This window comes from Arachis stenosperma, chromosome 9 (genome assembly GCF_014773155.1).
Source record: "Arachis stenosperma cultivar V10309 chromosome 9, arast.V10309.gnm1.PFL2, whole genome shotgun sequence".
Taxonomy (NCBI): domain Eukaryota; kingdom Viridiplantae; phylum Streptophyta; class Magnoliopsida; order Fabales; family Fabaceae; genus Arachis; species Arachis stenosperma.
This window is the reverse complement of record NC_080385.1, coordinates 64,016,407-64,088,495: the sequence shown is the minus strand read 5'-3', so window position 1 is coordinate 64,088,495 and position 72,089 is coordinate 64,016,407. Positions and strand designations below refer to the sequence as shown.

Genomic DNA, 72,089 nt, shown 5'->3' with positions numbered 1-72,089 from the left:
CTTGGGTTGGAGAATTAAAGGAATTCTGTTTCAATCTCATCCTTAGATCTCTCTGTTTATTTACTGCTTAATTGAATTTCAGTTTCGGCTAATTGCTTCTTCTTCTACTTTCTCTGCACTTTACAATTCTTCATTTCCTTTGCAAGTGTTTTTGTTGGATCTAGGAAGGCATTGAGATCTAGACTTGGTTATCTAGTCTCTTGGGTCCTGAGATCTGAATTCCAATTTTACATTCCCTGTTTACTGCTTTTCAAGCTCAATTACATTTCTGTTTTTAGATCCGATTCAATCCAAGTCATTTTCTACTTCTCTGTTTGTTGAATTTTACTTTTCCTTGTTTAATTTCTGCAAATCTAATTCCCAATTCCCATTATAATTCAAGCCATTTACATTTCTTGCAATTTAAGATTCTGAAATTTACTTTTCTTGCGTTCTAAGTTTCTGCCATTTAATTTCTTGCACTTTAAGATTCAGCACTTTAAATTTCAGTTCTCTTTGATTTCATGCAATTTACCCATTCCCTTTACTTTCCATGCAATTTAAATTCTGTTAATCACAAATCTCTCAACCAAATCTTTGATTCGCTTGACTAAATCAACCACTAAACTAAAATTGCTCAATCCTTCAATCCCTGTGGGATCGACCTCACTCTAAGTGAGTTATTACTACTTGATGCGACCCGGTATACTTGCCGGTGAGTTTTGTGTCGGATCATTTTCCGCACATCAAGTTTTTGGCGCCGTTGCCGGGGATTGATTAGATTGACAATGATTAAGTGAGGTGGTAGTTTAGATCAAGCACTTTTTCTTTAATTTTTGACTAACCTACTAACTGTTTGAAGCTTTGCCTCTATTAACCCACTAACTGTTTGAGGTTTTGCCTCAACTACTTACACTCAATTTTCAAAAGTACCACTATGAATTCCTTGTGTTGATTTGTATGTCACAGAAAAAAAAAAGAAAAACCAGAAGGAAGGTTATCATTGAAGAAGGAGTCTCTGAGAAAGAAGAACACCACGACATGAAACCACAACTCATCACATTAATCAAGAAAAATTGTTCCTACGGCGGAAACCCATTGGAAGATCCTGAACAGCATATATCCATTTTTCTAAGGACTTGTGGTGCTGTCAACCTCGATGGTGTAAATCATGACACCTGTAAGCTCTTGTTATTTCCCTTCTCACTAAGGGATGAAGCTGCACAATGGTTCGAAACCTTTCCCCAGGGAAGTATGACTAGTTGGGACGATTTGGTTACCAAATTTCTGGCCAAATTCTCCTCATCCCAACAGACCATCAAGTTGAAAGAGGGAGAATATCCATTCACACAAAGAGAAGAAGAACCACTCTTCATGGCATGGGAAAGATACAAGAAAGCAACTGACAAAGTGGGTTTTCAAGCTTTCTATGAAGGATTAACCCCAGAAACAAGAAAAGTAGTGGACTACTTCTCAGATGGCCTACTCAAAGCAACATCAATTGCCCAAGGAACTGCAAATTTCAAGGACAAAGAAGTCAACAATCAACACTCGTTTGAAAAACAAGAGAATGTAATTTTAGAAAAGGAATTAATGAATCTTGAAGGAGTGAAGGCAATCATGAATCAAAACAAGCAGCTGCACAATCAAACTCAGCAACAATTGGAGTCAATATCTAGACAAATTGATTTTCTGCATTCGGCTACAGTGAAGGCACAATTTCCACCATGGAAGCCACATTCTTATCTAAGAATGAAGGAATCTCAACATCAGGAACAAAGGGACTTCAACTACAACAACCCCAATTTCCCAAACCTGCAAAAACACCACCATACCAACAACAATCAATACATACCACCACATTACCCACTCTTCCAACCCCTAACACCCCACAACCAACCAATCTCACAAGACTCTCAGAGGATCACTAATCTGGAAATCTTAGTAGAGAGAATGATGAAACATCAAGAGATGATAAGCAAGAACCATGAGATCTCACTCGAAAGAATTGAGAGGCAAATGGAACAATTAGCTAAGAACCTCACAGAAATGAATGAGAAGAGGGCTAAAAGAAAAGAATCACTCATCCAGGATGAATATCACAAAGCAAAGCCTCACTTAGGAGGACAATGGGACAAGGAGAAGGAAGCTCAGAATCTGAGCTGAGCAAGCACAGAGGATGTCAAGCTAGTGACAATAAAAGAGCGCTTGTTGGGAGGCAACCCAACCGGAGGTAACCATCTTTTCATATCTATTTCAATAAAAAGGTAAATTAGTTTTATCTATATTGCAAGAAGCTAAGTTTGGTGTTACACACCAAAACAATATAAAGGAGAATAAAGGATTCTAAGTTTGGTGTTCCACCAAAATCCCATCATAAAACACATTCCCACTTTCTGCATAATGCTGGCTTCAAGCATATTGGATGAACTAGTTAACTATTTTGCTGTTTCCTAGTTTTCAGTTTTATTGCTTTTGAAAAAAAAGAAAAAGAGTTTCACACATGGTTAATTTGATGCATGAGAACCATTGGCAAGGTACTAAGTTTGGTGTTCCCACACCAAAGTAAGTTCAAAGGCCCACAAATAAATCATGCAGACTAACCATTGTTTCTAAGGGCTTGGGGAACAAGCAACTTTCAATATCATTGCAGAATACCATACAAACTTTTGGAGAAATTAAGCATCATCAACCAAAGAGATGAAAGATGAATGGGAAGGCCAGCAATGATGATGACGAAAAGAAGGAAAGCAAGTGAACTCCAAAAGGTTGTATTGTTCAGTGATTATTTTGTATCAGATGCTGCTAAATTGAAAGTTACATAATACCCCTGTCTGACTGCATAGTATAGTTTTTCTGCAATTCAATAATCAAGTTAATCGAAAAGGCGTTTCTCCCGTGGTCGTTTGGGGTGTTGTTCAGTACGACCATAGGACTGACCCTAATTCGTCTGCCCATAGTCCTTTGGCTTCGTCGAGCCGTTTCTTGAGGCCTTTAACGATTATTTTGTTTGCGGATTCCACCTGTCCGTTTGTTTGAGGGTGTTCTACTGAGCTGAAGCGATGGGATATGTGTAATCCTTCTAAGAACTCTCTGAATTTTTTGTCGATAAACTGGGTTCCGTTGTCCGAGATGACGACCTCAGGGATTCCAAATCGGGCGATGATCTGTCGCCAAACGAATTTCCGACACTAGGTCGCCGTTATGGAGGCCAGAGGTTCGGCCTCGATCCATTTGGTGTAATAATCTATGGCGACAATGAGATATCTTAGTTGGCCGGGAGCTGTAGGGAAGGGCCCGACGAGGTCGATCCCCCAAGTGCCGAACGGCCGTTCTGCCGATATGGTGTTGAGCTGGTGTGGGGCGGCTTGGTGGATATTGGCGTGTCTTTGGCATTTGTCACAGCTTTTCACTAGTTGTATGGAGTCTCGAATGATTGTGGGCCAGAAGTAGCCAGCCCTGATGATTTTTTGGGCCAATGTTTTTCCTCCGACGTGGTGACCACAGCAGCCTTCGTGGATTTCGCGGAGTATGTACTCCGTGTCCTCGGGTTCGACACATTTGAGTAGGGGTTGCGAGAATCCACGTTTGTATAGTTGTCCTGCTACGATGGTATAGTTGGCGGCTTCCCTTTTTATTCGCTTTCCCTCTTTTGGGTCTGGTGGCAAGGTTCCGTCGAGGAGGTATTGTAGGATAGGGTACGTCCAGGACTCCCGGTTTGAGATCGTCAGATGAGCGTTGATTGCTGTTGACACAGAGGGCGACCTAACGATCTCTTGAATTAGCGATTTGTTGCCGTGTCCCGGTTTGATACTGGCTAGCTTGGATAGTAGGTCTGCCCTGGTGTTTCGTTCCCTGGGGACGTGCTGTATGGTAATGCTTTCAAACCCTTCTTTCAGTTCGTTTACTTTGGTGAGGTATTGTTGGAGCAGGGGGTCTCGTGCCTGGTAGCTTCCGTTGATTTTGGAACTGACTACCTGGAAATCGGTATTTACCTCTAGGGCCTTTACACCGACTTCCCGGGCTAGGGTCAGACCTGCTAAGAGGGCTTCGTATTCTGCTTGGTTATTTGATACTGGAAATTCGTATCGTACTGACTATTCAATTGTGATTCCGCTTTGGTTTTCGAGTATGATTCCGGCTCCTCCGTGAGTGGAGTTTGACGAGCCGTCGACGTGTAATTTCCATGGTTCCGGGGTGAGTTTTCCTGGAGTCATTTCGACGATGAAATCAGCCAAGGCTTGTGCTTTGATAGCGTTCCGGGGTTCAAATTTGATCTGGAATTGGGATAACTCGATGGACCATGCTAGCATTCTTCCCGCTAGGTCGGGTTTCTGTAATACTTTCTTGACCGCCTGGTCGGTTCGGACCGTCACGGGGTGAGCCTGGAAATATTGTCGCAGGCGTCGGGAGGCTGTAAGGAGTGCAAAAGCTAGCTTTTCTAAGCGTGAATAGCGAGTTTCCGCATCCTGTAAGACTTTGCTTATGAAATATACGGGTTTTTGCTCCTTTTTCTCGTCTTCACGGATGAGAGCTGCTGCAAGTGCCTCTTCTGTTATGGAAAGGTATAGGTAGAGTGTTTCCCCTGTTTGGGGTTTGGCGAGGATTGGTGGTTCCGATAGGGCCCTCTTGAAGTGTTGGAATGCTTCTTCGCATTCCGTCTCCCACTTAAAAGGGGTCCCTTTTTTCATTAGTCTGAAGAAAGGGATTGCTTTTTGGGCTAATGCACCGAGAAAGCGTGATAACGCGGTTAGTCTGCCAGTGAGCTTTTAGATGTCTTTAAGGTTTTTGGGGCTTGTTATTTCGAGGATGGCACGACATTTTTTCGGGTTTGCTTCAACTCCGCGTTGTGTGATCATGAAGCCAAGAAACTTTCCTGCCTCCATTCCGAAGGCGCACTTTGCTGGGTTGAGCCGCATTTGGTACTTTCGTAGGGTGTTCATTATGACCTTGAGGTCGTTGATTAGTTGTTCGCTGGATTCAGTCTTGGCGAGCATGTCGTTTATGTAGACTTCTAACTTGTTTCCGGTTAGGTCTCGAAAGATCTTGTTAACAAGTCTTTGGTAGGTGGCTCCAGCATTTTTCAAGCCGAAGGGCATCACTGTCTAACAGTATGTTCCGTCTAGGGTGATGAATGCGGTTTTTTCTTCGTCTGGTCGGTGCATCGGGATTTGGTTATAGCCGGAATATGCGTCCATGAAGCTGAGGTATCGGTGGCCGGATGCTGCGTCTACTAATCCGTCGATGTTTGGTAGGGGGAAGGCGTCCTTCGGGCAAGCCTTGTTTAGGTCCGTGTAGTCGACGCACATTCGCCATTTTCTGTTAGGTTTCCGTACTAGTACGACGTTGGCTAGCCAAGTCGTGTAGGGGAGTTCCCGGATGAAGTTGGATTCGAGTAGGGCCTTGACTTGTTTTTTGACTTCGGCGGCTCGGTCTGGTGACATTTTTCGTCGTCTTTGTGCCACTGGCTTAGCTTGGGGGTCCACGGCTAGGTGGTGGGACATTAGGTCGGGGTTAATTCCCGGCATATCGGCTGGTGTAAATGCGAATAAGTCTTTGTTTTGTTTCAGGAGTTAGGAGAGTTCTTCTTTAAGATCGTATGGGAGGTTTCTATTGATGAAGGTGTATTCTTCTTTGGTTGCCCCTATCTGTAGTTTTTCCATGTCCCCTTCTGGTTCTGGCCTAGGTTGGCCGTCTTGTCGCGCATCTAGGTCGGCAAGGAATATTCCGGCCGCATCTCGGGATTTTTTCCTTAGGGCTAGGCTGGTGTTGTCGCATTCGGCTGCGACCTCTCGGTCTCCGTGAATGGTACCGACGGAGCCGTCGTCTGTTCTAAACTTCATGAGGAGGTATTTGGTGAAGATGACTGCTGAGAAGTCATTGATTGTTTTTCTTCCGAGGATCACGTTATAGGCTATGGAGTCTTTTAGGACTACGAATTCAGATAGGATTGTCTTTTTCTGATTGCTTGTTCCTATTGTGATGGAGAGGGTAATTGAGCCATCTGGTTTGAGAAAGTTGTCCCCGAGTCCCGTGACGCCGTGGCGGTGTGTTTGTAGGTTGTCGTTGCGGAGCCCGAGCTTGTCGAAGGCTCCTCGGAAAAGGATGTTAGAGTCTGCACCGGTGTCTACCAGTATCCTTCGTACTAGTCCTGTTCCGATCCTGGCTGAGATGACGAAGGGGGCATCTTCGGCTGAGGTGCCGTGCTGGCAGTCCTCCGGTAAGAATGTTATCGTATTGTCGGTGGCGGCGATTGGGGCTTGGTTTCTGACGGCCATTACCTTGAGATCTTTTTTCATCGTTAGTTTTGACTTGCTCGATACGTCCTTGCCTGTGATGACGTTTACTATGATGGTCGGGTCTTCCTCCGGACTTTCCCTGGTGGGTTGCCTTTGTGTTCTCGGGTTATGTCCTTCTCTTTCTGGTGACTTGTCTTTCTCCGCGCGTCTTGGTTCTCTGATGATTTTGGCAAATTCCGGGAGTTTGCCGTCTCGTATGGCCTGTTCAAGAGCGTCTTTGAGGTCGAAGCAATCTTGTGTTTTGTGGTCGTAACCCCGGTGGTAGTCACAGTAGAGGGTTTTGTTGCCTCCTATCCTCTCTTTGAGTTGTCGGGTTCTTGGGATGATGCCTCGATCTGCTATTTGATGGTATATCTCCGTAATTGGTGCTGTTAGGGGCGTGTAATTGGAGAATTTGCCAATTCTAGGTGGCCGGTTGGTCGGCCTGGGGTGGTCTCGTTGATTCTCTTTGGGCGTTGGGTTATGACGGGGAGCCGAATTGCCGTGTTGGGTGTGCTGCCGTTTGTTGGCGGCGACGACCTGGCTGACCTCTTCGTCGTTGATGTAGTCTCTGGCGACGTTCTGGATTTCGTGCATGGTCCATACTGGTTTGGTAGTGAGGTGTTTGCGAAAGTCCTCGTTCATGAGCCCGTTAGTTAGGCAAAGGCTTGCAACGGAATCCGTGAGTCCGTCGACCGTTAGGCATTCGTCGTTGAAGCGGTCGAGATATTTTCTTGTGGATTCTTCTTGCTTTTGTGTGACCCCTAACAAGCTGATGGGGTGTTTGGCTTTGGTGATTCTGGTCGTGAACTGGGCCATGAATTTTCGTGCTATGTCGTGGAAGCTGGCTATGGATCCGTTCGGGAGGGCGTTGAACCATTTGATCGCCGGTCCGGCAAGGGTTACCGGGAAGGCTCTGCACCGAACTGCGTCGGCCGCTCCTTCTAAGTTCATTCTGGCCTCGAAGGCCGTTAGATGTTCCTGAGGGTCCTTGGTTCCATCATACTTCATGTCGGTGGGTTTGTCGAAACCTTTGGGGAGTTTCGCTCTTAAGATTCTTTCTGTGAAGGGTCTAGCTCCCATTATGGTGTGGTCGCTTCTCGTGCGTTTGGTGTTTCGGTATCTCCGATCCTCGTCCGAATCGTGTTGACGACTAAAATCCCGAGAAGCGTTGCGGTGGTGTTTCTTGTTGTATCGCCGTTCTGGCGATTTCTCGTGTCGGTGGTTGCGTGAGATGCTGCGATCATCTCTCTTATCGTGTTGCCGGGTTGGCGACCTGCCGCGGTGGGATCTTGACCCGGAAGTCGCCTGGCTTCCGCATTCGTTGTTGTGTTTTTCTCTGTTAGTCAGTTTGCCTTCAAGTTCTTGGACACGGAGGCAGAGATCCTGGATGATCTGTGCCGCTTTGTCCCTGGATTTCTCGGGATGTCGTGGGTCCGTGATGACGTGTTCGTTCGTGTGGTGGATAGTACTTGCTATTTTTGCTTGGTTCGTGACTTCCTGGTGTTCTGAGGCCGGATGACGTGGTTGGGAGTCGTCCTGGCTTGAAGGGTTTTCCTCTAGGATGCCCTCCATCCGGTTCGATTGTCGCAGGTCCCCACAGACGGCGCCAATGTACAAGAGGACTCTGGTACGGGTTGAGATGAGGATCGGGAACCTGTGGATCGAGGCGGACGTCGGACTATCCGAGCGGAGCGGGGAGGAGGTACCTGCAAAGACACTCCGACGCTCAAGTCAGAATGGATCTGAGAGGTAGAAAGTGTGTGGAATGAATCATACCTGGAGGGATCTGGGTCCTCTTATTTATAGGTGATGATAGTTATCTTATCTTATCTTGTTTGGCCAAGATAAGAGAGGCGTTTGAATTCGAAAGTTGGTTAGGAGCTCTGAAGGGCCGGTTTTGGGCCTTCAGGCCAAAACGGGTTTGCCCCGAGAAACCGGGTTCGTAGGTCCTTATATAATTAAGCCAATTATTATTAAGAGAGACCTAAATAAAAAAATTAGTGCAGGAACCCAATTAAAAAAAATTATATATATAAGGACCTAATTAAAAGTTTTACGAAACTATAGGAACCAATAGAATAATTAAAACTTTATAATACAATCGTAGTAACTGTTGCGGAAGTTCTATGTTAAAAACGTCGATTTAATTTTTGGTATATTTTGTTTTTTATTTCTTCTTTGGAAAAATTAATAAGGTGCTGGTCACTGTTTTTCTCTGCTTTTTGGTTTTTAACTCTACCGTATCAAAGAAGACTTCATGGATTCTTCAAAAAGGTTATGCCCCTACTTCATGAATTATTTCTGATTCAATTTCTTTGCAAGTGTATTTTTAATTTTTTTTATTTATTTAGCTTTTTTATTTATATAATATTTGCTGACTATTATCTTTATATACGACTTCTAGGTTTTTGTATTGTGTTCAGTAATCGTAACGTGATATAATCTTAGTTTCTTCTACTTCAATATTAAATTGTTGTGTATTTTAGATGATATGGTGTTTCAGTTATTTAGCCATTAATATTATAATTTTGGAGTTAAGTCTTAAAGTAGTCTTTAAAATTATATTCAAATTTTAAAGTAATTCCTCAAATTAATAATTACCTAAATTTATCCTCAGAGTTGCACTCTGAGACTCATAATAGTTTTTAAAGTATTTTTCGTTCATCGGAATCTTGAAACGACGTCGTTTTGAATCTAAAAGAAAAAAAAACATAGAAAACGTGGTCTTTTATATTAGAAAAATCTATTTCTTCTTCTTCTTCAACACCTTCTTCTTCTTCTTCAACAGAAAACAAAAATAAAAACTAACACAAAATTTCACAAAAAATATCAGCATTAATCAGAAAAGATCAATCAACTTAAATAATAAGGATCAATCAATCTAAACTGTAAGACCCGGTTAATAAATGACTAATTAACCCATAAATGATAATTTATTTTAGAAAGTCAAAAATGTTATTTTTAGGCTTAATATGATAGAGGAGATTGAGACGAGAATTTTGGTACCAATTTTGTGGAACTCGGACCAAGATTGGACCGAACGGGCCAAACCGGGCCAACCAGACCCAAAGTGGGCCCTTGGCCAACTAAACTAAACCAAAATCTAGTTTTTAGCACTCTCTCTCCTCATTTGAGACACTCACACGCTGAAAATCGAGGCCATGGAGGGAAGAACACTCTCAAGTTCTCTCCCTTGGTTGATCTTCAAACCACCATAACTTTTGATCTAGAGCTCCGATTGCCGCACCATTTGCGGCCACGCGTTCACCGCGGAAAGCTCTACAAAATCCATACAATCAATCTTGAGGTAAGTCAAGTTTTGCTCTTCGAATTTCCAACCTTGTTTTCGAGTTTCATGAGAAAAAATGTTGAGATTTTGGGCTCTTTGATGTTATATGACCCAACTCTCTTGAAGGAGAAGATTAATCTTGCCTCCTTGGATCTTGGGTGTGGTAAGATTCTCAACCCTAGTGTAATTTGTTGTTCTATGATGTTTGGGTATTGAGATGTTGTGTATGGGTATGATGATTGTGGCTTAGGTTATGTGTATGTGAATATTGGGGCTTGATTGAGACCTTGGAAAGTTTGAAAAGAGATTTTTGGTAGTAAAAATCTGTGCTTGGAGGTGTTGAGACCTAGAGGGCTTGTGGACAAATGGTTTGGAAGTGCTCCGGTTGAGCTTGAGAAATCGGCTAAGGTATGATCTCAGTTTTTCGTATCTAATATGTAATGTGGTAGGAAATACTTAGGCTAGAGGCCCTAAGATAGGCATTGAATTGTTGATGTTGTTGAATGGTTGAGATATATGATGTGGTCATATATGTGATGATGATTATTGATGCCTTGATGGTATGATGTATGAGAATTATGCATGTTGTGATATATGCTTAATGAGTAATTGAGGTTGAATTGTGGATGACACCATGTTGATGGTGAGTATGATATTGAGTATGTGTAATGATGGTTAATTGAAAATGGTATTATTGGAAATTGGGATGAGAAAGTATGTATGGCATGTTTATGTGTTGTCTTTTAGCCATTTGATTGAGAAGTGTTAAATTAGTGGGGTGATGCTTTGTGAATTGTGGTGAAGTGTTGATGTGTGAGTTGAGGAGGCTTGATGTTGATTTTGATACATTTTGATTGATTTCAAAAAGGGTTGAAATTGGCATGTTTTGGTTGATTTTGAAAAGAGTTAAAAATGGCTTGTTTTGAAAATGGCACATTGTGGTTTTATATGAAAACATGGTTTTTGGGCATAATTTGACGAGACATAACTTGGACTACGGATTCCCGTTTTGTACCAAATTTGTTTAGAAATGAAATTGGATCCGGGATGTCCATGCCGTTCGAAGAACGGGCGAAAAATGATTTAAAATGAGAAAGTTATGTCCATCGGAAGATTGGGGGTTGAATTTGTGAATTCTGCAGCTTTTAACTTAGAAAATTTTACCAGAATGACCCCCCACGCATAGGGCACTTGGCGCGTGCGCGTCGTTCTTCGAGAAGGCACCATCCACGCGTGCACGTGGTGTGCGCGGGCACGTCGATGCGCTGCACCAAATGCCAAGCCTTTTTCCCGAGAGTTGTGCCAGAGTTGTGCCAGTTTTGTGCCTGGGGCACAAATGTAACCGCGAGTACGCGTGGCTGACGCGTGCGCATCGTTTTTCTATTTTTCAATCCGCGCGTCCGCGTGTATGACACTTGCGCGTCGATGAGTTTTGTGGCCATCCACGCATGCGCGTGTAGTGCGCGTGCGCGTGTCCCTGTTTTCATCCCAAAGTTGATTTTTGAGTTTTAAAAGCCAAATTTCATACTTCTAAGCCTCCGATCTCACCACTTGTGTCTTAAATCATTATGATATGCCTAGCAATGAGAAAAGGAGCTAGGGGTTGTGGTAACTTGCAAGTGAAGAAAGGGAAAAATGAATGATCAATGAGGATCAAATATGATTATATGAGAGGCGGAGGATGGCGGTGGAAGTGCCTGTTATGCCATGGGCCGAAAGGCCGTAATTGTTAATGAAATGGCTGGTTATAGATTTAACCGTGAGCCGGATGGCTGGTTATGGATTTAACCGTGAGCCGGATAGCTGGATTATTGCCGTGTTACGGCGGAGCCATGATTATGGCTAAGAATAAATGCATATATGCTGTTGAATGAATTGTGAATGTGGCACTTCCACTATCGGAGATGAGAGTTTCCCTAGGAGAAAGTAGTGGCTAGCCACCACGTGCTCTAGATTGAGACTCGAAGCTCTTTTGACCCTATGTCGTCAGGGTGGTCGGGCACTGTGAAAGTCTCGGATGAGCTCACCCCCAAAAATATTCACCAGTGAGGGTGATGGATATGGATCATGATTATGATCAAATTTATATTGAGTATAACTCGAGTTGGGGAGACACGACAAAGGGACAGTCCAATGGTTAGCTACCAAGACTTGTCGGGATGTCTCTATAACCGACAGATGATATCATCGGCCATTAAGGACAGGCATTCATCATATGCAAACTATGTGAATTGTTTGAGATTGCCTATTTGACTACATATTACTTGCTATTTGTCTAAATACCTTATTTGTTCCTATTTGTATATCTCTTGTCTGTTATAACTGTGCTTGCTACATTATACTCCTGCTGGTGGTTGGGAGGTCTGAAGGAATTAGAAAGGGAAGTGTTAGTTAGACTGAAGAATCTTTAGTCGGATGCCCTTTATGGTTTAGCTTGTCTATAAGCCTTGATTTTATCTAGAGGGAGTTCTAGGATTGCCTTTGGCTTTCCTCTATTGTTATATATTATATATGTGGAAGCTGTTACCATGCTGGGAACCTCTGGTTCTCACCCATAAGGATTTTATGGTTTTCAGATGCAGGACGTGAGGTTTCTTGCTGAGGCATGCTGGAGACTTCTGGATTAGCGAAGATCCTTTGTTCTCGGGACTTTGTTTTGATTCATATGTTTTGTTTAGATACTTTTATCTTTATTAAATAATACAAACTGTGATGAATCCTCTTATAGGAGATTTTGGAGAATAGGTTTTCTGTATTTGTGTCCCTTTGGGTATCCTTGGGGCATCTTATTCTATTTATATGTATATATTGCTATGCTCGGACCGGTTATCTTCGCAACCAGATTTTGAGTCTTGATATTTCATAAACCACTATTTCATGATTTATCTTGTACTCAATTGAGTGATTTTTATCAACTCTTCACCCACTTATTCATACTATTCGCATGTTTTGCGTTTTCCTTCCTGATTTTGTGCTATGATTGAAAACATGCTTCTTTGACCTTTAAATTACCAACTTCAATCCTCTCTTATTACCATTAAATGCCTTGATATGTGTGTTAAGTGTTTTCAGAGATTACAGGGCAGGAATGGCTTGGAGGATGGAAAGGAAGCATGTAAAAGTGGAAGGAATACAAGAAGTTGAAGGAACTGCAAATCTGTCAGCCTGACCCTCTCGCACTAAAACGATCATAACTTGAGCTACAAGGGTTCAAATGACGCGGTTCCAATTGCGTTGGAAAGCTAACATCCGGGGCTTCGATTTGATATATAATTTACTATAGTGGCCATACCGATAAGTGACGCGAACGCATGATCTACGCGGACACGTCGCAGTGACGAAAAACCAGCGTAGCTAAATTCGTAAACAGCGATTTCTGGGCTGTTTCTGACCCAGTTTTCGGCCCAGAAAGCACAAATTATAGGCTATAAAGTGGGGGAATCCATTAATTCATGATCATACATTCATAATACACTTTTTTTACAGTTTAGATGTAGTTTTTAGAGAGAGAGATTCTCTCTTCTCTCTTAGGATTTAGGATTAGGATTTCTATTAGGATTAGGATTGTTTCTTCATACCAGGTTCAATAATTTATGTTCTCTTCTACTTTCATTTAGTCTGATGCTTTCATTTGTATCTGATTTGTGTTACCCAATTGGCTTATGAACTTTTCATGTTAGGATTAATTTTCTTATTTAATACACATCATTGAGACATTTTCAGATATATGATTTTAATTTAGCTTTCTACATTCTTGGCTTTGGTTGATTAATTGGTAACTCTTGAATTGTCAAACTCATTGTTGACTGAAAATTGGAATTCTTCAAGAATTAATTCGAGTTCCAATAACTCTAGCCTTTCCCAAGGAAAGACTAGGACCTGAGGAATCAAAATTAATTCATCACTTAACTTACCTTCATAGTTAGAGGTTAACAAAGTGGAAGAAAATTCCAATTCTCTTCATAATTGATAAGGATAACTGGGATAGGACTTCCAGTTCTCATACCTTGCTAAGAGATTTTATAATTATTAATTTATTTTCCTTTATATCTGTGCCCATTGCCCAAACTCCAAAACCCTCAATTTACAAAACTCATAACCAATAATAAGAACACATCCCTGCAATTCCTTGAGAAGACGACCCGAGGTTTGAATACTTCGGTTATCAATTTATTTAGGGGTTTGTTACTTGTGACAACCAAAACGTTTGTAAGAAATGACTTTTGTTAGTTTAGAAGCTATACTTGCAACGGGAATTTATTCTGAATTCTAGACCACGCAAAAGTTCTCTCTTCAATATTCCTGTTTTTGGCACTCCTCATTATATATATAATCTTGCGTTGGCTTATCCTTCGTACGTTGCATTATTGGTGCACGAAATTGCAATAACACTTTTGCAATCCCGCACAACTAACCAGCAAGTGCACTGGGTCGTCCAAGTAATACCTTGCGTGAGCAAGGGTCGATCCCACGGAGATTGTCGGCTTGAAGCAAGCTATGGTTATCTTGTAAATCTTAGTCAGGAGATCAGAAATTATTAGGATTGATTGTGAAAAGCAAAAGAACATGAAACAGTTACTTGTTTTGCAGTAATGGAGAATGGGTTGAGGTTTGGAGATGCTCCATCTTCTGAATCTCTGCTTTTCTACTGTCTTCTTCATCAAACACGCAAGTCTCCTTCCATGGCAAGCTCGTATAGGGTTTCACTGTTGTCAGCAGCTACCTCCCATCCGCGCAGTGAAAGCTAATGCACGCACTCTGTCACAGTACTGCCAATCACCGGTTTGGTTCCCTCCCCTACCGGAATAGAATAACTCTTTTGCGTCTGTCACTAACGCCCAGTAGGTTACAGGTTTGAAGCACGTCACAGTCATTCAATCATTGAATCCTACTCAGAATACCACAGACAAGGTTTAGACCTTCCGGATTCTCTTGAATGCTGCCATCAGGTCCTGCCTATACCACGAAGATTCCGATAAAAGAACCCAAGAGATAACTACTCAATCTAAGATAGAACAGAGGTGGTTGTCAGGCACGTGTTCATGGTTGAGAATGATGATGATTGTCACGGATCATCACATTCATCCGGATTAAGAACAAGTGTTATCTTGGAATGGAAGCAAGCATGATTGAATAAGAAACAGTAGTAATTGCATTAATCCATCAAGACACAGCAGAGCTCCTCACCCCCAACCATGGGGTTTAGAGGCTCATACTGTGGAAAGAAACGTGTACAATGTCATAAGGTTGCATAAGGTTACTGTTTACAAAGTCAAAAGGTCCTATAAGTAGTAAACTAGTATCCTAAGGTTTACAGAATTGAGTAAATGACAGAAAAATCCACTTCCGGGCCCACTTGGTGTGTGCTTGGGCTGAGCAATGAAGGAATTTCGTGTAGAGACCTTTTCTGGAGTTAAACGCCAGCTTTCATGCCAGTTTGGGCGTTTAACTCCAGTTTTTATTCCAGTTCCGGCGTTTAACGCTGGAATTTCTGAGGCCGGATTGCTACGCGGGTTTGGGCCATCAAATCTTGGACAAAGTATGGACTATTATATATTGCTGGAAAGCCCAGGATGTCTACTTTCCAATGCCGTTGAGAGCGCGCCAATTGGGCTTCTGTAGCTCCAGAAAATCCACTTCGAGTGCAGGGAGGTCAGAATCCAACAGCATCTGTAGTCCTTTTCAGTCTCTGGATCAGATTTTTGCTCAGGACCCTCAATTTCAGTCAGAAAATACCTGAAATCACAGAAAAACACACAAACTCATAGTAAAGTCCAGAAAAGTGAATTTTAACTAAAAACTAATAAAAATATAATAAAAACTCAACTAAAACTACCAAAAACATACTAAAAACAATGCCAAAAAGCATATAAATTATCCGCTCATCACAACACCAAACTTAAATTGTTGCTTGTCCCCAAGCAACTGAAAATCAAAATAGGATAAAAAGAAGAGAATATACTATAGACTCCAAAATATCAAAGAAACATAGTTCCAATTAGATGAGCGGGACTAGTAGCTTTTTGCCTCCGAACAGTTTTGGCATCTCACTCTATCCTTTGAAGTTCAGAATGATTGGCATCTATGAGAACTCAGAATTCAGATAATGTTATTGATTCTCCTAGTTAAGTATAATGATTCTTGAACATAGCTAGTGTATGAGTCTTGGCTGTGGCCCAAAGCACTCTGTCTTCCAGTATTACCACCGGATACATACATGCCACAGACACATAATTGGGTGAACCTTTTTTTTTTTTTTTTGATTGTGACTCAGCTTTGCTAAAGTCCCCAATTAGAGGTGTCCAGGGTTCTTAAGCACACTCTTATTGCTTTGGATCACCACTTTATTCCTTTTCTTTTTCTTTTTTTTTCGAAAATTTTTTTTTTCTGCTTTTTTCTTGCTTCAAGAATCAAATTGATGATTTTTCAGATCCTCAATAACAGTTCTCTTTCTCCTCATTCTTTCAAGAGCCAACAAATTTAACATTCTTAAAACAACAAATTCAAAAGACATATGCACTGTTCAAGCATTCATTCAGAAAACAAAAAGTATAGTCACCACATCAAACTAATTCAACTAGTTTCAGAGATAAATTTCGAAATCCTGTACTTCTTGTTCTTTTGTGATTAAAGCATTTTTCTTTTAAGAGAGGTGATGGATTCATAGGATATTCATAGCTTTAAGGCATAAACTTTATTAATTTTATTAATTATGAACTAAGAACAAGACTCAAAAATAAATATAAGATGAAAAAAAAAAACGAAAACAACAGGCTACTAATGATAGAGGTGTTCACAGAGTTAGGACTCAACAACCTTGATTTTGAGAAGTGGATGCTCCCTCAGCTTGAGAGGAGAGCTTTTGGCGTTTCATCTCTTGGATTTCACGCCCCTGCTTCTCTTGTTCCTTCCATTGTCTTCTTGGTGATTGGATGTTCAATGGGGATGAATTCATCTTCTCCTATCTTCACCCCAGCCTCTTTACAGAGCAAGGAGATCAAGCTTGGGTATGCTAATTTGGTTACAGTGGAATTCCTATTTGCAATGGTGTAGATCTCACAAGCAATCACATGATGAACCTCCACCTCTTTTCCAAGCATAATGCAATGAATCATCACTGCTCTCTTGATGGTGACCTCAGAACGGTTGCTAGTGGGCAATATGGAACGCCCAATGAAGTCTAGCCAACCTCTTGCAATTGGCTTGAGGTCTCCCCTCTTGAGTTGGTTTGGGATACCCTTAGAGTTGGTTATCCACTTAGTTCCAGGGAGGCATATGTCCTCTAGAACCTGATCCAACCCCTTATCTACTCTCACCATCCTCCTATTAAAGGAATCAGGATCATCTTGCAGTTGAGGCAACTTGAATATTTCTCTTATTTTGTCCAGATGGAAGTATATAACTTTCCCTCTGACCATGGTTCTGTGGGTATGGTAAGCAGTTCCAGTCATTTTCTGCTTATCTGTTAGCCACAGATTTGAGTAGAATTCCTGAACCATGTTCCTTCCAACCTTTGTCTCAGGATTGGTCAGAACTTCCCAACCTCTGTTTCGAATTTGCTCTTGGATCTCCGGATATTCATCTTCTTTCAGATCAAATTTAACTTCCGGGATCACTGACCTCAGACCCATTATTTTGTGATAATGGTCTTCATGTTCTTTGGTTAAGAACTTCTCTTCATTCCAAAGATTCTTTGGATTAGTCTCTTTCTTGCCTCTTAAATTGGTTTGTTTTCCCTTAGGAGCCATGATATTGATGAATCTTGGCTTAGTGATCACGGAAAAGCACACCAAACTTAGAGGTTTTGCTTGTCCTCAAGCAAAAAGAAAAGAAAGAAGAGAAGAGAGAGGGAGAGAGAGAAAATTCGAATGGTGTGAGGAAGGAGGGGTGAGGAACGTTTATTTATAGAGTGGGGGGGAAGAGAATTTCGAAAACAAAAGAGAGATTTGAAAGGAAATTTGAAAAGATTTTGAAAAAAAAATTTGAGAAAAGGGTGAGTTTTTGAAGAAGATTTGAGATTATTTTGAAATAGATTTGAAGAATGGTTTTGATTTGTGAAGATTTGAAAGTGATTGATGAAAGGTTGAAGTGTATTTATGTAGAGGATTATGGGTAAAAAGAGGAAAGTTTGAAAAAATTTGAGTTGAAAACAAAAATGTGGTCCCCCCACCTTTCTGGCGTTAAACGCCCAGAATGGCACCCATTCTGGCGTTTAACGCCCACTTGGCACCCCTTTTGGGCGTTTAACGCCCAGCCAGGTACCCTGGCTGGCGTTAAACGCCAGTAAACCTTCCTCACTGGGCGTTTTTCTGAACGCCCAGTGATGCTGCACACCTGGCGTTAAACGCCCAGAATGGTGCCCATTCTGGCATTTAACGCCCAGAATGGTACCATTACTGGCGTTAAACGCCCAGAATGGTGCCCATTCTGGCGTTTAACGCCCAAAATGCCCCTTACTGGCGTTTTTTCGCCAGTGAGCTCATTTTCTCTGCTTTTTGAGCTGAATCCTTCTGTAACTCTGTGAATTCCTTCATTTTTGATACTTGCCTCTGTAAGAACTAATCATACAACTTCCTAATGACTGGGTTGCCTCCCAGTAAGCGCTTCTTTACTGTCTTTAGCTGGACTTTCACTGAGAATCACTCAAGCCTCAGTTTTGAGCATTCCTGCTCAAAATTTCCTTCAAGATAATGCTTGATCCTCTGTCCATTAACAATGAACTTCTTGTCAGAATCAATATCCTGAAGCTCAACATATCCATATGGGGAGACTCCTGTAATCACATACGGACCCCTCCATCGGGATTTGAGTTTTCCTGGAAACATCTTGAGCCTAGAGTTGAAGAGCAGAACTTTTTGTCCTGGCTCAAAGACTCTGGTTGACAATCTCTTGTCATGCCATTTCTTTGCCTTTTCCTTATAAATTTTTGCATTCTCAAAGGCATTGAGTCTGAACTCCTCTAGCTCATTTAGCTGGAGCAATCTTTTCTCACCAGCTAACTGTGCATCCATGTTTAGGAATCTGGTTGCCCAGTAGGCTTTGTGTTCCAGTTCCACAGGCAAATGGCAGGCCTTCCCATACACCAATTGGTATGGAGAGGTGCCTATAGGAGTCTTGAATGCTGTTCTGTATGCCCACAGAGCATCATCCAAGCTCTTTGCCCAATCCTTTCTTCGGGACATTACAGTCCGTTCTAGGATTCTTTTTAGCTCTCTGTTAGAGACTTCAGCTTGCCCATTTATCTGTGGATGATACGGAGTTGCCACTTTATGGCTGATTCCATATCTAACCATAGCAGAGTATAGCTGTTTATTGCAGAAATGAGTGCCCCCATCACTGATTAGCACTCTGGGGACGCCAAACCTGCTGAAAATGTTTTCTGGAGGAATTTCAGCACGGTCTTAGTATCATTAGTGGGTGTAGCAATTGCTTCTACCCACTTAGATACATAGTCCACTGCCACCAGAATGTAAGTGTTTGAGTATGATGGTGGGAATGGCCCCATGAAGTCAATTCCCCATACATCAAACAATTCTATCTCTAATATTCCTTGTTGAGGCATGGCATATCCGTGAGGCAGGTTACCAGCTCTTTGGCAACTGTCACAGTTACGCACAAACTCTCGGGAATCTTTATAGAGAGTAGGCCAGTAGAAGCCACATTGGAGGACTTTAGTGGCTGTTCGCTCACTTCCAAAATGTCCTCCATACTGTGATCCATGGCAGTGCCATAGGATCCTCTGTGCTTCTTCTCTGGGTACACACCTGCGGATCACTCCGTCAGCACATCTCTTAAAGAGATATGGTTCATCCCAGAGGTAGTACTTGGCATCTGAAATTAGTTTCTTTCTTTGCACATTGCTGTACTCCTTGGGTATGAACCTCACAGCTTTATAGTTTGCCATATCTGCAAACCATGGAGCTTCCTGAATGGCAAAAAGTTGCTCATCTGGGAAAGTCTCAGAGATCTCAGTAGAAGGGAGGGACGTCCCAACTACTGGCTCTATTCTGGACAGATGATCAGCTACTTGATTCTCTGTCCCTTTTCTGTCTCTTATTTCTATATCAAACTCTTGCAGAAGCAACACCCATCTGATAAGCCTGGGTTTTGAATCCTGCTTTGTGAGTAAGTATTTAAGAGCAGCATGGTCAGTGTACACAACCACTTTGGATCCTACTAGGTAGGATCTAAACTTGTCAATGGCATAAACCACTGCAAGCAACTCTTTTTCTGTGGTTGTGTAATTTTTCTGTGCATCATTTAGAACACGGCTAGCATAGTAAATGACATGCAGAAGTTTGTTATGCCTTTGTCCCAACACTGCACCAATGGCATGATCACTGGCATCACACATTAATTCAAATGGTAATGCCCAATCTGGTGCAGAGATAACTGGTGCTGTGACCAACTTAGCTTTCAGGGTCTCAAATGCCTGCAAACACTGTGTGTCAAACACAAATGGTGTGTCAGCAGCTAACAGGTTACTCAGAGGTTTAGCAATTTTCGAAAAATCCTTGATAAACCTTCTGTAAAATCCTGCATGTCCCAGAAAGCTTCTGATTGCCTTAACATTGGCAGGTGGTGGTAATTTTTCAATTACCTCTACCTTTGCCTTATCCACCTCTATTCCCCTGCTTGAAATTTTGTGCCCAAGGACAATTCCTTCAGTCACCATAAAGTGACATTTCTCCCAGTTTAAAACCAGGTTAGTCTCTTGGCATCTTTTCAGGACAAGTGATAGGTGGTTAAGACAGGAGCTGAATGAGTCTCCATACACTGAGAAGTCATCCATGAAGACTTCCAGAAATTTCTCTACCATATCTGAAAAGATAGAGAGCATGCACCTCTGAAAGGTTGCAGGTGCATTGCACAGACCAAAAGGCATTCTCCTATAGGCAAACACGCCTGAAGGGCAGGTGAATGCTGTTTTCTCTTGGTCCTGAGGGTCTACTGCAATTTGGTTGTAGCCTGAATAGCCATCCAAAAAGCAGTAATAATCATGACCAGCTAGTCTTTCTAGCATTTGGTCTATGAATGGTAAAGGAAAATGATCCTTTCTGGTGGCTGTATTGAGTCTTCTGTAGTCAATACACATGCGCCACCCTGTGACTGTCCTTGTAGGAACCAGTTCATTTTTTTCATTATGAACCACTGTCATGCCTCCCTTTTTGGGAACAACTTGGACAGGGCTCACCCAGGGGCTATCAGAAATAGGATAAATAATTCCAGCCTCCAGTAATTTGGTGACCTCTTTCTGCACCACCTCCTTCATGGCTGGATTTAGCCTCCTTTGTGGTTGAACCACTGGTTTGGCATTATCCTCCAACAGGATCTTGTGCATGCATCTAGCTGGGCTAATACCCTTGAGATCACTTATGGACCACCCAAGAGCTGTCTTGTGTGTCCTTAGCACTTTAATCAGTGCTTCCTCTTCCTGTGAATTTAAAGCAGAGCTTATAATCACTGGAAAAGTATCACCCTCTCCCAGAAATGCATATTTCAGAGATGGTGGTAGAGGTTTGAGTTCAGGTTTGGGAGGCTTATCCTCCTCCTGAGGAATTTTCGAAAATTCCTTTACTTCCTCTAGTTCTTCTTGATCAGGTTGAGCATCTTTGAAGATGTCCTCAAGCTCTGATTCTAGGCTTTCAGCCATATTGATCTCTTCTACCAGAGAATCAATGATGTCAACGTCCATGTAGTCTTCTGGTGTGTCTGGATGCTGCATAGCTTTCACAGCATTCAACTTGAACTCATCCTCATTGACCCTCAGGGTTACTTCCCCTTTATGTACATCAATGAGAGTTCGTCCAGTTGCTAGGAAAGGTCTTCCTAGAATGAGAGTTGCACTTTGTGCTCCTCCATTTCCAGCACCACAAAGTCAGTTGGAAAGGCAAATGGCCCAACCTTGACAATCATGTCCTCTATTATGCCTGATGGGTGTTTAATGGAACCATCAGCAAGTTGGAGGCATATCCTGGTTGGTTTGACTTCTCCAGTCAACCCAAGCTTTCTGATAGTGGATGCAGGTATTAGATTGATGCTTGCTCCAAGATCACATAGAGCTATCTTGGTGCAGGCACCTTCTAATGTGCAGGGTATCATAAAGCTCCCAGGATCTTGAAGCTTTTCTGGTAAGCTTTTTAGAATGACTGCACTGCATTCTTCAGTGAGAAACACTTTTTCAGTTTCTCTCCAATCCTTCTTATGGCTTAAAATTTCTTTCATGAATTTAGCATAAGAAGGTATTTGATCAAGTGCCTCTGCAAACGGAATCTTTATTTCAAGAGTCCTTAAATAGTCTGCAAAGCGGGCAAATTGCTTATCCTGTTCCGCTTTGCGGAGTTTCTGAGGATAAGGTATCTTGGCTTGATATTCTTCAACCTTAGATGCTGCAGGTTTATTCCTTACAGAAATGGTTGAAGAGGCCTTGTTAGGGGGATAATCATCAGAACTCTCAGGTGCCTGATGCTCCTTGGGCGTTTGAACGCCAGGAATGGATGAAGTTTGGGCGTTAAACGCCAACTTCTCCCCCTTTTTTGGCGTTTGAACGCCAGAACTGGGTAGGGAATGGGCGTTTAACGCCAGCTTTCCTCCCTGTTCTGGCGTTTGAACGCCAGTATTGGGCAAGGAATGGGCGTTTAACGCCATCTTTCCTTCCCTTTCTGTCGTTTGAACGCCAATAATATTCCTCTCTGGGCTCTTACTGTCCTCAGAGGGATTTTGAACAGTGACTTGGTCATCCTCTGTCAACTGTTCCTTAATTGACTTCTTGCTCTTTTGAGCAGTGGCTTTCAGTGTTTTCCCACTCCTCAGTTGAACTGCTTGACACTCTTCTGTTATTTGTTTAGATATTTGCTGTTTTGCTTGATTCAACTGCAGTTCTATGCTCTTGTTAGCAGCCTTATTATCATGGAGCATTTCTTTAAATTCTGCTAACTGTTCTGTCATCAGGAGCAATTGTTGACTGAGCTCATTCATCTGTTCCTGAGAATTAGGATCAGTGACTAATGCCATGATCTCCTCCTTTGGAACGTACTCATTGCTAGAATACAAGTATTGGTTTCTAGCAACAGTGTCTATAAGCTCTTGAGCTTCTTCAATTGTCTTTCTCATGTGTATAGATCCACCAGCTGAGTGGTCTAAAGACATCTGAGCTTTTCTGTAAGCCCATAGTAGAAAATGTCTAGCTGTACCCACTCTGAAAACATTTCAGAGGGACATTTTCTTAGCATACCTCTATACCTCTCCCAGGCATCATAAAGGGATTCATTATCCTCTTGTTTAAAGCCTTGGATGTCCAGCCTTAGCTGGGTCATCCTTTTTGGAGGGTAAAAATGATTCAGGAATTTTTCTGATAACTGTTTCCATGTCTTTATGCTTGCTGTAGGTTGGTTATTTAACCACCTTTTTGCTTGATCTTTTACAGCAAATGGAAACAGTAACAGTCTGTAGACATCCTGATCTACCTCTTTATCATGTATTGTGTCAGCAATTTGTAAGAACTGTGCCAGAAACTCAGTAGGTTCTTCCTCTGGAAGACCGGAATACTGGCAATTTTGCTGCACTATGATAATGAGTTGAGGATTTAGCTCAAAGCTGCTTGCTTTGATGGGAGGTACACAGATGCTACTCCCATATGCAGCTGTACTGTGGTTGGCATAAGATCCCAGAGTCCTCTTGGACTGATTAATTCCACTTAAGTCCATAATGGACAAAAGGGAAATGAGAATGATTGCAAAGAGATAAATTTTTGTTTATTTTTAATTTTTTTTTTTGAAATAATCGAAAAATGAAAATAAAAACAAAAGGAAATTTAAAATAAAAATTCGAAAATCAAAAGAAAAATAAAATAAAATTTCGAAAATAAAAAAAAAAAGAAAATAAGATCAAAGCAAATTGAGAACTGAATCAATCAAGTAATTAAAAAGATTTTGAAAGAAGCAATCAAAAAGATATGATTGAAAAGTTTTTATGAAAAAGATTTGAATTTTAAAAAGAGGAAAGAGAAAAACACAAAAAGACACCAAACTTAAAATTTTAGAAAATCAAACACAAAATTTTTGAAAATTTTTAAAAGAAAAACACAAAGAGGACACCAAACTTAGAACTTTTATGAATCAAAAAGGGACTGAGAATATGCAAGAAAAAATCGAAAATTAAAAGAAAAACAAAAGCATGCAAATGACACCAAACTTAGAATATGAAACTAGACTCAACTAAAAAGACTCTAAACCAACAAAAATAAAAAGTCCTAATCTAAGCAACAAAATAAACCGTTAGTTGTCCAAACTCGAACAATCCCCGGCAACGGCGCCAAAAACTTGGTGCACGAAATTGCAATAACACTTTTGCAATCCCGCACAACTAACCAGCAAGTGCACTGGGTCGTCCAAGTAATACCTTGCGTGAGCAAGGGTCGATCAAACGGAGATTGTCGGCTTGAAGCAAGCTATGGTTATCTTGTAAATCTTAGTCAGGAGATCAGAAATTATTAGGATTGATTGTGAAAAGCAAAAGAACATGAAACAGTTACTTGTTTTGCAGTAATGGAGAATGGGTTGAGGTTTGGAGATGCTCCATCTTCTGAATCTCTGCTTTTCTACTGTCTTCTTCATCAAACACGCAAGTCTCCTTCCATGGCAAGCTCGTATAGGGTTTCACTGTTGTCAGCAGCTACCTCCCATCCGCGCAGTGAAAGCTAATGCACGCACTCTGTCACAGTACTGCCAATCACCGGTTTGGTTCCCTCCCCTACCGGAATAGAATAACTCTTTTGCGTCTGTCACTAACGCCCAGTAGGTTACAGGTTTGAAGCACGTCACAGTCATTCAATCATTGAATCCTACTCAGAATACCACAGACAAGGTTTAGACCTTCCGGATTCTCTTGAATGCTGCCATCAGGTCCTGCCTATACCACGAAGATTCCGATAAAAGAACCCAAGAGATAACTACTCAATCTAAGATAGAACAGAGGTGGTTGTCAGGCACGTGTTCATGGTTGAGAATGATGATGATTGTCACGGATCATCACATTCATCCGGATTAAGAACAAGTGTTATCTTGGAATGGAAGCAAGCATGATTGAATAAGAAACAGTAGTAATTGCATTAATCCATCAAGACACAGCAGAGCTCCTCACCCCCAACCATGGGGTTTAGAGGCTCATACTGTGGAAAGAAACGTGTACAATGTCATAAGGTTGCATAAGGTTACTGTTTACAAAGTCAAAAGGTCCTATAAGTAGTAAACTAGTATCCTAAGGTTTACAGAATTGAGTAAATGACAGAAAAATCCACTTCCGGGCCCACTTGGTGTGTGCTTGGGCTGAGCAATGAAGGAATTTCGTGTAGAGACCTTTTCTGGAGTTAAACGCCAGCTTTCATGCCAGTTTGGGCGTTTAACTCCAGTTTTTATTCCAGTTCCGGCGTTTAACGCTGGAATTTCTGAGGCCGGATTGCTACGCGGGTTTGGGCCATCAAATCTTGGACAAAGTATGGACTATTATATATTGCTGGAAAGCCCAGGATGTCTACTTTCCAATGCCGTTGAGAGCGCGCCAATTGGGCTTCTGTAGCTCCAGAAAATCCACTTCGAGTGCAGGGAGGTCAGAATCCAACAGCATCTGTAGTCCTTTTCAGTCTCTGGATCAGATTTTTGCTCAGGACCCTCAATTTCAGTCAGAAAATACCTGAAATCACAGAAAAACACACAAACTCATAGTAAAGTCCAGAAAAGTGAATTTTAACTAAAAACTAATAAAAATATAATAAAAACTCAACTAAAACTACCAAAAACATACTAAAAACAATGCCAAAAAGCATATAAATTATCCGCTCATCAATTATCGATTGGAGTGTTGCGCTTTCGAGTTGTAATTTTTGTTTACCCCTTTTTCTACAAAGGCTCCTAGTTATAATTAATCATTCATACTACTATACGTACTAAATTTTAATTTTAGAGGTCGTAATACCTTGCCATCTCTGAATTATGACTTAAGCATAAGACTCTGCATGGTAGGGTGTTACATTATGGTATCAGAGCAGTTCGTGCCTGTAGAGCCTGAGGGACGGACTGACTATGCTTCTGTGCATTCTCTGTATGTGTGTTATGTGCCATTAGTATATCTACTTGATATAATTGGCATAAACGTTCATGAGCATGCATTTGGAACTTGAAGCACTAAACTTTCGATATTGAGACTAATCAACTTAATATCGATTATTTGGTGTGTATAGGAACCAGATGGCGCCTCATGGACGTGGTAGAGGCCATGGTAGAGGCCGTGGTAGAGGTCATACTAATGCTCGTGCACTGGAGGTTAACCCTAATGACCTGGTAAACCTTATGACTGCGTTGGAGAACATGGCTGCTGCGATGGAAGCCACTGCTGAAGCTCTTAGGAAATGGATGAACAATCGTGGCAACGACGGAAATAGAGCTTAGGGACCAATAGAGGTCAGAAGTTTCTCTGTGATGGTAAACAAGTGTAGGGTTACTGAGGAGTGTGTGAAGAAGGCAGCCACTGAGAGAGGAAGTCACATGGGACCATTCCCACAGAACTGAGGGAAGAGCTTTGCACCTAGAGGTCTGCCTTTCAAGTGGGAAAGTTCTTTCAGGAGGCCCAACAATAACAACTCCCAAGGAAAAAGGTTTGCGAAGCAGCCACAAAATGAGCAAGCTTGTGCTAGGTGTGAAAGTCACCATCCGGGAGCCCCGTGCATGGCCGGATGAGGTTTGTGCTATTACTGTGGTAAGGCGGGACATAAGGTCCTAAACTGTTCAAAAAAGCAGAAACAAGGTGCTGGGAAAGCACAACAGACTGGTCGGGTGTTCACCACCTTAGCTATAGGTGCCAATCGATCCGAAACACTCATTCGAGGTAACTGTGAGATGATTGGTTAAACTTTAAATGCTTTATTTGATTCGGGAGCATCGCATTCATTCTTTGCATTTGAGAAAGCCCATGAGTTAGGATTGAAGATCGTAACCTTAGGTTATGACCTAAAAGTGTATAATGCTACCCATGAAGCCATGGTAACTAGGCTAAGATGTCTGAAAGTTTCGTTTAGGTTCAAGCAGCGTGATTTTGTCCATAATTTGATCTACTTGCCGATGGTCGGTCTTGATCTTACATTGGGATTGGACTGGTTATCTGAGAACCATGTCCTGCTTGATTGTTCTACAAAGTCGGTGTACTTTATGCCGGAAGATATAGAAGGGCCGGTCGTGATGAATAATTATTACTTGAATTCGATGATGGTGAACTGTTCCGGAATCGAATGTCAGGGTATCCTGTTGTTAACTGTGGGTATTTCGGGTGATGATCAAAGGTTGGATCAGATTCTGGTTGTGTGTGAGTTTCCGGAAGTGTTTTCCGATGACATTGATGAATTTTCACCTAACCGAGAGGTTGAGTTTGCTATTGAATTGGTGCCTAGGGCGGGACCAATCTCAAGTGCTTCTTATAGAATGTCACCATTAGAGATGGCCGAGCTAAAGTCTCAGTTAGAGGATTTGTTGGGTAAGAATTTTATACGACCAAGTGTCTCTCCGTGGGGTGCGCCAGTGCTACTGGTAAAGAAGAAAGATGGGAGTATGCGGCTCTGTGTGGATTACAGGCAGCTGAACAAGGTCACAATAAAGAATAAGTACCCATTGCCGAGAATTGATGTTCTCATGGACCAGTTACAAAGAGCTGGGGTTTTCTCCAAGATTGATTTGCGATCCGGTTATCACCAGATAAGGGTGAGGGGTGAGGATATCCCTAAGACCGCTTTTAAGACTTCTTATGGTCATTACGAGTACACTGTAATGTCTTTTGGATTGACAAATGCTCCAGCAGTGTTCATGGATTATATGAATAGAGTGTTCCGTCTGTTTATGGATGAATTCGTTGTTGTCTTCATTGACGACATACTGATTTACTCCAAGACTGAAGAAGAGCATGCGGAACACTTAAGGACCGTGTTGCAGATTCTAAAGGAGAAGAAACTCTATGTGAAACTGTCTAAGTGTGAGTTTTGGAAGAGTGAGGTGAAGTTTTTGGGTCACGTGGTGAGTAAGAAGTGAGTAACCGTAGATCCAGCTAAGGTGGAGGCTGTGATGGATTGGAAGCAACCAACCACCGTAAAGGAGATAAGGAGTTTTCTGGGCTTAGCTGGCTATTACCGAAGGTTCATCAAAGGCTTTTCGCAATTAGCTTTGCCGTTGACAAAGTTAACCCGCAAAGACACTTCGTTTGTTTGGACTCCTAAGTGCGACGAGAGCTTTCAGGCATTGAAGAAAAAGTTGACCACTGCACTTGTGTTAGTGTTACCTAAGCCGAACGAGCCTTTTGAGGTGTACTGTGATGCCTTATTAAAGGGTCTAGGGCGCGTGCTGATGCAGCATCATAATGTGGTGGCGTATGCCTCGCGACAGTTGAGACCTCATGATGTTAGTTACCCTACACACGATTTGGAACTCGCTGCGGTTGTGTTTGCCTTGAAGGTGTAGAGGCATTATCTCTATGGGGTTATGTTCCAAGTCTTCTCCGATCACAAGAGTTTGAAATATCTCTTTGATCAGAAAGAGCTTAATATGAGGCAGAGGAGGTGGATGGAATTATTGAAGGACAACGACTTTGAGTTGAATTACCATCCGGGAAAGGCGAACGTAGTGGCGGATGCGTTAAGTCGGAAGTCGTTATATGCGGCTTGGATGATGCTTCAAGAGGAGAAGATTCAAGGGATTCGAGAGTCTGAAAATTAGTGCTCGAGAAGTATCTGGAACCTTGTGTTTGAGCCAATTAGAAATTTCAAGTGACTTTAAGTCTGAACTCCTAAAGGCCCATGAAAATGATGAAGCGTTATGGAAGGTGTTACCGGCAATTGAGCAAGGGAAACAGTGGAGAATGTCGGAAGAAAAAGATAGGTTATGGAGATTCAAGAGTAGGATCATTGTGCCGGATGTTGGCACTTTGATGCAAGATATCTTAATGGAGGAACACAAAAACGGATTCTCCATTTACCCAGGAAGTACTAAGATGTACCATGATTTAAAGGTGATGTTTTGGTGGCCGAGTATGAAGAATGATGTGGCGGAATATGTTTCAAAGTACTTAAATTGTCAAAAGGAAAGATTGAACATCAAAGACCTTCCAGTATGTTGCAACCTTTAGAAGTTCCGCAATGGAAGTGGGAAAGTATTGCAATGGACTTTATGTCGGGATTGCCAAGGACTAGGGCTGGTTTTGATGCTATCTGAGTGATTGTGGACCGACTGATGAAGTCAACTCACTTTTTACCCATTCGGATGACTTACACCCTTGAGGAGCTAGCACGGTTATATATAAAGAAGATTGTGAGACTTCATGGTGTACCTACTACTATAATCTCTGATAGAGATCCTCGTTTCACTTTGAGGTTCTGGGGTGCAATTCAGAAAGCTTTTGGAACCCGATTAAGCTTGAGTACAGCTTATCATCCTCAAACAGATGGTCAATTCGAGAGGACGATCTAAACACTAGAGGATATGTTAAGAGCTTGTGTTTTGGACCAACCGGCGAGTTGGGATCGGTATATGCCGTTAGTGGAGTTTGCATACAATAATAGTTATCATGCAAGCATCGGAATGGCTCCGTATGAGGCCTTGGATGGGAGGAAATGTCAATCTCCGCTATGTTGGTATGAAGCCGGAGAGAAAGGTTTGTTGGGGCCAGAAATGATAGCTGAGACCACTGAACAAGTCAAGAAAATCCGAGATAGGATGCTTACGGCGCAGAGTCGCCAGAAGAGTTACGCCGATCAGAGGCAGAAACCCTTAGAATTTGAGGAAGGAGATCATGTTTTCCTTAAGGTTACTCCAACTACAGGAGTAGGTAGGACGATTAAAGCGAAGAAGTTAAATTCTCGAAACATTGGTCCATTTCAGATCCTGGAGAGGATTGGACTAGTGGCGTATCGGATGGCTCTACCTCCTCATCTTTCGAACCTGCACGACGTATTTCACGTGTCGCAGCTTCGAAAGTACACTCCTGATGCTAGCCATGTGTTGGAACCCGAATTGGTTCAGTTAAGAGAAGATTTGACGCTTCCAGTGGCTCCAGTTAGAATTGATGGTACTAGTATCAAACGGTTGCGTGGAAAAGAGGTTTCATTGGTCAAAGTGGCATGGAGTCGAGGCGGTGTTGAGGAACACACTTGGGAACTTGAGTCGGAGATGCGAACGGATTATCCGCACTTATTCTTAGGTAATTGAATTTGAATTTTGTGGGCAAAATTCCTAATTAGGTGGGTAGAATGTAAGCCCCGGTTAATTAATGGCTAATTAACCCATAAATGAAAATTTATTCTAGAAAGCCAAAAATGTGATTTTTATGGCTTAATATGATAGAGGAGATTGAGACGAGAATTTTGGTAACAATTTTGTGAAATTCGGACCAAGATTGGACCGAACAGGCTAAACCGGGCCAACCGGACCCAAAGTGGGCCCTTGGCCCAACTAAACTAAACCAAAACCCTAGTTTTCAGCACTCTCTCTCCTCATTTGAGACACTCACACACTGAAAATGGAGGCCATGGAGGGAAGAACACTCTCTCAAGTTCTCTCCCTTAGTTGATCTTCAAACCACCATAACTTTTGATCTAGAGCTCCGATTGCTGCACCGTTTGCGGCCACGCTGATGAGCGGATATTTTATACGCTTTTTGGGGTAATTTCGTGTAGATTTTAGCATATTTTAATTAGTTTTCAATAGAATTTTATTAGTTTTTAAGAAAAAATCATATTTCTGGACTTTACTATGAGTTTGTGTGTTTTTCTGTGATTTCAGGTCATTTCTGGCTGAAATTGAGGGAGCTGAACAAAAATCTGATTTAGGCTGAAAAAGGACTACTGATGCTGTTGGATTCTGACCTTCCTGCACTCGGAATGGATTTTTTAGGGCTATAGGAGTCCAATTGTCGCGCGCTCAATTGGGTTGGAAAGTAGACATCCAGGGCTTTCCAGCAATATATAATAGTTCATACTTTACGCGAAGATAGACAACGTAAACTGGCGTTCAACGCCAGTTCCATGTTGTAGATTGGCGTTCAACGCCAGAAACACGTCACGAACCAAAGTTGAACGCCAAAAACACGTTACAACTTGGCATTCAACTCCAGAAACAGCCCAGGCACGTGAGAAGCTTAAGTCTCAGCCCCAGCACACACCAAGTGGGCCCCATAAGTGGATTTCTGCACTATCAATCTTAGTTTACTCATTTTCTGTAAACCTAGGTTACTAGTTTAGTATTTAAACAACTTTTAGAGACTTATTTTGTATCTCATGACATTTTTAGATCTGAAATTTGTACCTTTTGGCAGCATGAGTCTCTAAACCCCATTGTTGGGGGTGAGGAGCTCTACAACGTCTCGATGAATTAATGCAATTATTTCTGTTTTCCATTCAAACATGCTTGTTCCTATCTAAGATGTTCATTCGCGCCTCACTATGAAGAAGGTGATGATCCGTGACACTCATCACCTTCCTCAATCCATGAATGTGTGCCTGACAACCACCTCCATTCTACATCAGATTGAATGAGTATCTCTTAAATTCCTTAATCAGAATCTTCGTGGTATAAGCTAGAATTAATGGCGGCATTCATGAGAATCCGGAAAGTCTAAACCTTGTCTGTGGTATTCCGAGTAGGATTCATGGATTGAATGACTGTGACGAGCTTCAAACTCGCGATTGTTGGGCGTGATGACAAATGCAAAAGAATCAATGGATTCTATTCCGACATGATCGAGAACCAACAGATGATTAGCCGCGCTGTGACAGAGCATTTGGACCATTTTCACTGAGGGGATGGAAAGTAGCCATTGACAATGGTGATGCCCTACATACAGCTTGCCATGGAAGGAGCCTTGCAATTTCTGAAAGTAAGAAAGTAGTATGTTGCAGAGATTCAGAAGACAAAGCATCTCCAAAACTCCAACATATTCTCCATTATTGCACAATAAGTAATTATTTCGCGCTCTTTTATTTTTTTTTAGTAATTCAAACTGATAATTATAATTGATCTCCTGACTAAGAATAATAAAATAACCATAGCTTGCTTCAAGCCAACAATCGACGTGGGATCGACCCTTACTCACGTAAGGTATTACATGGACGACCCAGTGCACTTGCTGGTTAGTTGTGCGGATTGTAAAAGTGTGATTGCAATTTCGTGCAGCAACTTTTTGGCGCCGTTGCCGAGGATTGTTTGAGTTTGAACAACTAAAGGTTTATTTTGTTACTTAGATTAGGAATAGAGTATTGTTGTTATAGAGTCATTAAATTTAAGTCCTTTAATTTCTTTTCAAAAAATTTTTTTTAAAATATTATTTTTCTTTATCAATTTTTAATTTTTTTCGTGGGTTTAGTGTCTTGTTCTAAGTTTGGTGTCAATTGCATATTTTATATTTTCCTTTTAAATTTTCGAAGTTGTGTTCTTTGATCTTTAAGTTGTTCTTGTTTATTTTTCTTGTTTGATCTTTAGTTTTTCTTGTTCTGTGTCTTTTCTTGTTTTTCTTGTGCTTTTCCAAAGCATTAGTCTTCAAAAAGGAATTTATTTAGTTAGTGAAAATACCTCTTCAAAACAAGTGTTACCTTTACTGCCCAATTGGCTAGAGCGTTGGTCTATCTTCTTGGTAATTGGGTATCTTCTGTTTAAAATCTTTTTCAAAAATAATTTTTCTTTGATTGAATCTTGTGCCAAACTTTAAGTTTGGTGTTTTATTGTTAATCTTTTTATAATTTTCGAAAATTTTGTTGAAGTTTTCTAAAAATTTTACGTTTGGTGTTCTTTCTTTTGTTCTTGTTGTTCTTGTGAATCTTCAAAGTGTTCTTGAGTCTTCTTTGTGTTTTGATCTTAAAATTTTTAAGTTTGGTGTTCCTTGGTGTTTTCCCTCCAAAATTTTTGAAAACAAGGAGCATTAGATCTAAAAAATTTAAGTCTTGTGTCTTTGGTGTGTTTTTCTCTTTCATCATAAAATTCAAAATTCAAAAAAAAAATTATCTTTTCTAACTATTTTTAAGCTATAATTTCGAATTTTTTTAGAATTCAGATTTCAATTTCAAAATTTTTCAAATCTTATCCTTTTAAGATAAAGAAAAAAAAATATATATATATAATATATCCCAACCACTTTCTCTCTCCTCACTTTTTCGAAAATCTTCATAAAGTATTTTCAAATTTTTATCATTTTTTATTTTTATTTTTCATTTTATTTTTATTTCGGTTTTTATTTTATTTTATTTTATTATTCCAAAAATCATTTTTTTAAATTAAATAAAATAAATCCAAGTCATCTCCCTTTCTCTATCATGGACCTAAGTGGAAATGAACAGTCCAGAAGGACTCTGGGGTCATATGCTAACCCCACTACTACTTCATATGGGAGTAGTATATGTATACCCTCCATTGGAGTTAGTAATTTTGAGTTGAATCCTCAGCTCATTATCATGGTGTAGCAAAGTTGTCAGTATTCCGGTCTTCCACAGGAAGAACCTACAGAGTTTCTGGCACAGTTTTTACAAATTGCTGACACAGTACATGATAAGAAAGTAGATCAGGATGTCTACAGATTATTACTGTTTCCATTTGCTGTAAAAAATCAAGTTAAGAGGTGGTTAAATAACCAACCTAAAGACAGCATAAAGACATGGAAACAGCTGTCAGAAAAATTCCTGAATCACTATTTCCCTCCAAAACGGATGACACAGCTAAGACTGAGCATCCAAGGCTTTAAACAAGGAGATAATAAATCCCTTTATGATGCCTGGGAGAGATACAGAGAGATGCTAAGAAAATGCCCCTCTGAAATGTTTTCAGAGTGGGTGCAGTTAGACATCTTCTACTATGGGCTTACAGAAAAAGCTCAGATTTCTCTAGACCACTCAGCTGGTGGATCTATACACATGAGAAAGACAATAGAAGAAGCTCAAGAGCTTATTGATACAGTTGCTAGAAATCAGCATCTGTACTTAAACAGTGAACCTTCCATCAACAAAGAGGCTAAAACAATAACTGCTGAACTCAGTCCTGTGGAATAAGTTACTGAATTCAATCAGCAACTGGATTTTCTAACAAAATAGCTGGCCGAATTCAAGGAGATACTACAAGAAACAAGAATGGCTAATATAAATATGAAAGCAGAGTTGAAGCAAACATAACAGCTGTTATCAAAACAAATAACAGAAGAGTGTCAAGCAGTTCAATTAAGAAGTGGAAAAACATTAAAAACCTCACTTCAAGACAGCAGGAAGCCAAGAAATGAGCAAACTAACCAAAATCCCTCTGAGGACAGTAAGAGCCAAGAGAGGAATAATTCTGGCGCTCAAACGCTAGAGAATGGGTGGAAAGCTGGCGTTGAACACCCAAACCATGCTCAGTCCTGGCATTCAACGCCAGAAACAAGCAATGATTTGGCATTTAACGCCCAAAGGGAGCACAGTTCTGGCGTTCAGACGCCAGAAACAAGTAAGGAGTTGGCGTCTAACGCCACTCCAGCTTCCACACCTGGCATTCAAATGCCAGTAGGGGATCAGACACATACAAGTGCTGATAATAACCCATCTAAAATGGCTTCTCAACCCACATCTGTAGGCAATAAATCTGTAGCAACTAAGGTTGAGGAATACAAAGCCAAAATGCCTTATCCTCAGAAACTCCGCCAAGCAGAACAGGATAAGCAATTTTCCCGCTTTGCAGACAATCTCAGGACTCTTGAAATAAAGATTCTGTTTGCAGAGGCACTTGAGCAAATACCCTCTTATGCTAAGTTCATGAAAGAGATCTTAAGTCATAAGAAGGATTGGAGGGAAATTGAAAAAGTTTACCTCACTGAAGAATGCAGTGCAGTCATTCTGAAAAGCTTACCTGAGAAGCTTAAAGATCTGGGAAGCTTTATGATACTATGCACATTAGAAGGTACTTGTACCAAGCAAGCTCTATGTGATCTTGGGGCAAGTATCAACCTAATACCTGCATCTACTATCAAAAAGCTTGGTTTGACTGAAGAAGTCAAACCAACCCGGATATGTCTCCAACTTGCTGATGGCTCCATTAAATACCCATCAGGCGTGATTGAAGACATGATTGTCAAGGTTGGGCCATTTGCCTTTCCTACTGACTTTGTTGTGCTGGAAATGGAGGAGCACAAGAGTGCAACTCTCATTCTAGGAAGACCTTTCCTAGCAACTGGCCGAACCCTTATTGACATCCAAAAAGGGGAAGTAACCCTGAGAGTCAATGAAGATGAGTTCAAGTTGAATGTTGTCAAAGCTATGCAGCATCCAGACACCCCAAATGACTGCATGAGCATTGATATTATTGAGTCTTTGGTAAAAGAGGTCAATATGACTAAGAGTCTCGAATCAGAGCTAGAGGATATCTTTAAAGATGTTTAGCCTGATCTGGAGGAATCAGAGAGAACAATAGAACCTTTGAAAATCCCTCAGGAAGAGGAGAAACCTCCTAAACCCGAGCTCAAACCATTACCACCATCTATGAAATATGCATTTCTGGGAGAAGGTGATACCTTTCCTGTAATTATAAGCTCTACCTTAGAGCCACAGGAAGAGGAAGCACTAATTCAAGTGCTAAAGACACACAAGACAACTCTTGGGTGGTCCATCAGTGATCTTAAGGGCATTAGCCCAGCCAGATGCATGCACAAGATTTTATTGGAGGGTGACGCTAAGCCAGTGGTTCAACCACAAAGGCGGCTGAATCCAGCCATGAAGGAGGTCACTAAATTACTAGAGGCTGGGATTATTTATCCTATTTCTGATAGCCCCTGGGTAAGCCCTGTCCAAGTCGTCCCTAGGAAGGGTGGCATGACAGTGGTTCATAATGAAAAAAATGAACTGGTTCCTACAAGAACAGTTATAGGGTGGCATATGTGTATTGATTACAGAAGGCTCAATACAGCTATCAGAAAGGATCATTTTCCTTTACCATTCATAGACCAGATGCTAGAAAGACTAGCAGGTCATGAATACTACTACTTCCTGGATGGATATCCAAGTTATAATCAAATTGCAGTAGATCCCCAAGATCAAGAGAAAACAGCATTCACATGCCCATCTGGAGTATTTGCATACAGAAGGATGCCATTTAGTCTATGCAATGCACCTGCAACCTTTCAAAGGTGCATGCTTTCTATTTTTTCTGATATGGTGGAAAAATTTCTGGAAGTCTTCATGGATGACTTTTCAGTATTTGGAGACTCATTCAGCTCCTGTCTTGACCATCTAGCACTTGTTCTAAAGAGGTGCCAAGAGACTAACTTAGTTTTAAACTGGGAGAAATATCACTTTATGGTGACTGAAGGAATTGTCCTTGGGCACAACATTTCGAACAAGGTTTGAGGTGGATCAAGCTAAGGTAGAGGTAATTGAAAAATTACCACCACCAGCCAATGTTAAAGCAATCAGAAGCTTTCTGGGGCATGCAGGATTCTATAGGAGGTTTATAAAGGATTTATCAAAAATTGCCAAACCTCTAAGTAATCTGCTAGCTGCTGACACGCCATTTATCTTTGATCAAGAGTGTCTGCAAGCGTTTGAGACTTTGAAAGCTAAGCTGGTCACAGCACCAGTCATCTCTGCACCAGACTAGACATTACCATTTGAATTAATGTGTGATGCCAGTGACCATGCCATTGGTGCAGTGTTGGGACAAAAGCATGACAAGCTTCTGCACGTCATTTATTATGCCAGTCGTGTTCTAAATAACGCACAGAAGAACTACACAACCACAGAAAAAGAGTTACTTGCAGTAGTTTACGCCATTGACATGTTCAGATCCTATTTAGTGGGATCAAAAGTGATTGTGTATACTGACCATGCTGCTCTTAAATATCTACTCACAAAGCAGGATTCAAAACCCAGACTCATCAGATTGGTGTTGCTTCTGCAAGAGTTTGATATAGAAATAAGAGACAGAAAAGGGACAGAGAACCAAGTAGCAGATCACCTGTTCCGAATAGAACCAGTAGAAGGGGCGTCCCCCCTTCTTACTGAGATCTTTGAAAACTTTCCAGATGAGCAACTATTTGCCATTCAGGAAGTGCCATGGTTTGCAGACATTGCAAACTACAAGGCTGTGAGATTCATACCCTAAGAGTACAGTAGGCAGCAATCAAAGAAATTGATCACAGATGCAAAGTACTATCTTTGGGATGAACTATATCTCTTTAAGAGATGTGCAAATGGAGTACTTCGTAGATGTGTGCCTAAAGAAGAAGCACAGAAGATCCTCTGGCACTGCCATGGATCACGGTATGGAGGACATTTTGGAAGTGAGCAAACAGCCACAAAAGTCCTTCAATGTGGCTTCTACTGGCCTACTCTCTATAAAGATTCCCGAGTGTTTGTGTTTAATTGTGACAGTTGCCAAAGATCTGGTAATCTGCCTCACAGTTATGCCATGCCTCAACAAGGGATCTTGGAGATTGAGTTGTTTGATGTATAAGGTATTGACTTCATGGGGCCTTTCCCACCATCATACTCAAACACTTATATTCTGGTAGCAGTGGATTATTGATGAGCGAATAATTTATACGCTTTTTGGCATTGTTTTTAAGTAGTTTTTAGTATGATTTAGTTACTTTTAGGGATGTTTTCATTAGCTTTTATGCTAAATTCACATTTCTGGACTTTACTATGATTTTGTGTGTTTTTCTATGATTTCATGTATTTTCTGGCTGAAATTGAGGGACCTGAGCAAAACTCTGATAGGAGGCTGACAAAGGACTGCTGATGTTGTTGGAATCTGACCTCCCTGCACTCAAAATAAATTTTCTGGAGCTACAGAACTCCAAATGGCGCGCTGTCAACGGAATTGGAAATTAGACATCCAGAGCTTTCCAGCAATATATAATAGTCCATACTTTATTCGTAATTAAAAGACATAAATCGGCGCTCAACGCCAGTTCCATGCTGCATTCTGGAGTCAAACGCCAGAAACACGTCACGAACCAGAGTTGAACGCCCAAAACACGTTACAACTTGGCGTTCAACTCCAAGAGAAGCCTCAGCTCGTGGATAGATCAAGCTCAGCCCAAGCACACACCAAGTGGGCCCCGGAAGTGAATTTCTACATTAATTACTTACTTCTGTAAACCCTAGTAGCTAGTCTAGTATAAATAGGACGTTTTACTATCATATTAGACATCCTGGATCCTGAATTGTATTTTATTGATCCTGTGATCACGTTTAGGGGGCTGGCCAGTCGGCCATGCCTGGACCTCTATCACTTATGTATTTTCAATGGTGGAGTTTCTACACACCATAGATTAAGGGTGTGGAGCTCTGTTGTACCTCAAGTTTTAATGCAAGTACTACTATTTTCTATTCAATTCCGCTTGTCTTATTCTAAGATATTTGTTGCACTTCAACTTGATGAATGTGATGATCCGTGACACTCATCATCATTCTCACCTATGAACGCGTGACTGACAACCATTTCCGTTCTACCTTAGACCGGGCGCATATCTCTTGGATTCCTTAATCAGAATCTTCGTGGTATAAGCTAGAATTGATGGCGGCATTCATGGGAATCCGGAAAGTCTAACCTTGTCTGTGGTATTCCGAGTAGGATTCTAGGATTGAATGACTGTGACGAGCTTCAAACTCGCGATTGCTGGGCGTGATGACAAACGCAAAAGAATCAAGGGATTCTATTCCAACATGATTGAGAACCGACAGATGATTAGCCGTGCTGTGACAGAGCATTTTGACCATTTTCACTGAGAGGATGGGATGTAGCCATTGACAACGGTGATGCCCTACATATAGCTTGCCATGGAAAGGAATAAGAAGGATTGAAGGAAGACAGTAGGAAATCAGAGATCCAACAGGGACAAGCACCTCCACGCACTTATCTGAAATTCCCACAAATGAATTTACATAAGTATTTCTATCCTTTATTATTTAATTAAGTATCTCTTTATATTTTCCGAAAACCACTATCAATTTGAATCCACCTGACTGAGATTTACAAGGTGACCATAGCTTGCTTCATACCAACAATCTCTGTGGGATCGACCCTTACTCACGTAAGGTATTACTTGGACGACCCAGTACACCTGATGGTTAGTTGTGCGGAATTATGACAAAGTGTGATTCATGTTTAAGAGCACCAAGTCTTTGGAGCCATTGTTGATGATCACAATTTTGCCTATCAAGTTTTTGGCGCCGTTGCCGGGGATTGTTCGAGTTTGGACAACTGACGGTTCATCTTGTTGCTCAGATCAGGTAATTTTCTTTTTGTTTTAATTTCAAAAATTTTTCAAAAAAATCTTTCAAAATTTTTTTTCTCTTTTTCGTTTTCCTAAAGAATATTTTCTAAAAAAAATAATAAAAATACAAAAAAATCATAAAATCATAAAAACCAAAAATATTGTGTTTCGTGTTTGAGTCTTGAGTCAATTTTTAAGTTTGGTGTCAATTGCATGCTTTAAAAATATTTCTTGCATTTTTCGAAAATTCATGCATTCATAGTGTTCTTCGTGATCTTCAAGTTGTTCTTGGTAAGTCTTCTTGTTTGATCTTGATGTTTTCTTGTTTTGTGTCTTTTATTGTTTTTCATGTGCATTTTTGCATTCATAGTATCCATGCATTAAAGATTTCTAAGTTTGGTGTCTTGCATGTTTTCTTTGCATCAAAAATTTTTCAAAAATATGTTCTTGATGTTCGTCATGATCTTCAAAGTGTTCTTGGTGTTCATCTTGACATTCATAGTGTTCTTGCATGCATCATGTGTTTTGATTCATAATTTTCATGTTGTGAGTCATTTTTATGTTTTTCTCTCTCATAATTAAAATCAAAAAAATATATTTTCCTTGTTTTTCTCATAAATTTCGAAATTTTGGGTTGACTTAGTCAAAAAAATTTTTAAAATTAGTTATTTCTTGTTAGTCAAGTCAAAATTTCAAATTTAAAAATCTTATCTTTTCAAAATCTTTTTCAAAAATCAATTCTTTTTTATTTTTTATTTATTTTCGAATTTTTTATTTTAATTTTTCAAAAATATTTTTCTTAATTTTATTTCAAAATTTTTGAAAATTTACTAACAATTAATGTGATTGATTCAAAAATTTGAAGTTTGTTACTTTCTTGTTAAGAAATGTTCAATCTTTGAATTCTAGAATCATATCTTGTAGTTTCTTGTTAATCAAGTAATCAATTTTAATTTTAAAAATAAAATCTTTTTAATCATATCTGTTATATCATATCTTTTTCAATTTTTTTGATTTCAAAATATATTATCTTATCTTCTTATCTTCTTATCTTTTCAAATTTGATTTTCAAATTTTTTTCAATTAACTAGCTAACTTTTTGTTTGTTTCTTATCTTTTTCAAAACAACTTAACTACTTCTCCCTCTCTAATTTTCGAAAATATCTCCCCCTTTTTCAAAATTATTCTTAAATTAATTAATTGTTTCAATTTTTAATTTTAATTTTATTTCTTATCTTAATTCTCGAAAATTATTAACTCCTTTTCAAAAATTATTTTCGAAATCCTTTCCCTCTCCTCTTCTTCTATTTATTTATTTAATTTATTAATATTTCTCTTCACCTCTCTTCATCTCAAATCACTACCCCTATCCTCACCCTTCTGTTTGGATTCTCCTTTCTTTATTCCCTTTCTTCTTCTACTAATAATAAGGAACCTCTTTACTGTGACATAGATGATTCCTCTTCTCTTCTTTTCTTGTTCTCTTCTCTTTCATATGAGCAGGAACAAGGAAAAAGGCATTCTTGTTGAAGCTGACCCTGAACCTGAAAGGACTCTGAAGAGGAAACTAAGAGAAGCCAAATTACAATAATCCAGAGACAACCTTACTGAAATTTTCGAACAAGAGAAGGAGATGGCAGCCAAACCTAACAACAATAATGCAAGGAGGATGCTTGGTAATTATACTACACCTACTTCCATGTTTGATGGAAGAAGCATCTCAATTCTTGCCATTGGAGCAAACAATTTTGAGCTGAAACATCAATTAGTTGCTCTAATGCAACAGAACTACAAGTTTCATGGACTTCCATCAGAAGATCCCTATCAGTTCTTGACTAAGTTCTTGTAGATCTTTGAGACTGTTAAGACTAATGGAGTAGATCCTGAAGTCTACAGGATCATGCTTTTCCCTTTTGCTGTAAGAGACAGAGCTAGAGCATGGTTGGACTCTCAACCTAAAGATAGCCTGGACTCCTGGGATAAGCTGGTCACAGCCTTCTTGGCTAAGTTCTTTCCTCCTCAAAAGCTGAGCAAGCTTAGAGTGGATGTTCAGACCTTCAAACAAAAAGATGGTGAATCCCTCTATGAAGCTTGGGAAAGATACAAGCAGATGACCAAAAGATGTCCTTCTGACATATTTTTAAAATGGACCATGATAGATATATTCTATTATGGTCTATCTGAGTTCTCTAAGATGTCACTGGACCATTCTATAGGTGGATCCATTCACCTAAAGAAAACGCCTGCAGAAGCTCAAGAACTTATTGACATGGTTGCAAATAACCAGTTCATGTACACTTCTGAGAGGAATTCCGTGAATAATGGGACGCCTCAAAGGAAGGGAGTTCTTGAAATTGATGCTCTGAATGCCATATTGGCTCAGAACAAAATGTTGACTCAGCAAGTCAACATGATTTCTCAAAGTCTGAATGGATGGCAAAATGCATCCAACAGTACTAAAGAGGCATCTTCTGAAGAAGAAGCTTATGATCCTGAGAACTCTGTAATGGCAGAGGTAAATTACATGGGTGAATCTTATGGAAACACCTATAACTCATCATGGAGAAATCACTCAAATTTCTCATGGAAGGATCAACAAAGGCCTCAACTAGGCTTTAATAATGGTGGAAGAAATAGGTTTAGCAATAGCAAGCCTTTTCCATCATCTTCTCAGCAACAGACAGAGAATTCTGAACAGAGCACCTTTAACTTATCAAACATAGTCTCTGATCTGTCTAAAGCCACTTTAAGTTTCATGAGTGAAATAAGGTCCTACATTAGAAATTTGGAGGCATAAGTAGGCCAGCTGAGTAAGAAAGTCACTAAAACTCCTCCTAGAACTCTCCCAAGCAATACAGAAGAGAATCCAAAGAGAGAGTGCAAGGCCATTGATATAGTCAATATGGCCGAATGCAAGGAGGAAGGGGAGGATGTGAATCCCAATGAGGAAGACCTCATGGGACGTCTCCCAACTAAGAAGGTGTTCCCTATTGAGGACCCAAAGGAATCTGAGGCTCATATAGGAGAGGATGAAGATGTAACTGGAGAGCAAGTTGCTCAATATCTAGCAGCCATCATGAAGCTAAATGCCAAGTTATTTGATAATGAGAGGAAGCATGAACAGCAACAGAGCCCCACAATCAAACTCTAAGTTTGATGTTGGGAGGCCACAACCAAACTCTAAGTTTGGTGTTGAACCCCCAATTCAAACTCTAAGTTCGTTGTTGGGAGGTCCCAACAATGCTCTGAACATCTATGAAGCTCCATGAGAGCTCACTGTCAAGCTATTGACATTAAAGAAGCGCTTATTGGGAGGCAACCCAATTTTTATTTATCTAATTTTATTTTTCTTTTTATTTTTCTTTTATGTTTTATTAGGTTCATGATCATGTGGAGTCACAAAAAATATTAAAATTAAAAATAGAATCAAAAACAGTAGAAGAAAAATCACACCCTGGAGGAAGGACCTACTGGCGTTTAAACGCCAGTAAGGGGCATCTGGCTGGCGTTCAACGCCAGAACAGAGCATGGATCTGGCGTTGAACGCCAGAAACAAGCATGGAACTGGCATTCAACGCAAGAAACATGCTGCACATGGGTGTTAAACGCCCAGAACATGCATCACTTCAGCGTTTAAACGCCAAAATTGCATGCAAAGGCATTTTACATGCCTAATTGGTGCAGGGATGTAAATCCTTGACACCTCAGGATCTGTGGACCCCACAGGATCATCTCAGGATTTGTAGACCCCACAGGATCCCCACCTACCTCAACTCACCCTCTCTCTTCTTCACCAATCACCTCAATCTCTCTTCCCCATCACCTCTTCACCACTCACATCCATCCATCTCTTCCCCACCCAATCCCACCCATATGGCCGAAACATACACATCTCTCCCTCTCCTCCAAATCTTCTTCTCCTTCCATTCTTTCTTCTTTGCTCGAGGGCGAGCAATATTCTAAGTTTGGTGTGGTAAAAGCGTAGCTTTTTTTATTTTTCCATAACCATTGATGGTACCTAAGGCCAGAGAAACCTCAAAAAAAAAGAGAGAAAAGGGAAGACAAAAAAAGTTTTCCCCTTTCGAGTCATAGGAGATGGAGAGATTCATCTCAAGGGTCCATAGCTCAGTAGAAGAGCATTTGACTGCACATCAAGAGAGCATGAGAAATTCCCTCATCAAGAAATCCCTGAGATACCTCAGGTGATACATGTTCCTCCACATAATTATTGGAAGCAACTAAGGATAGGAACACCAAAATCACTAGGGATCATGCAACAGAAGCAAGGAAGAGACATAAAGGAGCTCAAAAAGCACCATTGGACCTTCAAAAGGCGCCACCCTCACTAAGGTGGACTCATTCCTTAACTTCCTTGTTCGTATCTCTCTGTTTTTCGGTTTTTCATGTTACATGTTTATCTATGTGTCTCTACTTCATGATCATTAGTATGTAGTAACTATGTCTTAAAGCTATGAATAAATTCCATAAATCCTTCACCTCTCTTAAATGAAAAATTTTTTTAATTCAAAAGAACAAGAAGTACATAAATTTCAAAAATTGTCCTTGAATTTAGTTTAATTATATTGATGTGGTGACAATACCTTTTGTTTTCTAAATGAATGCTTAAACAGTGCATATTTTTTATCTTGTTGTTTATGAATGTTAAAATTGTTGGCTCTTGAAAGAATGATAAAAAAGAGAAATGTTATTGACGATCTGAGAAATCATAAAATTGATTCTTGAAGCAAGAAAAAGCAGTGAATAGCAAAAGCTTGCGAAAAAAAATTTATAAAGAAAAAAAAAGCAAGCAGAAAAAGCCAATAGCCCTTAAAACCAAAAGGCAAGGTTAAAAAGGATCCAAGGCTTTGAGCATCAATGGATAGGAGGGCCCAAGGAAATAAAATCCAGGCCTAATCGGCTAAATCAAGCTATCCCTAACCATGTGCTTGTGGCATGCAGGTCCAAGCGAAAAGCTTGAGACTGAGTGGTTAAAGTCATGATCCAAAGCAAAAAGAGTGTGCTTAAGAACTCTGGACACCTCTAACTAGGGACTTTAGCAAAGCTGAGTCACAATCTGAAAAGGTTCACCCAGCTATGTGTTTGTGGCATTTATGTATCTGGTGGTAATACTGGAAAACAAAGTGCTTAGGGTCACGGCCAATACTCATAAAAGTAGCTGTGTTCAAGAATCAACATACTTAACTAGGAGAATCAATAACACTATCTGAAATTCTAAGTTCCTAGAGATGCCAATCATTCTAAACATCAAAGGAAAAAGTGAGATGCCAAAACTGTCCAGAAGCAAAAAGCTACAAGTCCCGCTCATCTAATTAGAACTAATATTCATTGATATTTTGGGATTTATAGTATATTCTCTTCTTTTTATCCTAATTGATTTCCAGTTGCTTAGGGACAAGCAACAATTTAAGTTTGGTGTTGTGTTGAGCGGATAATTTATACGCTTTTTGGCATTGTTTTTAGGTAGTTTTTAGTATGATCTAGTTACTTTTAGGGATGTTTTCATTAGTTTTTATGCTAAATCCACATTTCTGGACTTTACTATGAGTTTGTGTGTTTTTCTGTGATTTCAGGTATTTTCTGGCTGAAATTGAGGGACCTGAGCAAAACTCTGATAGGAGGCTGACAAAGGATTGCTGATGTTGTTGGAATCTGACCTCCCTGCACTTAAAATGGATTTTCTGGAGCTACAGAACTCCAAATGGTGCGCTGTCAACGGAATTGGAAATTAGACATCCAGATCTTTCCAGCAATATATAATAGTCCATACTTTATTCGTAATTAGAAGACATAAATCAGCGCTCAACGCCAGTTCCATGCAGCATTCTGGAGTCAAACGCCAAAAACACGTCACGAACCAGAGTTGAACGCCCAAAACTCGTTACAACTTGGCGTTCAACTCCAAGAGAAGCCTCAGCTCGTGGATAGATCAAGCTCAGCCCAAGCACACACCAAGTGGGCCCCGGAAGTGAATTTCTGCATTAATTACTTACTTCTGTAAACCCTAGTAGCTAGTCTAGTATAAATAGGACGTTTTACTATCATATTAGACATCCTGGATCCTGAATTGTATTTTATTGATCCTGTGATCACGTTTATCACTTATGTATTTTCAACGGTGGAGTTTCTACACACCATAGATTAAGGGTGTGGAGCTCTGCAGTACCTCAAGTTTTAATGCAAGTACTACTATTTTCTATTCAATTCCGCTTGTCTTATTCTAAGATATTCGTTGCACTTCAACTTGATGAATGTGATGATCCGTGACACTCATCATCATTCTCACCTATGAACGCATGACTGACAACCACTTCCGTTCTACCTTAGACCGGGCGCATATCTCTTGGATTCCTTAATCAGAATCTTCGTGGTATAAGCTAGAATTGATGGCGGCATTCATGGGAATCCGGAAAGTCTAACCTTGTCTGTGGTATTCCGAGTAGGATTCCGGGATTGAATGACTGTGACGAGCTTCAAACTTGCGATTGCTAGGCGTGATGACAAACGCAAAAGAATCAAGAGATTCTATTCCAACATGATCGAGAACCGATAGATGATTAGCCGTGCTGTGACAGAGCATTTTGACCATTTTCACTGAGAGGATGGGATGTAGCCATTGACAACGATGATGCCCTATATATAGCTTGCCATGGAAAGGAATAAGAAGGATTGAAGGAAGACAGTAGGAAATCAGAGATCCAACAGGGACAAGCACCTCCACGCACTTATCTGAAATTCCCACTAATGAATTTACATAAGTATTTCTATCCTTTATTATTTAATTAAGTATCTCTTTATATTTTCCGAAAACCGCTATCAATTTGAATCCACCTGACTGAGATTTACAAGGTGACCATAGCTTGCTTCATACCAACAATCTCTGTGGGATCGACCCTTTCTCACGTAAGGTATTACTTGGACGACCCAGTACACTTGCTGGTTAGTTGTGCGGAATTATGACAAAGTGTGATTCATGTTTAAGAGCACCAAGTCTTTGGCGCCATTGTTGATGATCACAATTTCGTCCACCAATTATGTATCCAAATGGGTGGAAGCTATTGCAACACCCACTAATGACACTAAGACAGTGTAATTACTTCAAAACTTCCCTAGATGTAGTGAATCTAAGAGGGAAGCAGATACTAGTCACTGAAGAAGCAATTGAGGACATTCTACAGCTCCCACCCAAGTCCGATCTGCCTGATGGTTACAAAAAGGCTGAGGAGGACATGCGTTTCTTGAGGTTTGATTGGGATACTGTCAAGGCAAGGATAGCCCTTGACCCGACTGTTCCGTGGGAAATGGGTCAGGATACCACCATGCCTAAGGGAATCAAGCGGATTTACTTAAATGATGAGGCTCGGCTATGGCACCAGATCTTGAGCAACTATGTTATGCCAAGTACCCATGAGACAGAGATACCGGCCGCTATGATCACCCTCCTTTGGTGTGTGATGGAGGGTAAGGACCTGTACCTGCCACGTTTTATCCGGTCCTACATGGCCAGGGTCCACGTCCGAGGCACTCTTCCGTTTCCCTATTTGGTTACCCAGCTGGGCCGTCGAGCTGACGTGCCTTGGGAGGATGCCGATGAGAAGCCACCGACTGCAGACCGCTGGAAGATTATTCCTCACAGTAGGAACTTTCTAGCTTTGGGCTACAGACCCCTACCCTTCACTGCTACTGATGAGACAGCCACACCTTCCGCTGGTCCTTCTTCCTCCACAGCTACCCCTGCTACCACTACTGCACCTCCACCTGCCTCAGAGCCCGTTTATCACCTAGTGCACCACTTGTTTCAGCAGCTAGACAAGATAGAGCGCCGCAACCGGCGCCGTATGAGAGATCTGAGCGTCGCAGCCGACGGCGCTATGAGCACCTGAAGCTGTTGATACGTTCTGGCGGCAACATTCCCTCCGAGCCTGACACACCATCAGAGCCATCTGAGGAGGAGGCGGATGAGCACGAGGAGGAGACCCATCCACAGAGCGAGACTGCGTAGGCAGGCACAGAGCACACTGCACCACAGCAGGAGGTCCCACATCAGATCCAGGTTGCAGATCCAGAGATCCCTATTCAGTCAGCACCTCCTCTGCAGCAGACAGATCCTCCGACCACCACCACAGAGACTCTAGCTATCCACCCTACCAGTGATGACACCCCTTCACACCCAGCCCTCGATGCTTTATTTTAAGTGTGGGGAGGCCGCCATCTCAGGCATACTATTTTGGTGAACCACTACAGACCCTTCTTTTTTTTTATTTTGGCTATTTTTCTGTATTTTTCTCTTTATTTTTATTTTTATTTTTATTTTCTGAGTACTTATACATTGCTACTTTCATGTATTTTTACTCTATTTCTGCATTTTGCACTTTAGTTCATATTTTAGCCATTTAATTTAGTTTGCAGTTCTAACTTATTAGCTATAGAGTATGTGGATTAATTAGTATAGTTTACCCTTTGGCATATAATAGTTTAATTTGATTAGAATAAAAGGAGTAGACTAGGAAATTTAAACAAGATCAAAACAATCCATACACTTTGTATACAAAGTATTACATCATGTAGTTAAGTTAACAACATTTTATCAAGGAGGAACACAAACTTTAAAGCCATTCAATATATTTTACATTGAGTATAATGGGAACTCTTGATTTCTACTTGCATGACATACTTAAGTGATACATGATTTATGAGTTTGAGAACATACAACTTGTGAGTTTTGAGCTTAATTGTATGGTTACATTTAAACCATAATATTTTATTCTTATTTGTTCCACCCTTCTTTTTTATTCTGGTGTTCTTTACTTTGTTTTAATCTATATGTCTAGTTATAGAATATAGATACATACCAAGAAAGTGATTGAGGCCTTGTTTGATTTTAACTCACTATCCCAAATAAAGCCTACCTTTTATGCCATCCTTATTAGCCCCCTTGAGCCTTTTAATCCCCTCTTGTTCTATAACCACAATTACTAGCCTTAAGCAGAAAAACAAATTAAAAATCCCAAGTTGAATCCTTGGTTAGCTTAAGATAGAAATTGTGTAATTAATTAAGTGTGGGAAAACTTTATAGGAACATGGATGATAGAAACAAAGGTAGAGAAGTTGAAAAGAGTAAAAATGTTTTGGGAAGCATGCTCATGTGAAATTATAATAATTAATTACCATGTGCATTAATATATATATATATATATATATATATATATATATATATATATATATGCAAATTAAAAGCAAATGCACATGGAGCAAATATTAAAACTAATATATGAGCATGTAACATAAAAAGTGGGAATTATGGGAAAATAGGTAAAGAAGCTTTACTTTAGAAATTATGTATGTTAGGTGAGATCTTAGACTAATTAAGGATTCACTTATTAAAGACCTCATGATTTTTGGTATGTCTATATTTTATAATTGTTGATTGGTTATATGAAGAACAAAGTTATAGAAAGTAAGGATAAAAAGAAGAATAGAGTGATTAACCCAATAAACACTGAGTGACTAGAGAGTAAACACAAAATTCAGTGAGGGTTCACTAACTCATTAACATATATCTCTGCTTAAATTACTAATTGTCTTGCAAGTTTATAAAATGTTTTTCTCTCCCATCTCAATTGTAAAAGTGCTATATCATTATCTAAGGTTAGCTATATATATATATGATTCCTTGAGAATGTGAATTGATTTAACTACATGTAAGCTTTATATATGAGTGAATAAAATTAGAATTGCATCATGCATTTAGTTAGTTGCATTTAGATTAGAATTGCATTGCATGGCATTCAACCACTTCAACCTTACTTCTTACCTTGGACATAGCATGAGGACATGCTATTACTTAAGTGTGGGGAGGTTGATAAACCCATATTTTGTGATATATTCTGTGCTTAGTTTGAGTGATTTATTCGATCATTCACCCACTTATTCATATTAATTGCATAGTTTTACTTTCCCTTCCTTATTATGTGATGTATGTGAAAAACATGTTTCCTATGCTTTAGAATTAATTATTTTAATTACCTTTATTTCCATTCGATGCCATAATTAGTGTGTTGAGTAGTTTCAGATCTTCTAAGGCAGGAATGACTTAAAGGATGGAAAAGGGAACATACAAAAGTGGAAGGAAAGCGTGAAACGGAGTTTTTGGAGAAACTGGCATCCACGCGACCGCATGGACAACGCGACCGCATGGACGACGCGACCGCGTGCCAAGAGCGAAGAAGCAGCGACGCGGCCGCATGACTGACGCAACCGCGCGCCTAAAGAAGAACACCTATGACGCGGCCGCATGACTGATGCGACCGCGCGACAAAGAAAACTCCAATCGACGCGACCGCGTGACCCACGCGGACGCGTGACAGAGGCCACGCACCAGAAATTGCAGAAAACACTCATAGCGGATTCTGAAGCCCTTTTTGGCCCAAATCCAAGTCCAGAAGGCATAGACCAGAGGTTATGAAGTGTGGGAATGCATCCATTCAGGGAATCCATCCGCATTTTTAGTTACCTTCCATGATTTAGGTTTAGTTGGAGAGAGGTTCTCTCCTCTCTCTTTAGGATTAGGATTTAGGATTTAGGACTTCTCTTAGTTTTAGGAGTGACTCTCAATCCCAGGTTCAATGTTCTTTTACTCTATGTTATTTCTTATTTTCAGACATTTGAATGCTTGCTTATATTAGTTATGTTGCCTATTTGGCCTATGCCACTTTCATGATGATTTTCTTATTTAATGATATTTGAGGTATTTCAGTTTAATATTGCTTTATTTACTTATGCCATTGATTCTTCCCAATCTGAAGACGCTTTTATTCCAGTAGATTTAATTTCCTTCCTTTTGGTCTTGGTTAAGAAATCAATAACTCAGGAGTTATCTTAGCTCAAGATAATTGATAACAGTTATCTTTGCTAATTGAACTGAACTTCAATAATCCCAACCTTTTCTTAGGAAATAAATAGGATTCGAAGGTCTAACTAATTAGTCCCTTGACTTTCCTTTGCTCTAGCAAAGGTCAACTAAGTGGAATTAAGATTCAACTTTCATTATTATTGCTAAGAATAACAAAGTCTGGACTTCCAATTTCTCATACCTTGCCAAAAGTTTCCTTTGCAGTATTTATTTATTCTAATTGCTATTTAAATTAATTACCATATTCACTCCTCATTCTTGAAACCCCAAATTTACAATCTCCATAACCCATAATAAGAACATACTTCCCTACAATTCCTTGAGAAGACGACCCGAGGTTTAAATACTTCGGTTATCAATTTATTTAGGGGTTTGTTACTTGTGACAACCAAAACGTCTGTATGAAAGGACTTTTGTTGGTTTAGAAGCTATACTTGCAACGGGAATTTATTCTGAATTCTAGACCACGCAAAAGTTCTCTCATCAGTAAGCCACATTTTTCTCTTCGAATTTCCAGCCTTGTTTTCGAGTTTCATGAGCAAAAATGTTGAGATTTTGGGCTCTTTGATGTTATAGGACCCAACTCTCTTGAAGGAGAAGATTAATCTTGCCTCCTTGGACCTTGAGTGTGGTAAGATTCTCAACCCTAGTGTAATTTATTGTTCTATGATGTTTGGGTATTGAGATGTTGTGTATGGGTATGATGATTGTGGCTTAGGTTGTGTGTATGTGAATATTGGGGCTTGATTGAGATCTTGGATAGTTTGCAAAGAGATTTTTGGTAGTAAAAATTTGTGCTTAGAGGTGTTAAGACCTAGAGGGCTTGTGGACAAGTGGTTTGGAAGTGCTCCGGTTGAGCTTGAGAAATCGGCTAAGGTATGGTCTCAGTTTTTCGTATCTAATATGTAATGTGATAGGAAATACTTAGGCTAGAGGCCCTAAGATAGGCATTGAATTATTGATGTTGTTGAATGGTTGAGATATATGATATGGTCATATATGTGATGATGATTATTGATGCCTTGATGGTATGATGTATGAGAATTATGCATGTTGTGATATATGCTTGATGAGTAATTGAGGTTGAACTGTGGGTGACACCATGTTGATGGTGAGTATGATATTGAGTATGTGTAATGATGGTTAATTGGAAATGGTATTATTGGAAATTGGGATGAGAAAGTATGTATGGCATGTTTATGTGTTGTCTCTTAGCCATTTAATTGAGAAGTGTTAAATTAGTGGGGTGATGCTTTGTGAATTGTGGTGAAGTGTTGATGTGTTAGTTAAGGAGGCTTGATGTTGATTTTGGTACATTTTGATTGATTTCAAAAAGGGTTGAAATTGGCATGTTTTGGTTGATTTTGAAAAGAGTTAAAAATGGCTTGCTTTGAAAATGGCACATTGTGGTTTTGTATGAAAACAAGGTTTCTGGGCATAATTTGACGGGACATAACTTGGACTACGAATCCCCGTTTTGTACCAAACTTGTTTAGAAATGAAATTGGATCCGGGATGTCCATGCCGTTCGAAGAACGGGCGAAAAATGATTTAAAATGAGAAAGTTATGTCCATCGGAAGATTGGGGATTGAATCTGTGAATTCTGCAACTTTTAACTTAGAAAATTTTTAGCAGAATGATCCCCCACGCGTAGGCGGACTTGGCGCGTGCGCGTCGTTCTTCGAGAAGGCACCATCCACGCGTGCGCATGGTGTGCGCGGGCGCGTCGATGTGCTGCACCAAATGCCAAGCCTTTTTCCCGAGAGTTATGCCAGAATTGTGCCAGTTTTGTGCCTGGGGCACAAAAGTAACCGCACGTACGCGTGGCTGACGCGTGCGCGTCGTTTAACAATTTTTCAATCTGCGCGTCCGTGTGTATGACACTTGCGCGTCGATGAGTTTTGTGGCCATCCATGCGTGCGCGTGGAGTGCGCGTGCTCGTGGCCCTGTTTTCATCCCAAAGTTGATTTTTGAGTTTTAAAAGCTAAATTTCATACTTCTAAGCCTCCTATCTCACCACTTGGGTCTTAAATCATTATGATATGCCTAGCAATGAGAAAAGGAGCTAGGGGATATGGTAACTTGCGAGTGAAGCAAGGGAAAAATGAATGATCAATGAGTATCAAAGATGATTATGTGAGAGGCGGAGGATGGCGGTGGAAGTGCTTGTTATGCCATGGGCCGAAAGGCCGTAATTGTTAATAAAATGGTTGGTTATGGATTTAACCATGAGCCGGATGGCTGGTTATGGATTTAACCGTGAGCCGGATGACTGGTTATGGATTTAACCATGAGCCGGATGGCTGGATTATTGCCGTGTTACGGTGAAGCCATGATTATGGATAAGAATAAATGCATATATGTTGTTGAATGAATTGTGAATGTGGCACTTCCACTATCGGAGATGAGAGGTTCCCTGGGAGAAAGTAGTGGCTAAGCACCACATGCTCCAGGTTGAGACTCGAAGCTCTTTTGACCTATGTCGTCAGGGTGGCCGGGCACTGTGAAAGCCCCGGATGAGCTCACCCCTATAAATATTCACCAATGAGGGTGATGGATATTGATCATGATTATGATCAAATTTATATTGAGTATAACTCGAGTTGGGGAGACACGACAGAGGGACAGTCCAATGGTTAGCTACCAGGACTTGTCGGGTTAGCTCTATAACCGACAGATGATATCATTGGCCATTAGGGACAGGCATTCATCATATACATACTATGTGAATTATTTGAGATTGCCTATTTGACTGCATATTACTTGCTATTTGTCTAAATGCCTTATTTGTTCCTATTTGTATATCTCTTGTCTATTATAACTGTGCTTGCTACATTATACTCCTGCTGGTGGTTGGGAGGTCTGAAGGAATTGGAAAGGGAAGCGTTAGTTAGACTGAAGAATCTTTAGTCAGATGCCCTTTATGGTTTAGCTTGTTTATAAGCTTTGATTTTATCTGGAGGGAGTTCTAAGGTTGTCTTTGGCTTTCCTCTATTGTTATATATTATATATGTGGAAGTTGTTACCATGCTGGGAACCTTTGGTTCTCACCCATAAGGATTTTGTGGTTTTCAGATGCAGGACGTGAGGTTTCTCGCTAAGGCATGCTGGAGACTTCTGGATTAGCAAAAATCCTTTGTTCTCGGGACTCTGTTTTGATTCATATGTTTTGTTTAGATACTTTTATCTCCATTAAATAATACAAACTGTGATGACTCCTCTTATAGGAGATTTTGGAGAATAGGTTTTCTGTATTTGTGTCCCTTTGGGTTTCCTTGGGGTATCTTATTCTATTTATATGTATATATTGCTATGCTCGGATCGGTTATCTTCGCAACCGGATTTTGAGTCTTGATATTCCTGTTTTTGGCACTCCTCTGTATATATATAATCTTGCGTTGGCTTATCTTTCGTACGTTACATTATCGATTGGAGTGTTGTGCTTTCGAGTTGCGATTTTTATTTACCCCTTTTTCTACAAAGGCTCCTAGTTATAATTAATCATTCGTACTACTATACGTACTAAATTTTTATTTTAGAGGTCGTAATACCTTGCCATCTCTGAATTATGACTTAAGCATAAGACTCTGCATGGTAGGGTATTACATAAACAGTAACAAGCACAAAAAATAGCAACAATAAAAAAAACAATAATAATTACAGAATAGAAACAGGATCAACAATAACAATCACCAGCAACAATCAAATTAACCATTGTTGTTTTATTGAAACAGGATCAACAATAACAATCACCCAGAACATTAAAAAACAATGATTGAATAACTAAAAAAATTTTAAAAAAATTACCATGGCTGAGAGAGAGCCGTGCCAGAGGAGAGAAGAGGGAGACTGAGTAGAGATGAAGGCTAGCGAGCAGCGTGGCAACAAGATGAAGGCTGGAGAAAGACGCAACGATGACAAAAGAAGATTAAGGCTTTGTGCCTCTGCCTCTACTGTATTTGAGTGTGAGAGACTAGGTTGGGGTGGGGGATGAGCAGCGCGGCACTGAAACGGAAACTGGTGAGAGGCGGCGGCAGCAAAGGTTGAGGAGAGCTCTTGTGAGTGTGAAAGTGTGGTTAGGGAGGGGAGGGCATCAAATTAGAAGGGAAAAGAGAACAAAAAATGACCTTAGGTTGGTAAAGCAAAGAAGAAAGAAAAAGGAGAATGACATCAGATTGGAGAAGCAGGAGGGGAAGGAAAAGGGTTGGGAGAGAGAGAAGGGACAGGTTGGAAATGGAGAAGGGAAAGAAAAAAGGGTTGGGGATGGAGAAGAAGGGTTTGGGGAGGGAAAAAGGACGGGTTGGAGATGGAAAAGGGAAAGAGAAAGGAAAAGGAGATGGGGAAGGGGATGGGAATGGGAAAGGGAACAGATTGAGGATGGGGTCTTTTTTCTCTTTTTTTAGTTCAAAATGGCGTCGTTTCAAGGTTTCGATAAACGAAAAATGCTTCGGAGACGGAGTACAACTTTGAGAATAAATTTAGGTAATTATTAACTTAAGGAATTATTTTAAGGCTCGAGTGCGACTTCAGGACTACTTTAAGATTTAACTCTATAATCTTGACTCTCCGTTTATCAAACATTACTTTTGAGTATAGGTGTGTGCATTTCCGGTAAAAATAAATTTGTTGTCCAAATTAATGTTAAATTATTTGATGATAAGATAACTGTTTGAAAAAAAAAAAGCACAAAAACTGACAAAGCAGCCATTACAAGCAGGGATATGTTAGGGTACACATTTTGTTATTCACACAATCGTTCCACTAAAGAATTATTCTGATGGTGTGTTATGTCATAATGTCAGCAATCTCATCCCACTTTACTACCTACATGAATTACGATATTTAGAAATTACTTTATACGACTTTGCCTATCTGTTTTTGTGGAAAGAGAAAGAAAAGAATATTTTGAAGTGTAACTTTGCACTAAATTTACTCAAACCATTTTCCCTTATCCCTCCTTCTCCAATATAATAATAATAATAATAATAATAATAATAATAATAATAATAATAATAATAAACCAAAAAAAAAAACACACACACACCCCTTAAGCCAACTAATAGAAAGATTGGTTTATTTTAGAGAAATATTAGCATGCTCCTCTACCCATTTAATGCATTTTCAAAGAACAATTATTATTCAGTATTTATATTTCATATAATTTATAACTTATAAACAAAACTGAGTAGTTATGGTTGCTATTAGAACATACATTAACTGTCTCTTAGAAGCATAAAAGTATTTCTTCTTGTTTGATAGCACTTCCAAAGCATAAATTTGCATAAAAGTGAACCCCTATAACAAAGACCCAAATCATCGATTTTAAATCCAACACAATGAATAGCATTTCATATTTGCAAAGCATGACCTTCAAGGTCATCATTGCGAAATGTTTGGTCTTAAGGGTCAGGAAATGCAAATATCTTCTCAACATTTCAATCCCGCTACGCCACTTTTATATGCTAGAATTTCCTTCTTTATGATACAAGAACATGGGCTTTGTATACCTAAGGTTTGTCTGATTTTATTTTCGTCTTCATTTTTTTAACAGGATTTTGTGAAAGAAAAAGTAAATAGACGAATACAAAAACAAAAACATGATCTAATTGCTTTCACTTTTTCTTCATAAAATCTTGAAAACAAAAATTACTAAAACAACCAAAGGTGTTATACATTGAAGTGGTTGTTCTTGCTTGAGATGTTATGTACCTTCGAGACTTCGCTCGTGCTTTGTTAGAAACAAGAAATGAATCTAGAAACCCTAAATCCCGTAAGAATTAAATAAAACCGTTGAAACATACAGACTTACATACTTTAGCATCCAATGAGAACATCCATTTTACCAAATTACAAATCCTCACTCATGCTCCATGATCATTGCTTCAGGTTTTTCAATGCTGCTGCAAAAATCTAACAATTAAGATAAAAGTACTAGTTAGTTCAATTATATGCTATTGCCATTTTCTGTTGTCCATCGTCAAAATTTGTGTCGCATTTAAGAAATCAGAAGTAAAAAGACTCTGATACAGATACTTCAGACTTGTGTTATGGTAAAGTATGAATTGTTTTAATGTTTTAATGACCAGTGCTAAGCGAATTTAAGCAAGACTAATATATTCGTTTAACTGCACACACGTAGAAAAGCTCACTAAGCATGTCCTACAAGATATCGAACATCTATTTATTTGAGATTGCGGTGTGTTTCTATTTTCTTGAATTTGCTTTCAGATTCAGAGACACAAAAAAGGTAATGGTCTAATCGATGTATAAACTAAAGTGGAAAGAAATCAACATCACTTATTATATTATAATAAACAGAATTCACACCAGCTTTGCGAGTTGGTTTATCATAATCCAAAAAATATATATTAAACAATCTACTCTAGAATTAGAATCAAATATCCACAATGTTAATTGATCCCAAGATGCAACTGTATACAATATATTAATGTTGATTCCATTGATATACTACCATCAAAGTGTTAGAATATATTTAGGATATTATGGATTAGATAAATATTGGGTGAACAAGTATCTTTGTAACCAAGTCTCCAAAAAGTTACTGATATTTTTTCTTTTTTATTAACAGAAAAAAATTCTTAAAACCAAAATTTTTAAAAATCAATACAGAAACATTTGGGAAAAAAAAAAACAGAAATATTTTGATAAAAACAAAAATTCTATATAAATGACAGAAGAAGAAGAAACACGCCAAGGGAGGAGAAGAAAAAGAAGGGAAAAGAAGAAAAGAAACAAAACAACAACACAGAAGAAACAAAAAATGCAAAAAAAAAACAGCAACCAGAAGAAAGCAGATCAAGGAGGGAGGAAGAAGAAGAACGTTTGGTGTATCCTACTTCACCTAGCATTACTGTACTGTTTATAAAATTTCTGGATACATTTCATATTGATTTTATGTGGATTTTATTTTAGGCTAAATTTCGTCACTATGATTAGAGTGTATCTTTAACCAATAAATAGACACTCTTCGGTGTAGATTATCAAGAATTCCATCACAAAGTTCATATACTAGGCATAATTTATGCACTGTCCCTTTTGAAAAAGAAAATATATAAACTACGTTTAGTCTTCCACCAAAAGAAAGGTAGGTTCTTTCTTCTCTGTTCTTTTCAATTATTTCCACAATGTTTTGCTCGAATCATGTAACTACAAGTTGAAGCTAATATATGTTAACAGTTCAAAATAAAAGATATATATTGATCAATTTACAGAAAGGGATACCTTAGATGGTGGACGTGGAAAATGTCTTGAATCAGATTCTATACCAGTAGATTGGTTGTCCTTACTTCTTCCCTCATACCTGTCACGATTGCTTTTCTCTCTGTATTCCAGACTCCCCTGATCAAATTCCTCATTATGATAATGATATTTATGCAAAAAAGTATTATATACAATGGCTCAATTATTGGAACTTTCTTCTGTTGGAAAACGTGCATTATTAATTAAAGTATCTGCCTAAATAAATCTGAGATAAATAGAAAAGTATTTTGGAGGAGGAAAAAAACTGTTTAGAACTTTTTCCTTATGTAAAAAAAATAAAAAAAAAATCTTTAACAGCACCTAAATCTAAACATTTTCTCTGTTGAAAGAAACTCACTAATGACAGAATAAGAGTAATTACATAACTAGGCATGAGATTTGGGTTTTGCAAGAGATCATATAGGTCTAGCCTCCATGTTGCTACGGATGTGCAAAAGTAACAAAAGCAATTACACATAGTAAGAGATTGCAGACCTTAGTGGGTGGCTGCAGATCAGCAACAGATGATTGATTATCCGAACTACTTCCCTCACTCTTGTCAAAATTGCTATTCTCTTCTTGACTCAATGGCAGTGCCCCATTATTGAATTTGTCAGTTAATTCAGAGGGTGATGCATTATTCTTTGGCATAGATCTTGTCCGTGATCGTAAATTATAAGATCTTGCATGTTCTGTCTCCTCATGTGTATTATTCCAAGAAGTGCTAGGGGAATTCTGATCCTTCTTTGAGAACTGAGTAGCTGCTGCTCGTGCCCCAGCTATGGCTGCGCTTATACTTGATGATTTGTCCACTTCAGCTGCTTTTACATTGGGAGTAAGCGTGGCAATACAACCTGGCTTTAACGAAAACATATCTCGTGGATCTGGAAGTGGAAATTTCACTGGCAATGGACCTTTCACTGGTGATAAACCTCTAACTGCAGCATCATGGATCTTCAAATAAGCAGGGAAAAAAATAAGAATCAATCTCCATTCATTCAAACAAAAAGCTCAGAAATTATATGGATATTTTAAACCATATTAGTATTACCTTCCTCTCCAAGTTATAAACACCTTGGTATCCCCGCATCTCAAAAGGAATCAACAATTTCTGTATAAATAGCAGAGAAAAATACACATTGTTGAGCAAAGAAAGAACAGTTATCAATTTTTTATTATACAATTATCTGGATTGCACAGTACAACAATAACAAAACAGCACCAACCTGTGGTTGTTCACATAGCCAACAGTAATCAGTTTGTGCTTCTAGCCTTACCTGAGTGCAAAATGTGATAAACTTATTCAATATAATCAGAATAATTTTGAATCAAATTCAATTAAATAAAAGGGGTTGGTAGTTAGTACCCCTTCAGGAACCATGTCCCAGCCAGCAAGCTCCTCACGCTTTAAACAGCCAACAACTTCGACACATCCTGCATCAAACAATCAAGTGTGAGATAAAAAAAATTCAAATAAAAGTTGAGCTAATACAATATATGAATTTTATTTTTATGTCCTGCCACTGCATCGTTTCAAGAAAGTTTGACACTAATAAACAATCAAGTACTGTCATATGGCAAACAACAATGCTATATTGAAACAAAAAATTAGCTACCAAATCAGTCATCATATATTTTTGTATATTTATGCATGCAGCATGTTGCCTCACATATTTTTCCAATAAAATAATCAGCTATCAAAATATCAAACTAATTATAATAAAATAATCAAACTTATGATAGCAAAATCATCAAATTTTTTTACAGCACCATAATCAAAGTTTTTCTTGAACACCAAATATGTATACCACTGAATGGTGCTGAATTTTTGGATACATGTAGCATGGTTGTATTCCAAATATTTGACAAAACAAGTTTTACAAGACACTATCTAATTGGATGGCATTATAAAACAGAGTAATGTTAGGAAACCAACTTTTTCGGCCAACATCAGCCAATTTTTTTAAAATTATTTTGTTTATCTTAAATTCTTAATTCTAGATCTTAAATCATGAACCAATAATCCTAAATTATAAAGCAAACCCTAAAATTGGCTAATATAAGCTAACTAAAAGTTGGTTCCTGAATTCTCTAAAAAACACTCATTTACACCCTGTAAGAGCAGGTGCAGACAGTTCTTTAACCTATTACATAGAATAAGGGGTTGTTGCGGTGCTGGCGGTGCATACCAAGAAGCCTAGAAACGGGGTAGTGTTCAGGGAACTTGATGTCAGTGACGCCATTGAGGGCATAAATCTCTTTGTAGAAGTACTCCATTGCTTTGATAGTGGACTCATCTGGGACCTTACTAGCAGCATGAATCCAGAGACGACCTTAACAATAAAAAATCACAATAATAAATTTACTTATTAGAACTTTTTAGAAAAAGATGTTAGTTAGTTACTTACCAGTGATGGGAGAAGGCCAGGACCTGCCCTCGACGTGCTTGATGCCATAAACGAGAAGAGATGCCCAAGGCTGGTGCATAGTGAGACATGGGTTTCGGTAATTGCCAGAGTTGTTCCCTTTTCTCATAGCTATTCTCTTTTCTATTAAATTCCCAAACAGACTAGAACAAACCTCACTCTACTATCAGATCTCTTTCTGACTTCGTACTTGTCTTCAACGCTTGAACAATACTTCTCCTCCCTATTGTTTGGGACTTTTGGGTCTTGAAACTCCATCAGTTTCAACAAAGAAAACAATCTTAATTGAAAATCCAATTTTAACCCTTCCTTTCTTCTATTTCCTTACAAATCCCTCTTCTTTTCTCTTTTAAATTTTAAATTTTAAAACGTAAATAAAAACGCTAATTTTAAGTTTTTAACTAATCTTGTTTGGTTGCAGTCAACATGTCATGCTATTTTTTAGGGGTTTTTTATAAATAAATAAAACTAAATATCTTATTTATCAATGTATAATTTGAGAGGTATTTACTTATTATTTATCTTATTTACTTATTATTTATCTTTCATGGATTTTAGACGTACATTTCTACCAAGTTAATTAAAATTTAAATTTAAAATCAGAATAGAATTTTGAAAAAAATTAATAACTGAAAAAATTAACAATTAAAAAATTTTAAAATCATATAAATTTTATAATTTTAAATTTTTGAAATAGAAAAAATATATTTTAAATTTTTTTTATCTAAAAATAATACTGTATCAATGTTAAAATTATTTAGATGAATAACTAATAGTGAATATCGAATTATTTTGGATGGAATTATTGATTTGTTTTGGTGAGTTTCTAAAAAAATATATTTTTTTAAGTTATCTTTTTTTAAAAGATCTTATAGAAAAGTAAAAATAATTTTATATTTAGATATGTCATACAAAAATATCTTTTTATCTACTTATCTACTTATATATTTATATATAATATATTAATATATTATTAATATATAATATCCTAAAATTGGTTTTTCCCCAACTAATAAAAGTGAGGTGTCGATTCTTCATGAATTCATTTTTTCGCCAAAATGAATGCACTATATTCTCTTCTAAGTTTATTTTATAAAAATATCTTTATTATAATTATACTATAAATAGCATTTAAATAATAATGCATAATTATACTAATTTAGAAAAATATCTTTATTATAGATATATAAAATCAATATTTAATGCATTATTAAACTACTTATCAATTATCAATCGAAAATAATAATAATAATAATAATAATAATAATAATAATAATAATAATAATAATAATTATTATTATTATTATTATTATTATTATTATTATTATTATTATTATTATATGATAATGGCACTGATTATTAATAACCAATTTATATTTCTCTAAATAAATTTATTTTAGAAAAATATTTTTATTATATTTATATTACAATATTACAATTAATATGTAATACCCGGTCTAACCGAAATTAATTAAATAATAAGTTAAATAGGAGCGAATATGGTTGGAAGATTTGGCAATTGGAATTTGATGATTTAAATATGATATTTGGATTCAGTGAATTTTTCCGAGTCGGAAAACATAGTTTTTTGCGTAAAAGCGCGCAGTGAAATTTTGACCGGCAGTACCGGCTGAGACCTTTCTGGTACTACAGTTGAGAAAATTGATTATGAGTAAATAAGATTAAGAAATGAGGAATTATAATTAGGGGAGGCAGAAATATTTGAAGTGTGATTTAGAGAGCTAATCTTAAAGGTTTTGGTCCAAAATTGGGCCAACGAAAAAAAATAAGTGAACCGGGTCTAAGTGGGCCCAAGACCCAACATATATAAACAATAGTTATGAGCATTTCAGCTCATTTTACCCTAAAAGGAAGGGTTGGGGCGCTGAATTGAGAAGAGAGAAGAGAAGAGAGAAAGCCTAACTCTCTTTGATCTTTAAACCACCATAACTTGAGCTACGGGACTCCGATTGACGAGCCGTTTGCGGCCACGCGTCGCTCTTCTCATCTCTGCCCAGTTTTTGAAATTCCCCACTGTTACACATTTTTGGGTAGTTAGTGTTGAAATCTTGTAATTTTGGGTGTTTAGGGATACTCCAACATGGATTCTAAGTGGGTTCTATCCCTACTTCATATGGGCTGAGGTAAGAAGTTCTCAAACCCTTGTGATTTGTCATTTTTATGAGCCTTAGGTTGATGTATGTATGTGAAATTAGTTATGTTAGTGTATTTGGTAATTTTGATGCACAATTGGGAGGTTGGTGTTGCTTGTGGAGCTTTGGTGAGGGTTGGTGGAGACTTCCATAGAAGAGGCTCAATTGGTTTGGCTACAAGAGGTACGGTTTATGTTTTATTTAAGTACCGTGTGGTGTGATGAGAATTCCTAGGCTAGATGCCCCTAGGATTAAGTTTGGATTGTGTAAATCGTTGGTGCTAATATGCATAATTAGTATGTAATGTGAATTAATGATTGGGTTGAGAATTGTGTGGCCTTGTATGCTTGGTGTATTGGGAATTTGATGTATTGGGTAATGAGTATTGATTTGTGGTTTATGCATTTAAATTGTGAACTTGGGCCGGAGGCCGTGAATCTTGGGCCGGAGGCCGGAAAGAGGTAAAGAAGGTAAGTTGATGTGTGCATTGTATGATGACACAAGTGATTGGATGAATTTCAGATAATGAATATATGAATGATTGGGTTGGTTATTGAATAATAAAGTTTGAGGAGTTGAAGTGTGGAATTTGGTAATTTTGGGTGAAGTGGTATAGATGAGGTATGTTTGGTTTTGGTTGGGGTATGTTATGTGGTCATATATGTGATCATGATTATTGATGCCTTGATGGTATGATGATGCATGAGAGATATGTATGTTGTGATATATGCTTGAGAAATGATTAAGGTTGATTTGTGGGTGAAACCATGTGATAGTGAGCATGATATTGATTATGTATAATGATGATTGATTGGAAATAGTATTGTTGGAAATTGGGATGAGGAAGGATGTATGACATGTTGGCTTTCGAACTTCTTCTTATTCTAAGCTAAGTAAATTCTAGATGAGGGGGGTAGATCAAACATTTGAATCAAGATAAGGACGATGAGCAGAAGGAAGAGCGTTAGGCGAGTACAGGAGTACTATCGGTACTGCTCTCGTTATCATCGGCAGATATGCCTCTTGTTCTATTAGCGGAGGTCTTTCTCTACTCTACTGCTGTTGGATTCTAACCCGTTCCCTGGTAGTAGTGGCGGGAATGAATGAGGGGCAAGGTTAAAAATCTATGGGACCACTAAAAGAATCTCTCGATATCAATTATAGACCAACATCCGGACGTGAACAGAGGGTTTTTTGTGTTTGTAATTTAGCCATTTGTTTGAAATGGGTAAAAATAGTTATATGGCAGTTTTGTGAATTGTGGTAATGTGTTAGTGTATGAGTTGAGGAGGCTTAATGTCGATTTTGATATACTTTGATTGATTTCAAATAAAATGGATGAAATTGGCATGTTTTGGTTGATTTTGAAAAGAGTTGGAAATGGCTTGTTTTGAAAATGGCACTTTGCGGTTTTGAGTGAAAATATGGTTTTTGGGCATACTTTGACGGGACATAACATGAACTGCGGATTTCTGTTTTGTGCCAAACTTATTTAAGAGTGAAATTGAATCCAAGATGTCCATGCCGTTCGAAGAACGGGTGAAAAACGATTTAAAATGAGAAAGTTATGTCCGTCGGAAGATTGGGGTTGAATCTGTGAATTCTGCAGCTTTTAACTTAAAAAAAAATTTTAGCAGAATGACCCTCCACGCGTAGTCGCACTTGGCGTGTACGTGTCGTTCTTCAAGAAGGCACCATCCACGCGTGCGCATGGTGTGCGCGTGCGCATCGATGCGCTGCACCCAAAGCCTAGCCATTTTCCCGAGAGTTGTGCCAGTTTTGTGCCTGGGGCTCAAATGCACCCACGCGTACGCGTGGCTGACGCGTACGCGTCGTCTAGCTGTGTATCAATCCGCGCGTCCACGTGCATGACGCATACGCGTGCACGTGACCCAGTTTTCATGCCAAAGTTGATTTTTGAGTTTTAAAAGCCAAATCTCATACTTCTAAGCCTCCGATCTCACCCCTTATGTATTAAATCTTTATGATATGCCTAGCAATGAGGAAGGAGCTAGGGGATGTGGTAACTTGTGAATGAAGCAAGCGGAAAAGTTGTGAGCAATGATGATCAAAGATGATTATATGAGATATGGAGGATGACGGTGGAAGTACCGTGTATGCCATGAGCCGAAGGGCTATATTTATTGATAAATGGCTGGTTCTTGATTGAACCATGAGCCGGATGTCTGAGTTATTGCCGGGTTACGGCAAAGCCATTATTGATTATGGCTGAGTATAAATGCATATATGATTAATGAATGAATGTGTTAAATGGATAATAATGTAAAATGTTGAAATGTGATGTGTGACCCCGGGTAATAGGCAGTGGCATTGTCCACTTGCTCCGGGTATGAGAATGTTTATGATAAATGAGTTTAATTATGGAGTTTTGAATGAACATATTTGTGATACCTGGGTAGTAGTAAGGGTGGTGGTTCGTCCCGCTTGCTCCAGGTTAATGTTTGAGATTTGATAACAATGTAGATTGCTTTTAAATTGAACGAATGTATACTCTGATATCCTCGGCAGTTGCAAGGGTTGTGATTCATCCCACTTGCTCTAGGTCAGAGATTGTGACACTTGGGTAGTAGCGGCGGTAGTGGTGAATCCGCTCGCTCCAGGTTGAGCTTTCAAACACCCGCCTGGGTAGTAGCCGCAGTAATGGTTATTCCACTGGCTCTGGGTCGAGCGGGTAGTAGCAAGGGGGTTGTAGCTCAAGCCTACTTGCTCCGCAAGGGGTGTTTCTGTCCAATGGTTAGCTACCAGGACATGTCGGGTTGGCTATATAACCGACAGATGATATCATCAGCCATAGGGCAGGCATACATCATTTGCATATGTTTGAATTGTTTAGGTTTGCCTATTTGTTTTGGATTTCTACATTATATATGCTATGTTACCTGATTATGTGCTACTTGTTCTACTTGTACCTTATTTGTGTATTACTTGCATGTATTGTTTGTGTTTGTACAACTGAGAGGCCCCTCATGCTGGTGTCGGTGGATGTTGGGGGCTATTCTTGATGAGATGAATTGATGATACGATTGCATGATGATGATGATCATTGAATGAGATAATTTGAGCTCCCTGGGAAGACGCAGTGATGAGGTTTCACTAGCTCCAGGTGAGGGTATGATGTATTGATACAAAATTACTGAGGCAGAATAACTGGTGATGGTTTTGTTTATGATTCTGAGTCTGATTCGTGGAAGAGTCAGCAAGTTGGGAAACATGTGAAGCATGAATTAGTTTTAGCACTCCTTTATGACAGTTGCCTATTCATGGATTAGCGAAAACCTAGGATGGATAATTGTTGAAGAAGTTTAGGATGCTTAGTGAGTTTTATTGCAGTGCATTGTATTTATTTGGCACTTTTACCGTACTGGGAACCCATGGGCCCGGGGTTCTCATTCCGTATATATCTCTTGTTTTTCAGATACAGGTCCAGGTGCTCAGAAGTGAGCTGTGGTTCGTCTGAGAGACGGCGTAGATCTTTATTTTCTCTATTGTGTGTTTTGCTCAGAATCTCTCCACCTTTGTTTTGAAAAGATTATATTATGTATTGAACTCTTTTGAACTTGCCTATAGAGGCTCTCATGTTTCCTTTGGGAGAGATTAGGATATACTGTTGTCAACTACTTTCATACTGTACCCTAGCTGGCCTAAACTTTGCGGGTCGCGACTAGTGGCTATTTACTTATGTTATATATATCTATCTGTTATCTATCTCTTAATCTCCTTTATGCCTTGTCCGTATATCGCTTTTGGCTTCACATTTTATCTTTTTGTTGTCGAAACGTGAGTGATACGTCTTCGCGATTTTATTTCTACTCTTTTCAGGCTTCTCGATTAATACTCCTTTCGAATTTACGTATATTTATATATTAAAAATCCACCTGAGAGTCGTACCACCGTAATATCATTGACTTATGACTCGAGCATAATGATTTGGATATTAGGGTGTTACATAATATTAAATAATAATGCATAATTATATTAATTTAAGAAAATATCTTTATTATATATCTATTCTATCTATTTTATATATTTTATTATATAAAAATCGAGTTTTTGCATTTTATGATGGAACTGATGTGACATGCTCTTAAAGTGTTTCGTAATTTATTTCATTTAATTCGTTAAAGCAAATCATTTATAATTAATTAATTATATCCATTAATTAATTTGATTAGACATTCAAATATCACCATTTATTATAATTTATATAAATTGATTAATTATATCAATTAATTAATTTGGTCAATTATATTAATTATTTGACTTAAATGGAGAAAATATCAAAATATTTAATAAATAATAAATATGATAACGAAATATATGAATTAATTTAATTAGTTTATTTTTCTTAATACCATATATTTATACAAAATCAAATGTTTTATACTTGTTCACAATGTTATTAATATATTTTATTTTTTGCTCATATTTTTTCATTAATTACTTTACTTTTTATATTTACAGTAAATATTGAATGTAAAAAAGAAAGAAAATAATATTAAATATTATCTATTTTATTTATTTAGATTTATAATTAAATTTGATATAATTATAGTGAGTATCTAGAATTAATAATAATATGATACTATAATTCTAAGTTATATAATATAATAAAAAATGTAGCAATTTATGTATGCTTCTTATATAGCAATAATATTATATATATTTATATATATCTTCTTTTAGCTTCATAAAAATACTGGCATATAATTAATGTAGATAACATATATATTGAGTAAGTATCTCTATTGAATTAATCATAAAGCCTAATAAAATATAATGGCATAAATTTTACCTAATTGTAGCAAGTATCTCCATTGAAAATGTTTGCTAATTATTACCGTGTATAATTAGTGTGTGTGTATGTTTATATATATATATATATATATAAGGAGTAATAGTGAATTGTTATAATTATTTATCATCTAGAAAATTCGTACCTCAGACATAGATCTTCTTCTGTTTATTTTTGTTCATATCTCTAGGCTACTAACTACGATTCTATCAACAATGTTACCTATGGTAGATTATGAAATGAAAAAGTTTAAAAAATAAAGGTAAGAATAAGGTTATGGAAAGTCCTATCCAAAATTTGAATAGAACAAGATGACTTACATAGAAATGGTTCTCATGGATGATAAGATAAGTTGATTATTTTCCATGATTCTTTTAAGTGATGCTAGGTAGGGGTGTTCGCGGTGCGATTTGGTTCGATTTTTGAGAGAAATGTCATCTGATCCGATCATCTAACTAAATTGCGGTTCGGTTTGGTTCGGTTTTTTTGTTGAGACTATCCGAACCAAACCAAACCAATTAAAATCGGTTTGGTTTGGTTCGGTTTGTTCGATTTTTTTAATCAATTCAAAAAAATACTACCATACTATTTCACAAAGTCTTATATATTGAAATCAACAAACACAAATACACAATTGAAATCAGCAATCCAGTGCCACTTATATTCTCACTTGAACTGACATCAAACTTATTAAACAAATACATTAAACAACAAAATTAAGTTACAAGCAATTTACAAAATTAAGATCTTGTTTACAAAATCAAGCAATTTACAAAATCATTAATCAACCAGCAACAACACCAACAATAAAGTAATTCAACAAAAGTAATTCATCAATAATACAAATCTGAGGTAATCTAATAGTTCAAATCTGCTTCCATTTTCTCATTATTCAAATTTATCTTACCATACTGATTTCAATCTAACCCTATCAAGATCCAAAACCTCTAACACATGATAAATCATACTAAATTACTTCAAAACTCAAAAGTAATTTAGTTTCAGTAATTCAACAGAATAGCAAAACAAAACAAAACAGAAGCAGTTTCAGTAATTCAATAGAACAACCAGTAAGGCAGCAACAATGAAATAATCAAGTCAACATTGACTTATTGAACATAAATTAGTTAAATTACTTAATTAGTTAACTTGCTGGCGACGCTGGACGCTGCTGGGAAGAACGCTGCTGCCTGCTGGGTCGGTGCTCGCTGGGAACTGGGAAGAAGGCTTCAGTGCTTGTGGCTGGTGGGAACTGGGAAGTGTAAAAGGCTTCGAGAAGAGCCTGAGAGCAGCAAACTGCATAAGCTTCAACTGACATCAAACTGCATAAACAAATACATTGAACAACAAAATAAATTTAGCACCAATTTACAAAATCAAGATCCTGATTACAAAATCAAATAATTTACAAAATCAAGATCCTGTTTACAAAATCAAGCAATTTACCAAATTATTAAACAACCAGCAACAATACCAACAATAACTTATTATCAACATTCAATACTAAACTGAGCAATAAACTGACCAGCAATAAAATCAATAACCAGCATCCAACAATACCAAATTATCAAGAATAAACTGAACAAAAACTGAACAATAAACTGATCTCAATAAACTGAACAATAATTCAATAACCAGCAATAAACAGCAACGAGCAACCAGCAATAAATAGCAACCAGCAACAATACCAACAATAAATCAACAAGACCAAATTGCCAACAATAAACTGAGTAGATGGTAAACAGCAATACTAACAATAACCCTAAACTGAATAAATTGCACAATAACCAGCGATACTAACAATGCATCAGTAAACACTAAACAGCAAATGGTAAACAGCAAATGGTAAACAACTAAATGTTACCTGAATAGACTCTACTCTGTTTGGCAGTGGGATTCGGAGGAAGGCTTCGAGACTCAAGGACGTGGGTAGCTCAGGCTAGCTCCGTGGCTGGGTGCGCAGGCCGCAGAGAGCAAGTCCGGTGAGATATGGTGCATTGCGTGGTTACTGGTTACTGGTTAGGTTACGATCTGGGATTTGGGGGTTAGGTTACGATTGGGGATTTGGGGAGGGACGCTGTCTGTAACACCCTAATATTCAAATCCTTATGCTCGAGTCATAAGTCAATGATACTATGGTGGTACGACTCTCAGGTGGATTTTTAATATATAAATATAGGTAATTTCGAAAGGAGTATTAATCGAGAAGCCTGAAAAGAGTAGAAATAAAATCGCGAAGACATATCACTCACGTTTCGACAACAAAAAGATAAACCGTGAAGCCGAAAGCGATATACAGACAAGGCATAAAGGAGATTAAGAGATAGATAACAAATAGATATATATAACATAAGTAAATAGCCACTAGTCACGACCCGCGAAGTTTAGGCCGGCTAGGGTATAGTATGAAAGTAGTTGACAACAGTATATCCTAATCTCTCCCAAAGGAAACATGAGAGCCTCTATAGGCAAGTTCAAAAGAGTTCAACACATAATATAATCTTTTCAAAACAAAAATGGAGAGATTCAAAGCAAAACACAAAATAGAGAAAATAAAGATCTTCGCCTTCTCTCAGACGAACCACAGCTCACTTCTGAGCACCTGGACTTGTATCTGAAAAACAAGAGATATATACGGAATGAGAACCCCGGGCCCATGGGTTCCCTGTACGGTAAAAGTGCCAAATAAATACAATGCACTGCAATAAAACTCACTAAGCATCCTAAACTTCTTCAACAATTATCCATCCTAGGTTTTCGCTAATCCATGAATAGGCAACTGTCATAAAGGAGTGCTAAAACTAATTCATGCTTCACATGTTTCCCAACTCGCTGACTCTTCTACGAATCAGACTCAGAATCATAAACAAAACCATCACCAGTTATTCTGCCTCAGTAATTTTGTATCAATACATCATACCCTCACCTGGAGCTAGTGAAACCTCATCACTGCGTCTTCCCAGGGAGCTCAAATTATCTCATTCAATGATCATCATCATCATGCAATCGTATCATCAATTCATCTCATCAAGAACAGCCCCCAACATCCACCGACACCAGCATGAGGGGCCTCTCAGTTGTACAAACACAAACAATACAGGCAAGTAATACACAAATAAGGTACAAGTAGAACAAGTAGCACATAATCAGGTAACATAGCATATATGATGTAGAAATCCAAAACAAATAGGCAAACCCAAACAATTCAAACAAATGCAAATGATGAATGCATGCCCTATGGCTGATGATATCATCTGTCAGTTATCAAGCCAACCCGACGTGTCCAGTGGCTAACCCGGGCACAGTCTCTCTGTTGTGCATTAATATCATTAGAGGAAATATGTGCTCTGTCACCATTATAGGGTATATGCGGCATGTCGCCTTTAGAGGGTATCTGCGCCCTGTCGCCATTAGAGAGTATCGGTGCCCTGTCACCCTTACAACCAGAGAGAAAATACAAGCATACTCACATTCAACATTTTCCATCATTATTCATTTATCATATTCGTTCATTAATTATATATGCATTTATACTCAGCCATAATCAATAATGGCTTTGCCGTAACCCGGCAATAACTCTCACAGTTCAATCCAGAACTAGCCAATTTATCAACATGGCTCCGCCGTACCCGGCAATAACTCAGCCATCCGGCTCATGTTTCAATCAAGAACCAGCCATTTATCAATAAATATATCCCTTCGACTCATGGCATACACGGTACTTCCACCGTCATCCTCCATATCTCATATAATCATTTTTTATCATCATTGATCATAACTTTTTCCCTTGCTTCATTTGCAAGTTACCACATCCCCTAGCTCCTTTCTCATTGCTAGGCATATCCTAATGATTTAATACATAAGCGGTGAAATCGGAGACTTAGAAGTATGAGATTTGGCTTTTAAAACTCAAAAATCAACTTTGGCATGAAAACAGGGCCACGCATACGCGTCCTCCACGCGCACGCGTGGATGGCCACAATGTTCATCGACACGTACGCGTCGCCCACGCATACGCGTGGTTGGAAAAATAGCAAAGGGACGCGCATGCGTCAGCCACACGTACGCGTGGGTGCGTTTATGCCCCAAGCACAAAACTGGCACAACTCCGGCACAACTCTCGGAAAAAATGGCTCGGCATTGGGTGCAGCTCATCGATATGCACGCGCACACCATATTTTCATACAAAACCACAAAGTGCCATTTTTAAAACAAGCCATTTTCAACCCTTTTCAAAATCAACCAATGCATGCTAATTTTAACCTTTTTTGAAATAAATCAAAACATACCAAAATCAACATCAAGCCTCATAAACTCATACATTAACACCTTACCACAATTCACAAAACCGCCATATAACCATTTTTACCCATTTCAAACAAATGGCTAAATTACAAACACATTAACATGTCATACATCCTTTCTCATCCCAATTTCCATCAATACTATTTCCAATCAACCATCATTATACATAATCAATATCATACCCACTATCACATGGTTTCACCCACAAATCAATCTTAATCATTCCTCAAGCATATATCACAACATACATATCTCTCATGCATCATCATACCATCAAGGCATCAATAATCATAATCACATATATGACTACATAATATATCTCAACCTAAACCAAACATACCTCATCTACATAATTTCACCCAAAATTACCAAATTCCACACTTCAACTCCTTAAACCTTATTATTCAATAACCAACCCAATCATTCATATATTCATTATCTGAAATTCATCTGATCACTTGTGTCATCATACAATGCACACATCAACTTACCTTCCTTACCTCTTTCCGGCTTCCGGCCCAAAATTCACGGCCTCCGGCCCAATTTCACAATTTAAATGCATAAACCACCACTCAATACTCATTATCTAATACATCAAATTCTCAATACACCAAGCATACAAGGCCACACAATTCTCAACCCAATCATTAATTCACGTTACATACCAACTATACATATTAGCACCAACCATTTACACAATCCAAACTTAATCCTAGGGGCATCTAGCCTAGGAATTCTCATCACACCACACGATACTTAAATGAAACTTAAACCGTACCTCTTGTAGCCAAACCAATTGAACCTCTTCTATGGAATTCTTCACCAACCCTTAACTCCAGTCCTCACCAAAGCTCCACAAGTAACAACAACCTCCTAATTGTGCATCAAAATCACCAAATACACTAACATAACCAATTTCACATACATACATCAACCTAGGGCTCATAAAATGATAAATCACAAGGGTTTGAGTACTTCTTACCATAGCCCATATGAAGTAGGGATAGAACCCGCTTAGAATCCATGTTGGAGTATCCCTAAACACCCAAAATCATAAGATTTCAACACTAACTACCGAAAACGTATAATAGTGGGGAATTTCGAAATCTGGATAGAGATGAATGGATACTCACCACAAAACTTAGATAGAATTGTAGAGGATGAGAAGAGCGATGCGTGGCTACAAATGGCTCGTCAATCGGAGCTCTGTAGCTCAAGTTATGGTGGTTTGAAGATAAAAGAGAGTTAGGTTTTCTCTCTTCTCTTCTCTTCTCTCTTCTCAATTCAGCGCTCCTCTTCTTATTTTTAGGGTAAAATGAGCTGAAATGCACATAACTAATGTTTATATATGTTGGGTCGTAGGCCCACTTAGGCCCAGTTCACTTATTTTGTCCGT

At 38.9% G+C, this 72,089-nt stretch overlaps 2 protein-coding genes and 1 non-coding gene across 3 annotated transcripts; all 3 read right to left on the bottom strand.

The window, feature by feature from the left end:
* Positions 1-5,552: 5,552 nt before the first annotated feature.
* LOC130949567 (uncharacterized) lies at positions 5,553-7,832 on the bottom strand. Its single transcript, XM_057878248.1, has one exon. It carries the CDS (start codon positions 7,830-7,832, stop codon positions 5,553-5,555), a length of 2,280 nt encoding a protein of 759 aa, XP_057734231.1.
* Positions 7,833-40,837: 33,005 nt separating this feature from the next.
* LOC130952166 (small nucleolar RNA R71) lies at positions 40,838-40,941 on the bottom strand. The gene has a single exon (XR_009074347.1). It is a non-coding gene; the product is annotated as a small nucleolar RNA R71 (small nucleolar RNA).
* A 14,193-nt stretch (positions 40,942-55,134) lies between these two features.
* LOC130947810 (uncharacterized) lies at positions 55,135-59,686 on the bottom strand. The gene is made up of 8 exons (XM_057876526.1): positions 59,405-59,686; positions 59,186-59,329; positions 58,363-58,430; positions 58,223-58,273; positions 58,048-58,107; positions 57,492-57,950; positions 56,979-57,095; positions 55,135-55,646 (listed from the first exon to the last, which is right to left on the bottom strand). Exons 1-8 carry the CDS (start codon positions 59,529-59,531, stop codon positions 55,611-55,613), a joined length of 1,062 nt encoding a protein of 353 aa, XP_057732509.1. The 5' UTR covers positions 59,532-59,686; the 3' UTR covers positions 55,135-55,610.
* Between the last annotated feature and the right edge of the window lie 12,403 nt (positions 59,687-72,089).

Bases quoted from the DNA above. Each gene is read 5' to 3' on its own strand.
- LOC130949567 (XM_057878248.1), bottom strand. From the start codon at position 7,832: ATGGAGGGCATCCTAGAGGAAAACCCTTCAAGCCAGGACGACTCCCAA.
- LOC130947810 (XM_057876526.1), bottom strand. From the start codon at position 59,531: ATGAGAAAAGGGAACAACTCTGGCAATTACCGAAACCCATGTCTCACT. The intron at 58,108-58,222 runs GTTGGTGCTGTT...CTATTTATACAG, and splicing joins GGCTATGTGAACAACCACAG to AAATTGTTGATTCCTTTTGA. The intron at 55,647-56,978 runs GTATCCCTTTCT...CTTAATTGTTAG, and splicing joins TTCCACGTCCACCATCTAAG to ATTTTTGCAGCAGCATTGAA.